Source organism: Misgurnus anguillicaudatus, chromosome 14, assembly GCF_027580225.2.
Source record: "Misgurnus anguillicaudatus chromosome 14, ASM2758022v2, whole genome shotgun sequence".
Taxonomy (NCBI): Eukaryota; Metazoa; Chordata; class Actinopteri; order Cypriniformes; family Cobitidae; genus Misgurnus; species Misgurnus anguillicaudatus.
In genome coordinates, this window is record NC_073350.2 from 34,905,899 (window position 1) to 34,970,179 (window position 64,281).

General features: G+C 38.4%; 1 protein-coding gene across 2 annotated transcripts; it reads right to left on the reverse strand.

The window, feature by feature from the left end:
* Positions 1–990: 990 nt before the first annotated feature.
* Positions 991–58,714, reverse strand: gli2b (GLI family zinc finger 2b). 2 transcript variants are annotated; one of them, XM_055184793.2, is made up of 14 exons: positions 58,430–58,714; positions 48,624–48,743; positions 29,507–29,612; positions 22,104–22,300; positions 17,859–18,032; positions 13,932–14,133; positions 13,659–13,848; positions 12,000–12,110; positions 10,909–11,043; positions 8,601–8,750; positions 7,563–7,727; positions 6,482–6,751; positions 3,858–4,176; positions 991–3,769 (listed from the first exon to the last, which is right to left on the reverse strand). In XM_055184793.2, exons 2-14 carry the CDS (start codon positions 48,730–48,732, stop codon positions 1,716–1,718), a joined length of 4,182 nt encoding a protein of 1,393 aa, XP_055040768.2. In that variant the 5' UTR covers positions 48,733–48,743; positions 58,430–58,714; the 3' UTR covers positions 991–1,715. The 2 variants fall into 2 exon arrangements, with proteins under 2 accessions (XP_055040768.2, XP_055040769.2); XM_055184794.2 differs by lacking the exon at positions 6,482–6,751.
* Positions 58,715–64,281: the final 5,567 nt, after the last annotated feature.

Below are 64,281 nucleotides of genomic sequence, written 5' to 3' on the forward strand. Positions count from 1 at the left end.
CAAATAGTTGTTCTCTTTCAATTTTTATGTCCTTTGCATTTTTTCTTTTTCAAAATTTTTTCTCTTTCAAGTTTTTCCCCTTTCAAGTTTTTTTTCCTCTTTCAAAATGTTTTTCTCTTTCATTTTTTTTCTTTCAAAATGTTTTTCTCTTTCAATTTTCTTCTTTTTCAAATTGTTTTTCGTCTTTTAAATTGTTTTTGTCTTTCAATTTTTTTGTCTTTCAAAATTTTTGTCTCTTTAAAAAAATCCTCTTTCAATCTTTTTCTATTTTAATTTTTTTTCTCTTTCAAATTTTTTTACTCTTAAACTTTTTTCTCTTTCAAAATTTTTTTACTCTTTCAAACTTTTTTCTCTTTCAAAATGTTTTTTTATTTCTCTTTTCAATTTTGTCCTTTTTCAAAAAAAAATTCTCTTTCAAACTTTGTTCTCTTTCAAAAACTTTTTTTCAAATTGTTTTTCTCTTTCAGTTTTTTGGTCCTTTCATTTTTTTCTCTTTCAAAGTTGTTTTTTCTTTTTCAAATTTTTTTTCTCTTTCAAATATTTTTTCCTCTTTCAAACCTTTTTCCTCTGTCAAACTTTTTTCGCTTTCAAACTTTTTTCTTTCAAACTTTTTTCCTCTTTTAAAATGTTTTTTTCTTTTTTTCCTCTTTTAAATTTTTTCCTCTTTCAATTTTTTTCTTTCATTTTTTTTCTTTAAAAACCTTTTCTTTTTCAAAAAAACGTTTTTCCCCTTTTCAAACATTTTTTCCCTCTTAATTTTTTTCCTCTTTCAAATTTTTTTTCCTCTTTCAATTTTTTTTTCCTCTTTCAACATTTCTTTTCTCTTTCAATCTTTGACCCTATCCCTAACTCTTTAAATAGAACAAAACATTTTTTAAAAGAGAAAAAAATGGACTTAGTCTTAGGAAGGTAGAAATTGAGAATTTTTTTACGTTGTGCTTCAGAGCTTCTGTACTGATGAGAGTCTGTGTGTGTAGAAAGATAAATCAAACAACACTGCAGTAGAAAAACAACAATACTGTATTTCAATCAGATTTACAAATATTTACACAATTCCCATCTTAGAAATTAAGTCTGTGTAGAACAAGACAGTCTTGACATATTTCTGTATATTAAGCCTATTGCAAAAGTCCAGGAGTCTCAGTTCGGATGTTTGTCTTCAGGTTCTGTTATTTTAGCTCTTCAATAAAACAAAATGAAGCTTTTATTACAAACTGCACCTTCCTTAAACTGAAAAACTTTGAGGTTTCATCTGTGTATTATTTTTTAACATCTGTTCTGTTTAGTACAAACATGGATAAGAAGTAGAATATTACATTTCATTTACAGAATATACAAAAATCTCTTTGTATCCACTGAAGAGGACAGAAAGATAAAAGTCCTTTTCTGTTATTATAATGGATTTCCTGCATATGCTTATGCACAGCGAGGCACTTGATCCCACACTCATTTTTACTTCAAAAGTCATATAAAAATACACAACTGTCTCATCAAATTCTCTGTCTGTATATATATTTATATATGTACCGTACATAAACTTGTCTAAGGCAAAGTATGGCTTCTTCAACAAAAACATACTACCAATCTAATATGATACAGAATAATACATCTTCATAACCTATTTAAGAAATCTTTATGCAAAATTCGGTTCAAATGTTACAGCTCAGTTGCACAAAGTTGCACAGGTCATCCAGCACTTGTTCTTTCTGTTTGTCCTATGACATCATGTTAAGGATCTTGCTCTCCTCTGCGAGTGTGGTAAGCATGGAGCTCATGTCTCCGATGGCCATGTTGCCAATGCCCGCGGGCACCGGGGGTAAAGTCACTGAGTTTCGGGGTGTGGTGAGGCGAGAGGAATTCTGGGATAGGCTGCGGAGGAGAGTGGGGCTTAAAGTTCCGGATATAAGACTGGAGTGATCGCCGTCATCCAGCATGACATCAAAGTCGATCTGTGGATGTTCTGCCACATTCAAATTCACCGTGCTGGAGACGTGATTCGTTTCAGGGGAGCCCACCGCAGCCACGGCTATCATCGCAAGACTGCTGGAATCAAACATATGAATCTGTCCGGTGTACAACATGGCGCCGGTATCGCTGCCGTTAACACCCACGCTGGATGCTTTTTTTGGGCTGGGCTCTGAACTGCCATACGCTGGATTGAAGTTGGATTGTGGGTAACCGAGTTGCTGTGTTGGCCGGCTGTAGGGTTTGGGTTCTGTGGGCGGACGTGGCTGCAGAAGTCCAGGATTTCCATTCAGCCTGGGATTCTGCATCTGAATGCCATAGCTTTCCTGGTTGATGTACATTTGGGGATAATTTTCCAGATTATTCCGAAGTGCATGAGTCTGAACTTGGACACTGGCAGACTGTCCCGTCAGAGGTTTACTCGACATGTTTCTATGTGAGTCCTGATGATAGCTGTGCAGAAAGTTCACTTGTTCTGTGTTAGCCTGATGCAGCGCTTGCCTTGAGGAATTAAACTCACTGTTTTGTATGTGGTTCTGCTGGGCGGTATGAGCGAGGTTCTGACTCATTAAGCCGATCTGTTGGTTGGAGTTGAGGTTGTGAAAAGGGCTGAGGTTTTGTTTTTGTTGGAGTGCACTGAAGTTTTCCCGCCCTGTTCCTTGCTTGGCTTGGCTGGGAGATGAATCCACCGTCCCTGAACTGACCTCATTCCACTGGACGGGCATCTGGCTCTTCGGGGAACCCGTAAACGTCTGCTGAGAGCCGGGACTTATTTGACAGGATGCTGCTGTCGGTCGCGTTGCGTCACTCACGTTGACCCCCATCAACATCAGTCGTCTTTGGTAAGGACACTGCTGTTGCTGCGGGGAACCAAAGCCGTGGACGGCCTGTGTGGGATGACGGTGGTATGTTGCATGCTGGGCGGATCCTCCGTTCTGAGATGTGAGGTATTGAACGATATCATCCGGTAACATCACAGCATCGTCCAGACCGTTCTGATTGACCATGTCACTCGCCACGGTTTCCATAGCGACATTCTCAGAGATGCTAGGAGGCCGGGGTGGATACAGGTGGCGGTTTACGTTACTCTCCGACTGGTTCCGGGTCTGGAGTGCAAAGTGCCGGCTGGCCGCTGAAGGAAACGTACTGAGGTTCATGTTAGTCATGCTGTTGAAACGCTGGCCTAGAGAACGCTGTTCACCCACTCGTCTCACCGGGTCACTTGCCCTCCGTGGGATGTTACCGGGCACCTCATGGGGCAAAACACTGCGGTTAGCGTAGCCCGTGTCACTACATCTTCTGGGAACAGAGGGGGGGTGGACCGGCAGCGAGGTCATTTCATGGGAATCACCCAACAGGGCCATTCGAGTCTTGGGGCTCACGAGATCCATGTTGGGTAGAGGGGTGGGTGGAGCTCCGCCTGTAGCAGCGGCGTATTTAGCTTTGAGTCTGTAGTGTTGGGCAGGGGTGAGACTGAGCAGACTGGGGAGTTCTCCACAATGACTGGCTTCACTGGAGCGTCTGGACAAGTCAGTGGAGATGGGATCGTAGGAGTCCGCAGAGCTGATGTTATTCAGACGCCCGCCAGGCTGTGAGGTCTGACTGGACCGCCGGCTGGAATAACAAGGAGAGATTCCTGAAGAACGCCGACTTAAGTTGTAGGCTGAACTAACGGTGCTGGCCAGACTGTCTCGACGCTCCACCAACTGACTCAGAACCGTCGTCTCACCGGGACAAAGATCACCCAGACGAGGACCGGAGATGTGAAGCCCTGGATCACACAGACCGTTTTCCAATAGGGAACCTGTGACAGAAAGAAGATGAATTTAGAGGAACATCATTCTCACAAAACCTACAAATTAAGCATTGAGTCAAGCGGTAGATTCACTCACTTGTATTAATGGGTGGTAGTTTGGTGCTGGGGGCAGAAGGAGTGGAGTTTGTCCATGAGCAGCAGTCTCTCACTGACTTCAGTTTCTCCTGTTTCAGATGTAAGAGTCTGTGAGAAGGACTCTTGCGCAGGTGAAGTCCCAGAACTCCTGTGGAGACGGTGGAATCCACGAGAGGCGCTTCATCCAAACCGCTCAGATCTCCCATACTGCCCCCGCCGTATCCCGTCGGCTCTACTCCACTGTCATAGTGGGCGGCACAGCCAAGTGGTGACGGTTCGCTGCTACATGATGACTGACCACCAGGGCTGGACTGATACATCTGAGAAATACACACACCACATTTTGATTACCCATGATGCACCACTAAAAACACCAATGGTTAGGATGAGCCAAAAAAACTGGCCGTAAAATCACTTTCAGTAGCATAATTGCAAATAATGAGCATACTGAGTCCCTCCCTTCCTCCTTCTCAAGACACATTTAATGTCTACCCCCCCTTAGATAGCTGGGTTAAGTGTTTGACAAATTGTTATTTCCTATGGCAACGTCTTTGTGCATTATGCATGTGGTCTGGTGTGAATGCACAAAGGGAAATCTCGCAACATAAATAAGGTACGGCACGTCTTTGTTTCTATGTCGACTGACAGTTGATCCCTGAATGAGGCAAATGTATTCTGTCCTCATATGAACCGCAAAACAGTTCTTGATCACAGCTTGAGCACTGACGCTATTTGTTCAGCACACAAAAACAGTCCCACTGATATAATATTAATCCACTAATGGCTTTTATCCTTGAGTGGCGCGCGGGTGTTAGATCTCAGTGATGGGAGATTGAGTTGGATTGTTAGGGGGGGAGCCCATGGGAAATTAAAGGCCCTTTGCACACCAACACATCTAAGACAATTACACAATATGGGGGTCCAAATCTTTGATGCAGTCATTTTTTACTTTAAGTTTCCGATACCAAAGCAGCTTGAGAAAGCAAAAATCTATGCAAAATATATGAGAAATTATCTGGCTGTAAGCTTTTATGATATGAACTCTGAACACAGAAAAAATGTGTGTGACTTTTACAGCATGCGGTTAAGAAACAAAACAAGATAAATTTTTTAGAATGCATTGAATGCACTTTATCATGCAGAAATGTGGAGCTGATATGACATGAACATTTACTGTCTTCAGAGGGGAAAACAAAATATTTTCATGGCTACATTTTTGTCCATTAACAAATAAGTATCTATTAAAATTATATTTATTTTTTTGCTAACGCATGCATTAAGGTTGTATTTGTGAACATAAGTTAACCACATTAGTTGAACTAACAATGAACATGTTCTTAATTTTTGTTAATTTCAATATTTACTGTACTAATACATTCTTAAAATTTTAAAATCAAAAGTATAGCATTAGTTAATACACAATGGACTCACATGAACAAAAAATTATTATTAAATTATTAATATTACCTCACAAATTCTGTAAAAACATTTTGTTATTTCATGTTAGCTAATACATTAACTTATGATAACAAATACTGTACAATCTTATTGTAAAGTGTTATTATTTCTTTTTAGAAATTTGTAGTAGTGATAGACAATATTGGCAGTGGCCATTTTTTGGCTTTTTTATTGATTCGCATCGGCCGATAAATATGTCTGGTAAATATTTTTCAGTGACTTAAAAAGGGTTTATTTATAAAGCACAATATTACGCGCATAAGAAAGATTTAATTTGTTTCACCAATTTTAGATTTGTCTCGGATTTACTGTAATTATATTTGTGTTATATTAGCTTCATATTGCCCACATTACTTTCTCAATATCAGTATATATATATGTGTTGACAACTAATTTTCAGATAAAAAGTAATATTGTAAAAAAAGTAACATGGCCAAATAAACAATATAAGAATATACAATTTATCAAATTTACCTCCTATCTTTAATTACAGATGTTTGTTTATGTGAAATTTAAATGTTAATGTGTCTATAATATTATATAACTTTGAACCAGAAATCTTTCATGTCCATGTCATTGTCAGTCACCCAAAAATAACATTGAGAAGAATGAAAAATAGAGATATTAAGCCAAGATTTCCACGCTCACCTTAGTAATGTCTGTCCTTAATGAAAGTGTAGAGAAGAGAAATAGGACAGAGATGTAGGAAGAAGTTAAAAGACTCAAACAGACACATGCATTGTTAGGATGTTTGGACAAGCATAACATCTGATTAAAAGAAACAATTTCATCTATATTTCATTAGCATTTAAATATATTGAAAAGCACACATAAATGAAACTTTTTTATGCATTTTTAAAGATCGTCTTAAATAGTTTTTAGGTGAGAAACACTGCACTATATTGTACGAGTACACAAAAACCAGCACTTAGACCATTGTGTGTTAATCTGGTGTTAGTAGACCTCCAAACTTTAGGGGGCGATAGAGTTTCCTTCAAATGTCTGTATTGGTTATAATTCAGGTAGAACTAAACATATAAACTCTGTAATTGAATCTTTTTATATGGCTCATATCTACTAATGTAACTCACTCAAGGTTACGTATAAAGTACGTATAAGTCATGTATTTTACGTTTCAGGCCTCGTGTACACTCGACTGAATCTTACCATCGAGTTCTCCGTCTTTATAGATTTGACCTGCAGGTAATCCTCCACGCCTCTGTTTGTGCCGTTGCCTTCAAGTTTCTCCTCCGCATGTTTAGTCCCCGCCTCATTCTCTCCGTTTTCCTTCGGCGGGTGCGGTCGTGACGGCAGGTCGCCGCGTTGTTTCTTGGTGACGTGAGCTTCCGGTCCGTGGACGGTTTTCACGTGTTTGCGGAGCGAGCTGGGATCCGTGTAACGCTTCGTGCAGCCTGGGATCTTACACACGTAGGGTTTCTGCGGAGATAAATATCAGTCGGTTTCACGCGGCCTTCAAATGTACGACTTTGAATTAGAGTTTTATCTTTTCCCGTTAAATCAGATTATCTTCAAATGCTTGGGACGAATACACAATTAGAGGAATAAATTACAAAGCAAGAGGCTGACACGCTGATGGCACGGATGCTAAGTATTCGTGATGCATTGCTGTTTACTAATAAAGTAGTGATAAACCGATCTTTCTCTCTCTCCTTTAGCTCATTACGGATCAGCCCGGAATGGAAACGGAGGCAGGTTTCATTTTCTATCCGTGATCTGCAGGTGGTCTCCCCCTCCGTTGGGTCGCACTAATGTATGGTGGGTTGCTGTACTCATTAGCTTCAATGCTCATTATTCACGTACAAACGCATTTGCTTGTAGGGCTTGTTAATGGGACAGCGTTGGGCGTCTAGGAAAGATCACTACACATGATGAGGGAGCGCGCAAACAAATCTAATTTTGGCTTAAATTTGTTACCGTATGCTGAAAATGGCACATTTACATAGAATTAGGCGGTTAGCAGTTGCTTAAGAGGACGCTGAAGTAAACGATCTAATCCTCAATCTGTGTGAAGGCCGCTGTAGGAGCGACACACGCATACTGAGAGCATCTCCTGCACGCTGTGCTGTTAACAAATCTAATGACAAAATCATAATCAAATACATGGACAAATGTTATTGTTTTTGAGCCGCTGGTCATTGTCTACTTTTGAACGGTTTGAACTTTCCACTTGAAAACTACGACACTGATGAAGTGTATTTATTGGGAGGTGTGAATGCAGGATTTTTACCTCATTGGAGTGAGTACGGTTCTGGTGTTTGGCTCGGTCCGATGCGTTGGAGAAAGCTTTATTACAGCCCTCGTGCTCACATACATACGGTTTCTCTCCAGTATGTGAACGCAGGTGAGTTTTTAGATTTTCCAGACGTGAATAAGCCTTCGAACAACCCTCGAACTGAAACACAGACACACACATGATCAGAAAAACACTCGTAACAAGAAACTATTAAAGGTGCCAAAGAATTCAATGAAATAATCTGTTAAATTGTTCTCTGATTTCTACACAGAGTCAGTTTTACATGTCCATTTACAACCATACGCTGAAAATAATGATTTTCAAGAAAAAAAGTTCTTATTATTTTTGTGTTGTTTTCAGTAAAAATATCTAAAAATTCTTAAATTAAGCCGCTTTTTCTTGATGAGCCAAACGACCCAAGAAAATAAGTCTAGTTCTTAGACCTAATATATATATATATTTAAAAGATTTTGTGCATAAAACAAGCAAAAAAATCTGCCAATGGGGTAAGCAAAAAATCTTGAACATTTTTCTTAAACACTTAAATTTAAGAAAAATTAAAGAAAAATTTGCTTACCCCATTGGCAGATTTTTTTGCTTGTTTTATGCCAAAATCACTTAAATTTGATATTTTTGGTCTAAAAACTAGACTTCTTTTCTTGAGTCATTTTGCTCATCAACAGCTTAATTTAAGAATTTTTAGATATTTTTACTGAAAACAACACAAAAATAATTAGAACTTTTTTTCTTGAAAATAATTTTTTGATCATTTGCCTGTCATGAAAACAATGCAACAACTTGACCAAAGGATCTTATTAATATTGTGTATGTGTGTTTGTTTGCGAGCAGTTGTGTATCCAGCAATCAATTTTGTGTTTAAAATACATCTAATAGTAATCTAAACAGACGGCATCTAGGCAAAATTTTCAGCCCCAAAATAAATGAAATCTAATAAAAGTGTTTATGATCTGTAGATGTCATGTGTGTGTTTGTGTTTTGTAGATGTTGTGTGTTATATTCAGAGTAACTCACTGTACACTTGTGTGGTTTCTCTCCCGTATGTCTGCGCATATGAACCACCAGCATGTACTGGGCTTTAAAGGGCTTCTGTTCACGCGAACATTCGTCCCAGCGGCACACAAACTCTTTCTTCTCACCGTGGATGTGTTCATTATTAATGTGCTGCAAACACACAAACACACAAACATTCAGTTTCATTACACACAGAGATCTCTCTCGGCTCTGAACCGATGCCACCGGCGTCTCTAAGATCTAATTGTGATGTGTCACGCAAAAAACATGACACATCTGACGTCATGTGAACGCACGGCTGCATCTAACAAGTGTTTTACAAAATAAACCGATTTAACCAAAAGCAAAGTGATCCATCACACAACTCTGTGTTTACTACATCTGTCAGAGGAGAAGAAGATGTGATGGTGTGTGAATCTGAGAGGATTTGTGTTTTTAAAACTGTCTGTGATGAGAGACAATAATCATCTGACACATATACTAAGATTCACATACTGTATATTCAATTTATATTTGATCTATAGTGGCCTCAGAAAAATACTTTCAAATGTCTGACTGTAATGGCATTAGACAATTTTTTTTATTACAGATCATCCCATGTGATAAAGAAGTACACTTCCCTAATGTACAGAAAGTGCTTTATTTTCGCACACTAATTTTGTACTTAAAGGGATACTTCACCGATTTAGCATTCAGCTTTGTATCTGTAGAAACCCGGCAGTATTACTGAATGACCATGTTTCCCTCCCTCATTTCCCCCTGAGAGGAGAGATGTCTGCGTTTTGGTTCTGCAGAAGAGTCCTCCGATGATGTAATATGACGATTTTTGCATCGTCGGAGGACTTTTTTGCAGAACCAAAATGCAGATATCTCTCCTCTCAGGGGGAAATGATGGAGGGAAACATGGTCATTCAGTAATACTGCCGGGTTTCTACAGATACAAAGCTGAATGCTAAATCGGTGAAGTATCCCTTTAATATACTAAAAATCTTCTTTAGTACTTTTTAAGATAATCTTATCAGTTTCATTCTGAGACACCATGAATATAAACTAAAATGTGCTAAAAATTAATAAAAAAATGTATTTAGGTACCACTTGGAGTACACTCTTTGTATAAAAAATGGGTTCAAGTATGGTGCATTACGTAATAATATTACTTTTCTGAAGTAACAAGTAAAGTAACACATTACTTTTTAAATGTACACATTAATATTTGAGTTACTTTTTCAAAAAAGTAATGCAAGTTACTTTTTAATTTTAATTAATTCGATTAAAAAATTGTCTACAGAATTAAACTAAACGTAATCACATTATGCACTATATGCATACATGCCTGTGTGGGAACAGTCAAAAACTAAGATGGCAGGCCAGAGCTCGACATTTTTGTGATGAAATATGCAATTTCTCAATTCAGAACTTCTTAGTCATAAAGTAAAAAGTAAAAGTAACTAAAAAGTAACATAAGCATTACTTTCCATAAAAAGTAACTAAGTAACACAATTAGATACTTTTTTGGGAGTAACTTAATATTGTAATGCATTACTTTTAAAAGTAACTTTCCCCAAATACTGAGTGAATCAGATCAACGCACACACGCACACACAGACAGACAAATGCACGCACACACACACACACACACACACACACACACACACACACACACACACACACACACACACACACACTAAATGTGTGACCCTCTCTCTCTCTCTCTCTCTCTCTCTCTCTCTCTCTGCTTCACTGACTGTCTGGAATGCCACAGAAAGTTGTGTCACTCTACACAGAAGTGGTGCATGCTGGGATAGATCAACCCAACATATTGAAGCATCTAACAGAAACCAGTCTGTTGAACACACAACCCATAAAATATACAATGCAATACAATAAAATACAATTGGTGATTTTTTTTATTCTCTTTATACTGAGAAAAAAATATCCTAAATTCACTACATTCAGATCATCTGGCCGAACAGATTTGTGCTGTGCTCTTTAGGTCAAAGGTCAAGTCTTTCAGGACAGGTCAGAGGTCAGTGAGTCTGACTGAAACTGAGCCGGTAGATTTAGGTGCAGTGTTTTTTTTTACCTGAGATGTTACGTCTACACAACAGCTTCCCTATAATGTGTTACAGTGTATGTGCTTCATCAATTTAAGATCCTTCTGGATTCATGAACACCAGTGGGTCTCTAACAAACACAAACTGCTGGTATTTACTGATGTCTCGACCCTCACATTCACCTGTGTTACGTTCACCCCCCCCCCCCCCCCCCGGCCGTCTGTCAGGATATCCCATAACACAAACACACTTACGTGTACCAGCTGTTCTTGTGTGTCGTACTCTTTACTGCATCCGTCCCAGTGGCAGTTGGTCTCGTACACAACATCCGTCTCTTTTTTGCAGTCCTCCAGGTCTTCCTTCAGGTCCACTGCACTGCTCAGATGGTCCTGAGGGAAAGCCGCAAAGTTACGGCATAATCGTTCTCTGACGGTCCGGTGTTAGTAAACAAGGAAAACGCTTCATTGGTTTTAACATCACCAGATCATTAAATCAGTATTATATAAATGCTTTGATTTAAAAGCGCCGGCGGTGGACGTAATATAATTTAGTAAATGTGTGTGTGGGTAGACGTGTGTGGTGTGTTAAGAGTTATCAGAGCGCTGTGGGTAAGTCGCCGCAAACACACACGAGCTCATCCACACGCGTGTGCAGGTTGCTGACTGCAGCATGTTTATCTGTGCCCTGTGAGCTATCTTCATCAATTCTGTTGGCCCCAAGACGACGGCAGTCTCCTTATTCCCCATGCATCAAGAGCCAACCTGCCTCACCGCCAGGAGCAGGCGCAGATTTGTCAAAAGATGAGCGGCGAGCGAGCGAGAAAATGTGGGGGGAAAAACTCTCAGGTGACAATAACGGCCGGCCAATATTTCATTAAAATGAAGTGCTCTGGCACAGTTTACACGGGCGAGAGAGAAACGCGGCGAGTGAACGCTCGTAAAGCTCTTATCAGCTGGAGTTTTTCTGTCGGTGTGCGTGTGAGAAGGGGGTCAGGGGACCGCGGATGCTCCCGAGGGCCGACCGGCCCGTCATTGATCAGGAGCCAGCGTTTCCCAGGGTTTTTTTCAGAATAACGGGACGCACGGGCGATTTAACTCTGCTGTTGTTGTAGAGCAGAATAGTTTTGTGTCGTACGGCTTCTTTGGTTTGTTTAATTGGGGAGAGTGCATAGGCAGCATTTGTTTTGTAATACTTCACATGTACTAAATATCCAATATAAGCTGAAAAGTATGAACAAATTATTTAGTAAAATAAAAAATCTACATATTTTCTGCTTCATATTTGTTTGAGAGGAACACTTTATGTTTTGGTTTTGGATGCGAGATACTGTGTTGTGATGTCTTACTGGAGAGCACGGTGACAGAGGTCTCGGCCCGTCCAACTCAGTCTTGACCTTTGACCTCTTGATGTTTAGAGGATTTACTGTGCTGCTGACTGCTGAGTCTCCACTGATGTTCTACAGAGAGAGAGAGAGAGTTGTGTCATTGTGTGTTTTGTATTCACTGTGTGCTTCTGATGGCTTAATTTGACAGCGGTGCACCACAGAGCAACATGTTTCTGATCTCATATGAGGTCAGATGGCTTTGGGTTTTGTGTGTTTGTTTGTGCTAGTATGTTGTTGTGTGTTAGTGTTTGTTTGTTTGGTTGTGTTGGTGTTAGTTGTTTAGACTGTTCTGGTGTGTGCTCTTGTGTTAGTGTGTATTAGTTCTATTGATGTGTGTTTGGTTATATTGGTGAGTTTTGGATGTGATGGTCTTTGCGTTTGTTAGTTGTGTTGATGTGTGTGTTAGTTGTGTTGTTTTTGTGTGTGTTAATTGTGTTAATGTCTGTATAAGTTGTGTTGTTTTTGTGTGTGTTAATTGAGTTGATGGCTGTGTTAGTTGTGTTGTTTTTGTGTATGCTGATTGTGTTGATGTCTGTGTTCGTTGTGTTGATGTGTGTGTTAGTTGTGTTTGTTTTTGTGTTGATGTGTGTTAGTTGTGTTGTTTTTGTGTGTGCTAATTGTGTTGATGTCTGTGTTAGTTGTGTTGATTTTGTGTGTGTTAATTGTGTTGATGTGTGTGTGTGTTAGTTGTGTTTGTTTGTTGTGTTGATGTGTGTGTTAATTGTGTTGATGTCTGTGTTAATTGTATTGATGCATGTGTAAGTTTTGTTGATTTTGTGTGTGTTAATTGTGTTGATGTCTGTGTTAGTTGTGTTGTTTTTTTGTGTGTGTTTGTTCTTTTTTTGTGTTAGTTGTGTTTGTTTTTGTGTATTTTTGTGTTGATGTGTGTTAGTTGTGTTGTTTTAGTGTGTGTCAATTGTACTGATGTCTGTGTTAGTTGTGTTTAGTGTGTTTTTAGTTGTGTTGTTGTTAGTTGTGTTAGTGTCTGTATTAATTGTTTTTATGTGTGTGTTAGTTGTGTTGATTTTGTGTGTGTTAATTGTGTTGATGTGTGTGTGTTAGTTGTGTTTGTTTGTTGTGTTGATGGGTGTGTTAATTGTGTTGATGTCTGTGTTAATTGTATTGATGTCTGTGTTAGTTTTGTTGATTTTGTGTGTGTTAATTGTGTTGATGTCGGTGTTAGTTGTGTTGTTTTTCTGTGTGTGTTTGTTGTTTTTTGTGTTAGTTTTTGTGTGTTTTTGTACTGATGTCTGTGTTAGTTGTGTTAAGTGTGTGTGTTAGTTGTGTTGTTGTTAGTTGTGTTAGTGTCTGTGTTAATTGTATTTATGTGTGTGTTAGTTGTGTTGATGTTAGTTGTGTTAGTGTGTTGTTGTTAGTTGTGTTAATGTGTGTGTTAGTTGTGTTGATGTTAGTTGAGTTAGTGTGTTGTTGTTAGTTGTGTTAATGTGTGTGTTAGTTGTGTTGATGTTAGTTGAGTTAGTGTGTTGTTGTTAGTTGTGTCAATGTGTGTGTAAGTTGTGTGGTTGTGTTGATGTGTGTTTTAATTGTATTTATGTGTGTGTTATTGGTGTTGATGTAAGTTGTATTAGTTGTTTTGACTTTGGTAAGGTGTTGTGTTACCTTGCCGTCAGTGTCACCGGCGGTGGGCGTGGTCAGGGCGGAGAGTGTCAGTGGGTGTGGTCTGCTGGTAAAGGTGGGTGATGGTTGTATCAGTGGAGGTGTGTGACCGAACGCACTGAGTCCTCTCTGCTGAGACAACAGCTGCTGATACGCCACAGGATTAATGGAGTGAGGGAATGGAAACGATGGACTGAAAGAGAGAGTGTGAGAGATGAAGAACACATCAAGTTTAATGATGATGATTAAAGCAGTGCTTGTATCTAAAGAGAGTACCTGATACCGCTGACAGACAGATGACCGTAAGAGCTGCTGGCGGCTGAACTGGAGCGAGAGTTGTTGATGTAAGCCACCAGAGAGTTGGGTGAAGTGCGGATCATAGTCTGCAGATCGATGCTGGCATCTGACAGTGGAGAAATCGACAACGCTCGCTTACGACTCAATCGGGGCGTCAGACGAGGGCTGGGGAATCGTGAGACTGTAAACACACAAACACAACCAGCTTTATAAGACAGATCAAAAAATAACTAAAGTTCTGCCCACCCCTTACGAAAAACAAAAATATATGTGCATATATTAGATAATATAATACATTTTCATTTATGGGAATCTAGTTCTTATATATTTTTTATATATTTTGCAATATATTCATGAACCATGTATGGTCATATACATACAGTACTGTATAAAAATATATTTAGCAAAGGAGATCATTTTAAGAACTTACTGTGTGTTCACACCAGATGCGAGTTCAACGATTTGCGCGAGTAGATTACATACAAAGTCAATGCAAAGACGCGATCAGACGCGGTCTCGCGTGGGGTGATGCAAATGACGCGATATGGGCGGTGCGTTTGCTGCAAAAAAATGCGCTATTCGCCTCAAACACGCCTTCACGCAAGTTAAAAATATTCAACTCAAGCGAAAAATTTGCATGGCACAAAGTTAAATCACGCGAGTAATCTAGAGCGAGCAACGTGATGCTACGCATTTGGTTTGTACGTTGCATTACAAATACAAAGCAATACGACATCTAAGCGCCACCCAATTTAATTCAGTGTGGTTATTGTGATGTTATAATGACACACACAAAGTTTGGTGTGAATATGTCAAAGCTTTGTAGAGATGCAGCCTCATAGGCGGTCTGGCAACACGTCATCAAATGAATTGATCCAGTACATGAATTCTTATATCAGACTTGCAGTTTTAAAGATATTTATAAAAGCAGTTTAAATGCTAAATCAAAACATTGCATAAACCATAAGACAAAACCTAGCATGTTACACTTGTGATGACATGTACCAAGTTTGGTGTGAAATACGTAAAACAACCTTACGACTGTTTCATGTGAGTATATGTGCACCATATATGTTGACATATATTCCCCACTGTATGGGAAGTGGCAATTCATTATGTATTATTAGTATATTGTAATATATTATCACTGCATTATCATATCTAAAACGAGATAACTCAATTTTTTAATTTTTCAGAAATCTCGTTTTTTGGTTGTGCATTCCAATTAATATAAATTCAACTGCAGTTGGTTTGTTTTGATTTAAACCTTAATAACACCATAAAACTAAATAATAACATGATAACATAATAATAAACATGTTTTGATAAAAAGGTTAAAAACTCTTAATTTATTTTCTTTCTGTAAAGGACTACCCAAACAAGTGCCAAACCAGCACCATTTTCTGTCTTCCATCATGTCAGAATGAGGTATTTACAAGACAAGCACACAACAACAGAAACTACGATGTCATTCTTCCTGTGAGGAAACACTGGATTTGATTCAGTCTATGACGTTCTAAAATAAATCATTTAAAGAATCATGCTGAAGAGTTTGGTAGTCTGGACATCATCTGAGCAATGTAATTATTTAAATCTCTGGGTCCTCCCAGCCACGCCCACATCTGTTCTAATATAGCCACGCCCACATCTGTTCTAATATAGCCACGCCCACATCTGTTTTAATATAGCCCCACCCAGCTCTGTTCTATTTCAGGTGTGTGTGTGTGTGTGTGTGTGTGTGTGTTTGTATGATGGATGCTCTCACACGCGGTCTATGACACACAGCTCCACAGGACAGAGCTGAGCTTCATCAATAAAAACTGAAGATTTATTCCTTTCTACAGAAAACCTCATCTACTGCATCTGGATCAGTGTAACTTCACACAGAGATATACTACACATATAAATATATAGTGATATTTAAATTAAGGTGCTTTAGTAAATGATACACTGGTTACGTGAATTGTGTTAATCACCTTGAACTCATAAATAAATAACTGCAATTACACAATTAACAATAACATTGCTTATTTAATGATGCTTTTTAACACGACACACTTGGAATCTGATGGGAATGTGTGTGTATAATGTTGTGCATGTGTGTGTGTATGTATGTACTGTATGTGTGAATGATGTGTCTGTCTTGTTCATGAGTGTGTAAGAATGTGTATGTGTGTGAATTGTGTGTGCGTGCGCATGTGTGTGTAGGTGTGAATTGTGTTGTGCATGAGTTTGTAAAGAGAAAGTTTAAGATCTCTGCCATCTTGTTAACATGAATGTGGATCACAATACCATTAAGGAAAGATTCACAAAGTAAATCTGCTGTGTTTCTACACAACTCTACAGATGGTAGATTTCAGTGTGGTGGTTACAAACCTCATAAAGCACATGTGTAGTGTGTGTAGTGTAGTTTAGTGTTGTGTGTGTGTTTGCTTTCACATGAGAATTACTGACACAACTGCAGTTAACTCAACAGGTGTTGAGCATTAGTGCGGCTGCTAATAGACCCTGTGTGTGTGTGTGTGTGTGTGTGTGTGTGTGTGTGTGTGTGTGTGTGTGTGTGTGTGTGTGTGTGTGTGTGTGTGTGTGTGTGTGTGTGTGTGTGTGTGTGTGTGTGTGTGTGTATTTGTGTGTGTGATCAGGAGTCGAATCCAGAGGCTCTGGCAACCGGACGTTCATAATGATTTCATCACGTGCAATGCCAACACAAGCAGGATTACACAAATTGTGTGTGTGTTGTGATCCCAACAGACCACAGTACTAACAAATAACATCTCAGTTTTTCTGGCGTGAGGATCTTTCCTTCTAGTATGAGCTAATGGTTTGCTATGATCTTCAGGCATTCATTGAGTCCTCTAACACATCTTTAGCATTAAGAGCCACACCAGAGAGAGAGAAAGAGAGAGAGAGGACGCTAAAGAAATGAAAACAAACACAAAAACTCTCTGAAAGATCAAGCACTATGTAGACGTGTTATAGTTATCTTCACAAACTACAGCGGCCTCTGTGACATTAACACTCAATTGAGAAATAGTCTTTACAATGTGATGAATTTTCTCTCTGCTTGATCAATTCTCACGATCTGTCCCAGTAAGTGAGTCACGCTGTTTCCAGTCAGAGCCGGACACGCTCCACCGTCGGCTTCCAAAAACATCTGAGGAAAATCTGTCGGGTGTCGGATGGGCGCCGGACGGCACGCAGATCAAAGCCAGATGGAGTGACTTCAGTTAAATGAGCTATTCAACCCTGTTACTTCAGCAATGACTGAGATCTGTGCACATACACGTCTGGACGTCACACTTTACACTCATAATAAAGAGTGAGAACGGATGAATGAAGTCCTAGCATGTGAGTCAAACTCGCTTCGTTTGTCAAGTCGGATTATTTGAAGAGACACGAGGGCAAATATTTGCTTTTGGAGTCAAATCGAGCGTGTCTGTCCATTAAAATAACACATTTCTGTGTTTCCAGGGAATATTAGTGACAGTGTTTATACTGTGAATGATAAGTTTACTCATAGATCAGCATTATTCAAACAGAAAGGTGCCAAATATGTTACAGACATCAAACAAATGCTGTAGGATAATCCAGTCATTATTTTCGTCATGATTCAGTGCTTCTGTTCATACCAAAAAACATTTCCAAATCTAATACATCTAATTGTGTTTGCTTGACAAAAAAATCTTGTCTGACTGTAAGACAAATCGACTTTCACACTGACTGTGTTTTTGTCTGTCTATAACAACATCTCTATTTCTCAGATGAATCAATGTCTGTCATTCAACCACTTGAGCACTGTGTTAGCAACACAAAGGTCATGGGTTTGATCCCCAGGAAACACATACTGTTTAACCTATTACTTTGGTGTAAAATGCATGTGTGTAAATGTAAATGCATCTGGCTCACCATCCACAGGTGTGAAATATTCGGGCAGGTGGGCCGCGGCCGCCCCCTGCATCAGCAGCTCTCCGTATGGATTCCTGTGACTGGTCATCAGATGATAATACTCTGCCGGGGTGGCACCAGGAGGTGGAGGGGGCAAACCGAACAGACCTCTGTCCTTCAGCTGCTCGTGGGTTACTGTGTCAAACACAATCAGACACAGATCTCAGATCAGGGGATCTCCAGAAACACCATTAACATCTGCACCTAATAAAACACTCTTAAAAGTGTCAGAAGCAATCAGAGATTCAAAAGACTTTTACACAGCTGCCGTAGAGTAAATGAACAGACAAAAACCTCAATGTACATTATTGTGTTACTCCGACAACCTCTGTACACAATTAAAAATAAAAGTGCTTCGTTATGCTAAAGAAGAACCATTTTTGGGCTGAATGGTTCCTTTAACATCTGAAGAAGCTTCTGTTTGACAAAAGGTTATTTGTAGTGTAGATTTAAAAAATATATGAAAGAAAAGGTTCTTGTATGGCATCACTGTAAAGAACCTTTAAAGCACCTTCATTTTGAAGTGTACCGCTGATATCTGTATCAGTAAACCTGACATCAGGTCAGTTTATTAACCTGTCACTCAGGTGAAAGTCAAATCTGAACACTACAGTGGCTCTGAAACACAACATTGTACTTGTGTTGTTGAACTCAATGAGAAAAATCAAAAAGCACAAGCTTTGTACTTTTTTGTGCGTTTATGTGCAAAGTCACAACAAAACTATTGTCAGCGACTGATGCACATCAATTCATCTGATATCAGACCAATTCCATGCAAATGTCCACCATAGTTAAGTAAATATTTGAGAATTGTCACATCCATAACACTGTTTTTCCTCATTTACATTGAAATAAAATAAATATTAAATACATTTTGAAGTCATCCTTTCTTCATTTGTTGGGCATTATTGCTTCTGGTTTGTGCATTTTATGTATACTGTCTCCCACAAACTTTTTGTCACATCCATGGCATATCCCTCATCTTAAATAGAAAACTAGTAAATAGCCTGATATTTTTCTAATGTCTGGACTCTATCATCAGGGACCAGTGGTTCAAAAAGTTTAATCGGGATCAAAATGATCCAGATTTGGAAATCCCATGTGTTGCTATACAGGATCAGGTAAACCATCTCACTCTTGTCCTGTTTTTTCAAAGCATACTTGTCAATGTTAGCTATGTAAAAAACAGCAGGTGGGTGATTCTCACGAAACCATTGAAACACCACGGCACTAATGATTTTAGCTTTAAAATGTGTAATAAAGTAACATTAAAAAGCATCAGAATTAACACAATACTGTGTTCTACCTTGCACAATGTGTGATTTCAACATAAGAAGTTATAATTGTAAATTTTATCTCATTTTCTGCTGAAATTCTCATTACCGCAATGTGTCCGGCTGTGTTTGAACATGCGTTATGTTATAATTTAATCAAATTAACACAAAAATATTAAGAAAAAAAATTAATGGATGTTTTGCTAGACTACTTTAGATGACAGAAAAAATATTTACGGAATATTCATGTATAATAATAATGAAGAAAAATTAGGAAAATTATGTTTCCATGCCTGATGTTCTCATCCTCCGCAACACTTTTTGAGAACAGTTTAAGCACACATACAGAATTTTAATAAAGTTTGATTTTGAGTGACCAAGCACATGGACCAGTTACTTCAAGATGGCTACCCGGTCAGATCATTTTTTTTTACAGTTAATTTGAAATATTGTCTTGTCAGAATGCTTACACGACATTTTGATTATCATTACCGCAACAGTTGCTTATTAAATGTTAATTTAATTAATAGAAGCATAATACTTTGATTTTAAATGCATGTGCAGAATCTCCAAATTATGTTCTTTCAGGTTTGTCATGTCATTTTGAAAATATGTCAGTGTTGATGTTTTCTGACTGTTGCGGTAATGAGATTTTTTAGGACTAATGTTTTAAATTATGTTACAAAAAGTGTTAAATGATAAGTAAAAGTTTTTAAATTAATGTTCCTATTTACTCCAGACTTTGTTTTTCAATGTCTGGTGGGAAAAAAAGGAAATTTAAGCAATTTTTACATTTTCATGCTTGACATTTTTAAAACCAAGTTTTCGTGAGAATCACCCAGGTAGTTTGGTCAGTATGGGGAATTTAGTGTTTTTACTTGAAGAGACAATAAAACAACACAACTTTTCCTTTCAAGTTTTCCTGTATAGTGCCAAATCACAGATAAAGTTGAAGATTACCTTTGTTAAAATTAAAAGTTAAATATTTTGTGTTTGCTATTGACTGCTGTATGAAGAGATTTATATGGACTTTTTTCTTTCTTAATTGACTGGAAGGTTTAAATAGTAGACCAATGTTATACTTTAAATATTTTATCATTATAAGGATTGAACTAACCAGGAGCAAAATTTTAACCAAAAATAAATGTATAAATTTTACATGATAGAAATGTTTTATTGTAGACTAACTGCAGGTTTATAAGTTTTTAGTAAACTTTTTAAAGTGTTATTACATTTTTGTTCCTGAAATCCACTGTTCTGGGATCAGAATAATCCCAATCTTACTAAAAACTTTTGAACAACACAAAGTGGCGATTTCATCCAGATCAAAACCTAGATTGGATTTTGTTATCCAATCCAAATTCAGAATAAATGTTTTTGTTTTGAACAACCCATTTTAAAATTTTGATCTAATTTGACCTCCAAATGGATGATTTTTGAACAACAGCCCCAAGGGTTTAGGAAAATATAAACAGCTGGGTAAATATATTGGTACTCAATGCATTCTCTGTGAATTTATATTTAAGATTTTGACTGGAAATGCTCATCACAAGCTCAACATCTCTGTTAAACAAAGAAAACAATCCTTAAAAGACAAAACTCAGTATCACTCTCCGCCAACTAACCCAAACACAAAAATGTTCTGCTGAGACTTTAATTTCTATATGTTTCCACTTAAAAAATAAACAAATGTTAAAATAAGAGCCAAGAGTACTGCTGAGCCTGTGTTTAAGTGCTGAGGTTTGACTACAGGATCCTGAAAGCATTCAAGGCCACTTCTACCCATCCACACTCGCTTCAGCTGAAATATCTCATTCCTTTTTTTCCCTGCGATCTTTTATGTCTTTATAGCTGTTGGGATCTCATGCACGCTGCTTGTTTAAGTTTAAAGGTGCGAACACATTACAGCTGACAGATTGTGAATGGTGATTTATATGTCACTCCTTCAGCTCGCCCCGACCTGTAATTGTAATTTAGCTCTGAAGAGAGACCTGTCATCCGACCGGGAACCAAATTCAGGAATTCCGCCTTGTCGGGTCTCTTTTATTAATTTCTAAAACGCCCTCCGGAGTCCAAATCACAGGCCGGGAAAGTTGCACTGTTTAACAATTCACACATCAACATCTGCACGCATCTCATGTGTATTAGTAGCCACCGAGGGAAGATTGTGACATTGGTTGTGTTGCAATAAAAATACAGCGATTAAAAGTTATAAAAACAACAACTAGTTAAACATTGCATTTTAAAAGCTGTGGGGAAATTTCAGAATAACCACAGCAAGGAGTGTTACTACACCAGTATATTTGATGGGATATGGCGTGTGACTGTGTATTAGTGTTGTCTGATGTGTTGGGTACCATGTGCCCACAAAGAAACTATGAGTACTTTTGAAAAAGTTAAAGTCATGTTAACTCACAGTCCTCCAGTCTATCTTAAACTATTAAAAGTTGATTCTTTTAATATTGACAGCATCACTTTAAGGAGGAAATTAAATTATTTTAAACTCACATGTAGGTATTCCAATAATAATGCTGTCTTCACGTGCTATCGGAAATTTGATTCCCATTTCCAAAGTCGAGATTACGAGCTTGTTCTGTTCAGGTGGTTTGTTTTCGAAAGAAATGGAGGATGAGTAAATGTTATTTAAACACAACACGTATTTACAGTATAGACCAGGCAAGGCAATAAAACTAATAAAGCACGCCTGCCACAGCAGAAATACTTCTTCTATCCGCCAAGTTCGAGGCCCGCCCATCTTGGGAATTTGGGTATCAAAATAATTTCCCAGAGGTAAATTCATGTGCAATTTTTTATTTAGGAAAATTATATTTAAGTTAATTCCGATAGCACATAAAGGCAGCATTAGTTATGTTTTATATGGTTTATTTTAATATTGTTTAGCTATTTGGTTGGTTTTGAGTTTAATTCTCACCGTCGGCCGGACTCAGACCACGGGCCGCAGAGATCATGGACAGTGTCGGACTGCCGTGAGCCGATCGGAGATAATGCTCCACATGAGGAGAGACGTAAGAATGAGGAGGAAGAAAGGTGGACTCGCCGGTGGCCCCCGGAGACAAACGGATCAGAGAGATGTCAGAAATCACCGGACTGCCCGCTAACCCTGGAGGCCTGGAGGAGAGAGATGAAGAAAGCATTGATTGGACTGTCAATAATCACTGTTAAAAAGCTCATAAAACATGAAGGTGAGGTTTAACATTCAGTTTGGGTGCTAATGATGGGTACAAAGTTGATTGATCTCATCATACTGTAAGTCTTGGAAAAGATGTGACTGATCTGTACTGAAGGTTTGTTTGTCCTTGTCAGTAACCCCTAAAATTATTGAGCCGTGTTTAAAAACATCTGATAGACACGCCGATGACATGATCTAATGTTAGACTCAGCGTCTCTCGGTTTCTTAGCTATGAGAGGTTTGCCATAAGTAATATTTTTGAGGTCTGGCATTGGGCTCAGACAGGCATCAGAGCGTGGATTCATCTGAGGTGTGATGGGGTAAAGCCAAAATTTTAAACGCAAACCAGACCGGCAACTCGATCTGCTCGTCTGCGCTTTCATTTTCCATCTGTCCAAAAAGAAAACGTCTGAGCTGCGAGCGATCGTCTTTCCTCAGACACATTGAGCTTTAACCTGCGGAGACTTTCTAATGATTTCCAGACATTTATTCTGTCAAAAAAATATTAGCTTGATTTGGACCTAAAAATCTCTGTGATATTTCTGATGTTTTTAAAACAGACAAAAATGAGTCAAATGCAGATATTTTCTGCTTCTCCTCAGTATTATAACACGGCACTCCTTCTTGAATTTTAACTGTGCCAAGATATCACAATAAAGTCACATATTTCAAACTCCTAAAACAACAATTAACTCATCTGTTTTTATTTCTGCTGTGTAATTTCAATTTGAGGAGAAAGATCTGAGACAAAGCTGATAGTGTTCAAGTTCATGTGAGCTTTATTGTCATACTGATAAATGTGGAGACATACAAAATAAATAAATGTCATGCTTCACAGGACCACAGTGCTAATCAACATATGAAAAGTTCATAGAAGTGCATCTGACAGGTTTTTTATCAGACTCTTTCATTTCATTTTAATGGCGATGAAAAGCTTGTTAGTCAGTAACTGAAAAGCCTTATTTTCACAATGTCACTTTCAGTGCTATTTAACAAATTTGACTTTGTTAAAAACTCATTCACAGACTGCAATTCTTTTCCGTGCACTTTCTTGTAAAACTGATGTGGCATTTAATGGATTCTGCCAACAAACTGGAATAACTGGTGTAAAAAAGACCTTACACAATGAACTGTTATGTGTTTATTACCTTAAAATGAGCAGCTTTTATCTACATACACCACAGGTCCCCTTACATGAAAGTCGCCATTTTGTGCCACCATGTTTCTACAGTAGCCTTAAAGAGACAAACTGCTCTACAGAGTGCGTTTGGTCAATACATGTTGTTTTCTCTATGCATTTTGGTGAACAATGGACTGAGCCATTCACAATCTCACTGCTTGATGCGGCTAAAATTTATACACTGCGCCTTTAAATTATATTAAATGTTTGATTGTAATATTGAGGGAAAAAAAGAGGCTAAAATGTTCCTCTGTAATGTAACATCACAAACAATCTTACTCAAAATGTGTCAAAAAATAAATAAATAATCTTTGTCTTCAAAAAATAAAAAACACGGCTGATAAACAACAAGCATACACATACTGTATATCAGACACATGCATACTTAATAAACATCTCTATCCTTAGAGATCACATGGACTATGTGTAAAACATTCACTATTTCAGACAAACCTCCACTACAAAAGAGAAAACACAGCCCGGGCGGCACTTAAATAAGTAATGTAATATTCAGATTTTAACATCTTTAGCCCGTGGATTCCTTCTCATTTTCATACCAATGGGAGAATCCAGTAAAAGAAAGAAAGAAAGACGGGCACTGAGACATCGCCCATTCCACACCAGGGGACTGTGGGACCTTTCACACCTTATACCCTCCCTAAAGAGACAGACGCTCTCAGGGTCCAGATTATAGCTCCCAGAATGCAATGGGGCAGCGCCGGCAATGAAGGATACGAGCCAAAATCTAGTAAATCTCAGTGGCCTGGGGCTTCAGACGCAGCGTGATTCAATGAGTCAGTCCATGTCCTTGGCTGCACTCGAAATCGCTCACTTTCCCTATATAGTGCACTATACAGAGAAAGAATAAGAACTGATGGACAAGCAAGAAGTGCTACTTGTACGTGGGAAAGTAATAATCTATGCACATTTTAACAATCAATTTATTTCATTTTAAAAGTTTTATTTAAATCTCAATTAAAACTAAATTGATATTTGTTTACCAAAAACAGCACAAAATGGATGGCATCCAAGATGTGCAATTTACAGGGAACAGAAAGCAATTTTGGGGACGGCATATTATTTATAAACATGATTTCGTGATTTCACCTTTATATACAAATGTTACCAAATGTCTTTTATCTTTCTGCCACAGCAGTGACAAATTGTCCATAAATACACATAATTCCTGCTATTAATCCATCATAATATCGTCCAGAGTCATCACAACAATGCTGAAAGCCAGCGTATTTCCCGATTCATGGATGGCTGAGCGCAGACGGGTTATTGTTAAGAGCGAGAGAGCAGGTTTAGACTCCTGTGATGCGAGTATTGTTTCTGGTGCTCGTGTTGGTGGGGCGTCCGTGGCCAGCAGATGGGCAGAGCACCTGTTTGTGCTGCGTGCCAGGTGGTCAGGTGCCCACGTGTTGGCATCATCTGAGCAGTTTTGGTGATAGAGATATGTGTGTCTGATTTAAACCTCATTCACAAGCAGCACATGAAACATGAGCCATCATGAGTGAGATCTCTTTAACAGCTTCATTTTTTCTCATAATCATCAAAGAAATGAACTAAATGCTAAAGTCTTCAGCTTCTTAGATGTTTCTCCTCAACTCCCACAAGCTCACATTTCCAATTGGCCAAATATAAGGATGTGAATGTAAAGCACACACAGGTGTACATAAGGTTTAAATGCTTACAATACATACTGTAAACCTTCATGCACATAATATACGCACAAATATTCAATTAGATATTTCCTGTGTGTGTATATAACTCAATGACAGGATCGTGTCTCTATCTGGAGGCTGATATTCTACCAAATCAAGCATAAGTCATCATTTCACCATCTAGGTTTACTATAGACCCGATACAGTCTGTCTATGAGTAACCCACTTCTAGCCAAAATAAACTTGAATTTGGTTACGTGTGTTTATTATATTATTTCACTATGTAAGCAAAGTCAATATATTGTGATTACAAGCTGTTTGCTTTTTATTTATTTTTGGTTTATAGACGTCTATTAAATTTCACTGAATTTTGCCTTGTTTTAGCCTAGATGTCTGATGTGTTGGGACGACTATTAGACATTTTTTAAACATGAACATACAGAGCTGACAGGATTTATCTCCAGTGAACACAAACTACTACACTGACTTTTGAAATAATCTGACATTTCATTATTGTAAACAAACCTTCAGTTCATTTTGAAACAACGCAATCATTTGTTTTCCTATAGTCATCGGTTTACAGTTGTATTGTAAGTTTTATTGATCCTGGAACGGTTGAACTGTGTTTTCCTGCTCCGAAGCTTTCTGACAGTGAGCCGGATGAAGAACGATGCTGACAAGTGGGTGGTGCTTTCTTTCTTCAGCGGTCTTCTCCTCCTCACCTCGTCCCCGAGCCCGAGAGAATTCCCACTGCGCTCGCGTCCTCGGCACAGATGAATCGCACCGGCCGCTGTCACTTCAGCTCCCGGGAAAAAAAAAACGCTAGCTTTTCCGTCTCTCGCTTTGTCAAACGGACCAAAAAAATGAAGAGGAAAGAAAGAGATCCATAGGGGAAGCGTTCTGCGAGCGCTCCGCTGACAGCTCTGACAAAATAACCAGCACCCTCATTATTTTATATGCAAACAATGATAAAACGAACTGTACGGACATGTCATGTTAGACAATCAGCACGGAGACCCCTGACATGCCGCCCGGCGACTGTAACAAAGTGCCTCGGCTTGCCACGGGCGACACCGCACTTAATTTGCTGCACAATGTCCCTGTAATTAGATGAATTTGGCTCAGGCAGAGGAAAAGACAGCTAGATCAAGGTCTTGATGAATTAGGGGTCTACTGTCAAGATCAAATCACATTAATCAAAGCCAGCGAGTGTTCAGACAGCTAGTCTCCCCCCAACGCCGCTCTATGTGTGATGAATAGGCTAGCTGCTAGCGGGCAGACCAAATGTATCACCATCAAAATCTGTGAATTTAAATGTAAGAACAGTACTTCCAGAATTCCATCGATTTATTCTGCTCTTTTAAGATAAACCGAGCGACGAGACCCCGTTTCGAAAAAAGACGAGGGGTTGTATTTAGGGGAAGAACAACAAAGTGTAACTTCGAAAACTAGCACGGCCCACTTTGCGTTTCAACAATGCCGCTGCCGATCCGTCTGAAAATTCACGTGGGAAACTCTGAAGGTCTGGAGGTTAACCTACATTACACCGATCGTCCACCTGAACCGGAGAAAGCCGCTCTGCCTCAAAGAATGGTGTGAATTTAGAAACAGAAAGAAGATCTGCTGAACCCGTAAGAAAAACACAATATCGATCCCTATAGATGGCGATGAAGTTAAATAGAGGTCACATTATGAAGTCTCTCGTACATTTCTTTGAGGGGTTTCAGAAGAGATCTCAACATATTCAGAAGATCTCAGGATTAAAGCACAAGAACTTGATTAGCAGCTCTGAGATATCTCAATAAATAAACCCTAATCTCAGGTGCTGCCACACCTCTTTCAACAACTTAAGGGGGCGTGCACACCAAAGCTTTAACGCCCGCGGCCGGTGCATGTTTTCAATTGATTCCAATGGAAAGTCTGTGTTTTTTAAATAAGCCGGCGCTCTGCTGCTTTTCCGCACTCTACGCGGAGCGTCGTGAGTTGAAAGAGATTCAACTTTGGGTGAAAAGCTCAGCTCGTCAATGTCAGTTCTCACACCGCTGTCCAATCACAGTGGAGGAGGGGCGGTACAAGTATCACAACAACCAACCGGTTCACAGCAAGTATCACAGCTAAAAAGCACTCGGCTGAAAAAAGAGCTGGCATTCGGTGTTTAAATGTTTTGGTGTGCACAACCCCTAACTTATTGCTGCTTTCTATTTAGTGACATTTTCTCTGTAAACTCTTCAGAGATCACTTTTGACCAAGTTGCTCTGGAGAAGAGCGCCTGCTCAGTACCTGAAAAATCTCTCTTCTATGTTTTTATTGTGTATTTAATCTGTTTTAAAACTTTGGTTGGCCTCTGGCCATGTTTAAATGTGCGGTAGAAATAAACTAAAATGTTAAACATGAATGATTCAGATTGTTTCAGGTCTCTTTGTGGGTTTGAGATTTACCCACGCTTGACTTTGAGTTTTAGCTCTGGCGTAGACACAAAAGCTCTTTTCACAAATAGATTACGGAAAATACACGGAAAATGCGCCCGGGATCATTTGATTTTTGGTTCATTCACACTGCCAATGATTTTCCAGAATCTGTGCATGCATTTACACACATCCCATGAAGACGTAATGTGTTTTTTTCCACAGTGTCTAAAGTTTGCTAATTATCCGTGATTTCTCTATCAAGAAACAACGCATGTGCATTTTTGTTTATGATAAGATGATAAGGAGCGTGTGATGCTCTGTTGGTGAATGATCTCTGATAGTGACGAGCTCCCTGATCTCTGCTTTAGTTCAGTTTAAATATTTCTTGACTTGAATGTTGATCTGTGTTTAAATGCCTGTGTCAAAGATCTGAACTATAACTTGTTGTTGCGATGACACGCGCGTCCTTACTACGGCATGCCCCTTTAAGGGACACTCCACTTTTTTTGAAAATATGCTCATTTTCCAGAGTTAAACATTTGATTTTTCTCGTTTTGGAATCCATTCAGCTGATCTCCGGGTCTAGCGGTTCCACATTTAGCATAGCTTAGCATAATCCACTGAATCTGATTAGACCATTAGGATCGTGCTCAAAAATAACCAAAGAGTTTCAATATTTTTCTCTTCTGAAGTTACATCGTGTACTAACGGCGCATTCACACGGGGCGTCAGCGTTAACGCTTCCCATTCACTTTTAATGGGTGATGTCATGCGTTGCCGAACTGAATTGTGGAAGTTAAACATTTCTCAACTTTTCAAGCGGCAACGCGTGCGTCAGCCAATCAGATCGCCTTATGCAAATTACCTGGACAGAACCAGCCAATTACGTTTATGGAAGAACGGAGCATGTGTAGCAGCCACTGTGATTGGCTGTTGGCCACGCTTCAGACAAGCCTTCCGTAAGCGTTAACGCTTACGCCCCGTGTGAATGCGCCGTAAGACTGAGGAAAATTAAAAGTTTTTCTAGGCGGATATGGCTAGGAACTATACTCTCATTCTGGTGTAATAATCAAAGAATTTGTTGTCGTAACATAGCTGCAGCAAACGCAATGATATTACGCAGGGCCTGAAAATAGTCCCCTTGATAACTTTCAATAACAAGGGGATTATTTTCAGGCACTGCGTATTGCGCCTGATGTAACTTCAGAAGAGTCAAATCTTAAATAGCAAAAATATCGAAACTCTTTGGTCAATTTTGACCGCAATGCTAAAGGTCTAATCAGATTCAATGGATTATTACTAAGCTATGCTAAAAGTGCTAGCGCCAGACTCGAAGATCAGCTGAATGGATTCTAAAATGGTAAAAATCAAATGTTTAACTCTAGAGGAGCTGGAAAATGAGCATGTTTTTAAAAAAAAGTGGAGTAAAGCATTGTTTTTGCCTCTTTTTAACACAGAAGGCTTTCCGTAAATGTTACGGCAACGTTACTAGATCCTCTTTGCGAGAGCGATCCTAGAACATTTACTGGGACCAAGGAAGTGCTGTGTGAATGAGGTTAAAGTGAGATGTTTGAATGTTTTCTAAACGATTAAATCAAGAACTACATGAACTCTTAAGATGATAAAGCTCACATTCTCAATATAAAGCATTGTTCTGAATCCACCCCAGACCGTTCAGTCAAATCCAAACACGTTCTTATTAAAGTTTCCAAAATCAAATCTGTGTTCTTTTTGTTTTTTTAGGTGTCTGTGATCAAACTGCATTTAAATGTAGCGTGTCTGTGTGCATTCTGACCGCAGGGATAAACAAAACAAAAGCTTACAGAGTTTATATATGTTGACAAACTAAACCCAGAGTCCGACCGATGGGAAACGTGACTGCAGGCTTACCCGTGTAAGGCGTGAAGCGCGTGGGGTTCGAAGTGGTATCTCCCCTCGTGGTGACGAACATCGACAGGGATCGGAGAATGGAAAGTCGGGAAAATGTGATGGGGGCCTGTAGACCAGAAAGAGAAAAAAGAAACTGAGAAAAAGCCAGACTTCCAAAAAGGAGATTTCAAAGGCAACAGTGCTACAATAAAGTAACATGAATTTCAGAGGGCGCTGAGCAGTTTCGTGTAAAATATTGGCACTATCACACAAGAGTGAATGAATAAATAAATAATCAAAGTATCATAAGAAATCCTACATCTCCAACATAAAAGATATCCAACTGGGCTTTTGACAAAGACCTGCAGCTAGATGCTCTTTGAACTCGTGCAGATGATGGACGTTACGAAGGAAAAACCATCCGGGACGCAAACCGGGTCTGACAGCGGAGGGAGATGCTCGACATCGCCACGTTAACCAGAACATCTCCTTACTGCGGAGAGTCGACGCCGAAATCCCCAAACCGCTCCAAAACAAAGACGCCAGGATTATGTAAAATCTAATGAGGGTTGTGTGCAGAAGTGGGGTCTTTGAAATCAAATACAGTGACTTTAATAAGAAATGCCTGCTTGGATTCATTTTTTACAAGACGACCTTGCTTACAACTCAGCAGTTTACGGTTTGCTGTATATATTAACCGGCTTTTCTTTTCATCATAACTCCTTCGGCTGGATCGGATTAAAAAAATCCAGAGAGAATCAAAATCAGCACTTTCCTCTAATAAAGTCTCTGTTGGCTCGGGACGTCCCGTTAAAACCCAGGGCTTCATTAACTGTCGTGATAGCGGGAGACCGCAGTTGATCTTGGTGCGGGCGAGCGCTTTATAGTGCCACATGTGAAGAGATGTTTGATATCTTAATGTCTTAACTAGATTTATTGTCTAATTAGCTTTTCAATCCATCTTTTCCTGCCAGATGAACTCTGCCTTTTGTCTTGTTTGTTATCAAAGCAGAAATTTGAAGGCTCTCCTTGTTTTGTAAAAAACTGATTTCTAAAGACATCATGTGAGCTTGTGTTTACTGTGTACAAGAAATGCTACAGTGATGTGTCTGCATGCCGAAGCATCACTACAGGGTTGCTAGGGTGTTCTGAGTGGTTGCTAAGGTGACCTGTGCAGTTACTAGGATGTAGCTGGCTGGTTGTTAAGGTGCACCCAACCCTAACTATGCTGACTTTAATGCTGCGTTCACACCAGTAGAGGCGTCAAGTGCGAGTGATTTCAATGTTAAGTCAATGTAAAGATGCGTCTGGAGGTCTCGTGACGCAAATGAGGCATTTAGCGCACCGCGGTAAATGTGAATTGAAACGCGGGAAACGCGAAAGTTGAAAAATGTGAAATATGGCGGAAAAACATGTTGCGTTAACCAATCAGGAGTTTGCTCTAGTAGTGACGTTAATACAGGAAGCAAACGGAGTCACAGAAGCCCCTCCCATTACATGAATTTCTGCGTGAATGTCTCGATGACTAAAATTTTACACACGGCTTTTACGCGTGAATAAAGCGAGTAAACTCAAACTGTTCAAGCGGCAAACTAGACGCAGTAGATGTGAATTTGACGCCTCAAACGCGGCTGGTGTGAACCCACGGTAACAAACACTAATGAGGAGTAAAAGAGGAGATGAGGTTTGAGCTGATCTCTGGACTGTATTAACACAGCAGCAGTGGGTGGGTGAGGGTTGACCCACAGATGTCAGAGGTCACAGGTCATCATCTACACCTGGTTCCTTCAGAGTATTGAGACTCAGAAACAGCGTGAGTCAGCAGATTCTCTCTCCTTCTCAATCACATTCAACCAGAATGACAGACAAGAAGAGAAAACAACTCTCTCTCTCTCTCTCTCTCTCTCTCTCTTTCTCTCTCTCTCTCTCTCTCTCACTCTTTCTCTTTCTCTCTCTCTCTCTCTGTCTTGTTCATGGTCACTGAGATGTTTTTGGGCTAGTTTTGAATGGTTATTGGGGTGATTTTGTGACATGGATCTGGCAACCCTGGCTGTGCATTTGTGCAGATGTTTTGTTCAGATGTGCATTTGAACACTACACTGCCTGTCTTCCACCTGTTGTTACTTTAAATTAAAGCATTTGTTAAACTTATAAAATGTAAATATAGTCTGACACAAATGCACATATTTAAAAACGAACAGTTCAGACACGATCCAATAAACAACAACATGGCAACAAACACTGACATTATCATTTATATTGAATGAGTTTGTGTTTGTGTCTTGATGATGTTTGTTGGATCAGTGTGAATTAGCCTTTATGATCAATATATATATATATATATATATTAATTTGTCATTTAAGTTTAGTCTTAACTTTCCTGCCTGTAAAAGTCATACAGGGATGACATGAGATAAAAAATAACAGTATTTTTTAGGAGATTCAGTGAACTTTCAGAGCCTGTTTGCTGTTGATCTCTGCAGAATTACAAATTTAGCAAAACAACCCTTAAACATGTTTGTTAAGATCAAAGTGCCTGCACATAAAAGCTTCTTCATATAAAGTCATATAGTTTCTTCATAAATAAGCTACACATGGCCTGTTGTGTATCTAAATAAAACAGCTCCACGTAAAGCATCAAACCTCAAAGCATAAAACGGCCTGTGTGACCGTGGGATTCATGTACCTCTTTATTGTGTTTGTCATGGAAACTGCCTTAGGTCGATTTAATTGATGAAAACCCAATAAAACACACCTGACATTTAAAGAGAGCATTAATGCCACACAGCTGCTAAAAACATAACAGACCTGCTAAAGCATCTTCTATGTTTTTAACCCCACTATTGCAGCTCATGACATGCAAAGACGTTTCTCTTTGACCTTTAGTAGTCGCTGTATTACATAAGTTCACAAAAATCACGACAAGCAACTGTGGTCCTCTCCTGGTGCTTCTGTAAAGAGAGTATAATCGCAGTCTCCGATCCACGAGACGCGTCTTCATTCAGCGCCCAGCCGCAGTTAATGCGCCATTACTAATGCAGCGAGTGAATAATTGCAGGGGCCGATGGGAAGAAAGGTCGAGGACAAAGAGAAACAGAGAAGTGGGTCAGTGAAACGTGACGGAGCGCGGCGAACCTCGAGCGCTGCTGGAATCCACCCGCGCCGAAGTCAAGGGCCGAGTCCGGTTATAACAAACTTTACGCTTTAATCAACAGAAGATCTCAAATAAAACGGGAGAAAAGATGCAAACTAGGCTAATTGGAGGGATGAAAAATACACAAACCCAAATATCGCTGATTGTTTGCGACTGCCTAACCAAAATGAGAGCGTAATGAGCGGTAAGCCACCCCCAGCCCCTGTCATTAAAACTACACGTTACACCGCGCTCTCATTCATCTGTGCTCGCCCTCAATTATCCACATTACCGCTGTTTTTTCCAGCGTCACATTTTTCATGTCAGTACAAACACCCTCCCGTTCGCGGGCCGCCCCCTCCTTCTCTCCGAAGAGGCTGGAGGAGGCCCCGGGCCCGTCGCCGGAGCAGCGGGCAGGTTTATTCGATCATGCCGACAGGCCCATTGTTCCCTCTCAACAGGAAGAACAAAAGAGAATCGCTCTGGAGAGTTCAAGAGTCACGTTTAACAGCTTCGGTGAGCTCTATCCCCTCAGGGCTGCACCGCGGCTGCAGAGTTAAGCCCCTCGCATCTATTAGTCTTTAGGTGATAACATTTGTTTCCACATTTGAGGGAACCGCGCGCCGCACTTTTTCAGTGTCACGAGCGAACGGCTTTCGCGCGCACCGGCTCCCGACTTCCAGCCTGGCCGCTAACATCTGCACGCTCTCTGAGGAAACGACCTTTCCCGAGCATTTCCATAGAAGGGCCTGAATCACATAAACGTGGTCCCACTTAACTTTAAACGCATCTGTCCGATGTACTTCAGCTTTGAATATTTAGGGCAAACACACACAAGACTCCTGTCTTTGTTATCCTCTGATCCCGGGATGTAAATGGTTTCATTTGACAGGAAGTACTCGACAACAATAATGGGCCTTTGAGTGCCCGGGGTCTTTGCGGCGCAATTAAAAAGCTTTCGGTGTTACTCACAAAATCAAGGGGGGAATTAGACAGGAAATTCCTGGAGAATAAGCTGGCCTGAGGCCTAACCAAACATCACAATGCCAACTATTACACATCACACCAATGCATTCTGGGATTAAAGCCTCATGTAGTTTTAGAAACGCCATTTAATTTATTAACTAGAGAAGTGAACAAGCCAACTAGACAGATAAACCAGTATAAATCAACTCATCAACATTGGTAGGGTAAAATTGTATTTTTTATAAATCTCTTAGTAAGCCTGAAGGTAAACCAGGAGGAGAGAGAGAGAGAGAGATGAGATGCATGTTGTTAGCATGCTGTTTGTGTAATCTAAGCACTTAATAAGAGTGCAGAAGTGTGCAAGAGTGATTACAGCAGACACTTCACTATCTGATTTATCACCACTGCCTGTAATAGTGCTGCTTAACACACAGGTTTGTCCAGATTAAGTAATTACCTTAAAGCTGAAGTTTATTATCTTTAGGTCTGGCGCGATGATAAAAGGAGGCCTGTCGCGGAGACAGAGCGCGCAGAAGCCGGGACGCTGAATGAATAAGGGAGATAATTAAAATGCGATGCATTAAAGTGGGCGCAGTCAATGCACACCGTTTCTTACATTCATATTAGCCCGTAAAACCCCTCCGATGGGGGCGAGGGATAACAGCTGGGCCGAAGCTGCAGGTGAACAAGTGCACATCTGTAAATGAAAAAAGGACGGCGCTTATTTACAAAGCGTGCAGAATTACACCTGAAAACATCCATTGCGTTGGCGGGGTCACGGCTAACTTGACTTTTTTAATAAGTGTGCAATGTAAGCAAAGGGGTTTGGGTGTGTTGGTTAAAGTAAGCATCTGAAACATGCACCTTGATGAGAGGCAGAAAACATTTGTACATTTTAATGAGAGATTATTGCATTCCTGGTCTTGTGTGCACCATGCACGTTAAAAATAGTCCATTCTGAAGTCGTGCTGATTTGGTTTGCGGTAACAGTAGGAGGTCAAGACAACATCAGTCAGCATGTGTCGTAGCGTCTCTGACAGATGGACTTGCTGGCAAAAAATAGCCAGAGTTACTTCCCATTTTACACCTCTGACAGTCACCAGACTCTTGAGGATCAGCGATGACGAGAGAAACTAAAATAGAGATCTGATCGATTGGCTCTGAACCACCAGAGCGGAGAGGACACAACGCTACAGGACGATGACCAGACGCTGTCACCGGTTAGCACACAATACTGCAAACAAACCTCTCTCACCCTGAGTATTAAACTTATTTATATTATTAAAGGTGTAATTTATGTCAAATTTATTAGAGAAAAAAATTCAAACTACAGTTATTTTTAATTATACTTTCATTTACATTACATTACATTTATGCATTTGGCAGACGCTTTAATCCAAAGCAATGTATAGAGCATTTAATCTATACAATTTTTTTTGTACATGTGTGCATAACTTTTTATGTTGCTTATGCAATGCTCTATTCAATGAACAACAGAAACACCCAGGAACACTTCAACAATCTAATAAAGAATTACAGGACTTTATAAATATATAAAAGCCTGAATGATAATATTGAGATCATAGCTGTTTTCTCGGGTTTCTGATAGCAGATTGTCATTGGTTGACTTCTCTAAAACACAGCAAGACTCTTCTGCTACAGAATACACAACCATGTATCACGAAATTATGTACCTGTAGTCACGTAATTTTGTTAGTGTTTTCCGTGACACTGACACGTTTTTCCACCTTTTTGCACATATTTCTGTGAACGTGTCACTGTCACGTATTTGTTCCTCAACTGTTTTGTCCTATTTTCAAACCATTGATGCTTCAGTTTAGGGTTAGATTTGGTGTTTGCGTTAGGATGTCACTTTAAGTATTGGTTTATAACTTTTTTTCATGATTTATTTTTTATAATTTATGATTTTTATACTATTGTCGCCTGGCATAGGGTTAGAGTTGGGTTTGGGTAAGGATGTCATTTTATGTAAACCGAAGCGACAATGGTAAGAGAATAGGACAAAACAGTTGAGTAACAAATAACAGTGACACGTTCACAGAAATACGTGACATGTTCATGCAAAAAGGTGGAAAAACGTGTCAGTGTCACGGAAAACACTCACAAAATTAGGTGACTATAGGTACATAATTTAATGATAATGGGTTGGAATACAACATGCACCGTTTCTTTAATCTTCTAATTTAATAGTTTTGAAAGCTTTGCACAGGAGCAGAAAAACATTTAGATCATTGAAAGATGCATTCAAAATATAAAACATCTGCATCTGGACAAATTTGAAAAGATTTTATATTTTGGGTTTATTTGATAAAGTTATGATGCATCTAATAAATATTTCAATCACAAGCTTTGAGAAAAAACAAAATGAGAAACATCGGTTAGTCTCACACATGCAACATGTTTCTTCACAGAATATACTAAAGCAATGTTTTATTTCTGTTTTAGTTTACTATTCATTATTATTATAAATGCTTTACATATGTGTGCATTGCTCTTATTTCTCTCAGGAGTGTGTCATGTTGATCTAGGTCTTTATAAACCGCTCATAAAGTCTAGCGACACATCTCAAACATCTGCTAATGTGGTTTAGACATCTCTGCAGTAAACGTCCCTTTGACCCTCATAATCATCAGCTGAATTCTAATGACCCTTTACCAAAACCAAACCAACATCTCCATACGCTCATTCAGAATACAGTCATCATCAATACTGTACATGCATCTGTGCTTCATCCTTCATAGAGAAAACCTGTGCATATATACACAGCTGAAGAGAGATGTCTGACTAAACTAAACTGCCAATAAAAGTGTTTATAAAAAAGTCCTCTGATCTGCAGTGGTTTAAATCTGGATGATCCTCCGGTGTCTTTTTAATCTATTAAAATAACTCCCATTAGAACAGAGAAATAAAAAGATTTGATTCTGTGTTAAATGAACAGACCAGAGGAGATTTTAATTGAAAGTCTTTAATTGAATCATTAACTCTTTTCAGTACTGATCAGTTATCATTGCTTAAGGCTGCAAAGCTGTGTGTCTATGGACAGGTTGACCTTGTTTTACTCTGGCCTGCTTTAAGACACGCTGTAATAATCTCTGAAGCTCAAGGGGTATTCATGCATTTTTTAAAACCACAAAATGCTTTTGTTGGGGAAAGTAGTGGAAGTTTGTATAGTACATGTGAAAGAAACGGCCCATATCAAGCTAAGATGCGCTGGTTTAAACCAGTGTCACTGAAACAGACAAAGCTCACTAGTTTGGCCAGTCTGAACACATTAAGCTTAATGTTTCTGAGGACTGAACCTGAAGCTAAAAACAGACAGACAGTAAAACAACGTTATGTTTTTTAATTACAAATAATCCGAGTGGGTTTTCCCTATAGAGTTCATGTCATGTAACTGTAACCGCTTTGGCTCAGTCGGGGTGAAATTGTTCATGATCACGGCTGTAACTGTGGAGGTTCAGGGGGCAGAATGAAGGTTTTGATTATAAAATATCAGCATTAGATTTTACCCCCCACATCACATGAGCAGATCAACACTGGGACCGCATACGGCGAGAGCCGGACCTCATCGGATTTTCTCCGGTTACTGACTTTTTGTATCCACACTAATAAGAGAGCATGAGGGCTGTTAGAGGTGATATGACCCTCAACCTTTCAAAGATTGTAATTAGACTCACATTTCTGTAAGATAGAGGCTTGTGTTCCCGATCAACGTCTTATGTCTACATACAGAGATTGTGAGGCCTTTGAAATGCTATCGACATAACAGCACTAGTTTGACTGAAAAAGCTACAACACCGATTGGTTTGTAAACTGCTGCTTTTAAACAAAAACACCCGTTTAGTTAGTATTAGTTTGACAAAGAAATATTCCTCTTTACAGTGTTCCTGTACTGAGTGACATCATTCTCTGAGGCTCGTGCCGCTGGACATCTCAAGAGCTGCTGGATATTCTGATGAGCCACTCGAAGCGGTCATGGTCACAGCAAAGAGAGTTCAGGTTTTGGGGGGTTAGGAAGCCTCATGTTGGAGCACAAAGACCCTCATTCACAAGCAAATGCGAGGAAAAGATTGACTGAAAACAATTTCACGACCCCCTCCAGCTCCACTCCAGAGAGTCTTTATGAGACACAGTGACTCTGTACAATGCAACAACAGCAAAACTTCTCTCATCTCGTTTGTTCATTTCACTGTCACAATGATATTTTTTATCACGTAATTAAGCTTCATTCACTCACATGAAGAGTGATTCTTTAGATTTCATCACGTCTGCTTGATACGCCCAAAGCACTGGTTTAACTTAAACCCATCCATTAGTGTTTCAGTGTGTTTATGAAAGGAAAAGCCACAAGACGTTTTATGTTGAATCTAAAACTAGAGTGAATCAAGTGCCTTTATGTTTAATAGTTTTTAGTAAAGATGACTGGATGGGTTACTGTATCAAAGGCGGAGTGCGGAGTTTGAAAAACGCTTTGGAAAAGGAGATGGGCCGACTACCAAAACACACTTATAGCCAATCAGCAGTGAGGAGCATGTCTACTAACCGACATCCTTGCCGAGTTGCGTATGTGTCTTTTAAAAGAAGGTCCAGATTCTATTGGGGTAGGGGCGTGTTTGTTTAGGTGATTTCAAATATCAACATTGGCTTTCAAACATTGTGCACTCCGCCTTTAAAACATCTCATCATTTAGCACACCTTCTCTAGGGCCAGATTTACTAACAGCTTGTGCCAGCGCAAACCATCATTTTGGCGTTAAGTAACGACTGTCGGGATTTACTAAAGACGCTCAGTGGATCATTAGCGCTGTAAAGGTGTGGTCTAGTTATCTTTGTGACTGACCTTATTGCATATGCATTTCTAGGAGTTTCCCTTTCAGATGCTAAATTTATGGAAGAAGATTATTTCAATGATTCACGCAACCTGATTTACTAATGTTTGTGTGTGTGATATAACTGTTATTTGCACAATTTTTTTTAACACCGAACAAAAGCATCTTAAATCATTTTGCGCTTGAAATGGCTGCAGTTGGTTGATGATGAGAGAGACACCAGAGAGCTGGTGATACAAGGCAGAGGATTGTTTAACACGTAACAGTTTATTTGTAATGCCAGATGAACATATTATTCAAAAAAATGTTTATTTTTTATATGCTGGAAGAAATTAAAGAGGAGTCACACAATACTAGGTGCTTAAAAACGATTGTAAACCTTCATCCTCGGGTTCTTTTCAGTGTATTGGCTGGGATTTCATCCCGAATTTTCAGCTGCGATGTTCGGTGGTACTGAACTCAAGCGCATCAGGCGTCAGTAGATCACCCGCACCTCATTAGCTCTGCTTATTTCTGACCCTGAACTCATTTGCGCTGCTCTTAGTAGATTGCGTTGGTCATCATGAAAATGAGATGTTGCGCCTGTGTTATTTAATTTGTGCCTTTTTAGTAAATAACCTGCATGATATAACCACTCCCATCTGTGCTTTTTTCGGAATTTGGTACAAATTTGCCCTGTTTAGTAAATCTGACCTCTAATGTGTTATAATTTGTTAATGGTGTTAAAGATCACGAAGAAACATTCAAGCTTTTGATATTGAATAACTGCAAATCCTTACTGGCCCAAATGCACCTGCTGGATAATCTTCTGCACTCGTCTTGAGTTTCTTTGAAGATTATAAATGTCTTCAGATTGGTAAATTATTTATGCGTTTTTGATCTTATAATATCAGAGATTGAAGAAAGTTTCTATTTGTCTTCATCAACAAACATTCATTTTGTCAAAAGAATGAAATGAGAGCTTAGGGTTGGGAAACAAACTTTAACTTTTCTAAAGATCCTTATCAGCATTCCCTCCTGTTATGATGAAAGGTGGCATCTAATTTAATGTAATAGCAAATATTCAAGTAATAACTTATTTCTCCTGTCTCTTCATGAATTTATGGAGATGAATTGCAACATTTTGATCAGATATTTCTTTCAGTGGTACATAAGGTGGTTTGGTTTCTGCTAAAATCACATGTCAGAAAGATGGAAACTGAGAAGGATGAAGCAGATTTTGAGGTTATGGGATCTCTCTTTCAGGTCGTATAATGAAGGGGAATTTTCACCACACCGCTCAACTGCTTAAAATGACCTTCAGTGTTATTATTGCTTATATTTAAAGGTTAGGGATTTAAACAAAGGTCTGCTATTACTTTTAAACGACTGTTTCAGCTGTTGTACACAAACTGTCTTGCGCTAAAAGAGAGACCTGAGCCAAATCTACAGGTCAGATCACAGACAGCTTGACTTTCACATAAATTCTGCTATCTGGATCTAAGTGACGGGAATCACAGATATACACATGTGATAAATGAATGTAAAAACATATCTGCTGTGTTTCTAACAGATGGTTGTCTTTTATTTTCTTCAGTCATGATGAGATGATGAGATGTTCCTGCTCATACACACAGCTTGAACTCTTTTTCTTCACTGTGATTCTTCTAAACACTTCTGACTTCAGCCCAGATCAAACTGAATAACAGACTTAAAGCTGTTAAATGCACGTCTGAGCTAAAACTAAAGATATTGTACACAAATCCAAATTGGATTTTGAGTGTTCAACACATCTACACTTACAGACTCACGAGATGTCACGAAATGTATTGCAGGACTCCTAGACTTTTTCAAATATATGAGACACAGCTCAGAGATCAGAATATCTCAATATAGGATCAGAATATAGGATTGGGAATCTCCTTCACGTTTGTGCATTAAGAGACAAAAGTTTGTGCTCCTTAAAATCCCAAACAAATCCCAATGGTGGATGTGTCTCTGAAGACTGGAGCTCATTTACACAAACAGAGAGCGTTAAACAGATCCATGAGAGAGTTGTTTTAATCCCTTGAAGTGCTCACAGATCTCTCTAACACATGTAAATGGAAAAAAATAGTGTGTGTTGTTTTTGGGCAAACTCTGTTTTGGGTGAGATTTATGTTTCCAGACGTCTCCTGAAGCTCATGATAACTCTTAACAAGCCTTTGATGGCTGAATCAAATGTTCCAGTATAACGACGACTAATATCAGATTGACTTAATTGCAGTGTTTCAGTGCACACAGCTGGTCTTTACTCACGGCCGTATTGCATAAAACAACTGCAATGTGCAGCCAAACACTGTGAGGTCATAATGACATCACTGCATGTTTACTGTAATATCCAACAACATGTGTTAGTCTGTGAAATTAAAAGTGTGTCAAAATTCTCACATTTGGCTACCAAACTCTCTCTCTCTCTGTCTCTCTCTCTCTCTCTCTCTCTCTCTCTCTCTCTCTCCTGGTTTTGAATGATTTCAGTGGATAACACTTCTTCAGAAATGGGAGCTGTATAATGTATAAAACTCTTGTGGGTTAAGTGCAATGTTTCATATCAGGCCTAACTTTTTCTCTGGGTTGTTCTTTCTCGACCGAGTCTTTTTTAATGACTGAACCGCGGTGCAAAAACAACTTCTTTCTTTTGACTAAAGGAAAAGGGGATTAAAAGCCCTTGTGTATCTAAAGTTGCAATCAGCACAGCCGTCTATAAATAGACTCAGAAATGAGCGGGCGAGAGACTTTGAGTGAGTATATCTAATCTTTCTCTCTTTCTTGGGCCCCAAATGAATCTCAGATTAAAGGAGGCGAATCACAAAAAGTCATCAAGCTAAATGTTTACAAAATGTATGTAACCTGTAGAGTCATTAACTCTGCTGGAGAAAAGTGTTTCCATGTGGGCAAAACTGGAAATAATTAACATCTCTGTTACATCGGCAAAAGCTTTCTCATTATGAACATATGACCCGGTACATGAGACCCAGAAGAGGATAAAGAGTTTTTGTTCTAATGTGTGCGTGTATGTGTGCATGTGCGTGTATGTGTGTGCGTGTGTGTGTGCATGCACGTGTGTACATACACACAGTCAAAAGTTAGTGTTTATGTAAAGGTCACATACTAGAATAAGAGTAAACATATAAAAAATAACAAAAATGAAACAAAAAATTTTTTCACAACACAATTTTAAAGTAAGTCATGTATGTAGCCATCGTTCCTAATATACACATTTTGTTACCGTAGTTCTCACCATGAGATACTTTCCCCATCTCTATTCTTAGCACTTGTTGGCTGCTTTTTTGGCCATGCAATATTGAAGAAATATGCAATAGCATGCTAAATAATGCAATATTCAATATGAAGTACGATATTTCGTTCTCTATAATCAAGTATTAAAAAATGATATAACCAACACCTTTTAGACATTTAACATACAATCAAAAATAAATCAAATAAATATTACCACAATCATGCACAGTTGCACATGTACGCATATCCTAACTAACATCCATGATGTGCCAGATACTAAAACTAAATCGACCTAAAACTTGGACCATACATTATTTTTTAAAGTATGAAAACTAAATCTAATTTACTGCAAACCACTGCAATGCATATCACAGTATATATGTTTGCGCTATTTTGTTCATTTCAATATATTGCACAGCCCTACTGCTTTTCCTTTACTATTCTGTTCAAGACAATTCATATTTACCATTATTATATATATTTTTGCACAAAACTTAAGCATACACCTTAAGGTCTTTTTTATTTAAATAACCCCAAACCTTTGACCTGAATGTGCGTATACAGTATAAATAACCAAGACACTGTTGCAGAATAAAGATAAAATAAAGATACATGAAGCACTAAAACATGAAAAAACATGTTTGTAAGTGAATGGCCAGCTAAACTTCACTACTCTATCTGTTTTAATAGCTGCAGGTTTTTGTTTGACTGGAGCTGTACTGCATTACTGTAAATAAACACAATAAAACTGCATCTGCCCTGAAGAGAAGCTCCTCACTGCATCCCAGCGAGAGACTCATTTACAATGAACAGAGAGAGAGAGAAAATTCCCTTCTCGGGAAGATTAGTGGACGCCCCGTTCCAGTCGGAGGTGGACGCAGTGCAGTTTCGGACACATTTTTCTCTGCCATGCCGTTGACCCCTGGGGTCTCCCCTGAGCTGCTGAGGAGTTACCAGGAGTCCTGCCGCCCGCCTTCGTCAATTATTCACTGTCGCCGCCGCGACTTCATCCAGTTGATAAAGGAAACTGTCCTTATCGGTAACCAGCCTCTCTTAAAAAACTATTTACACGAACCGGCCCGCTACCAGCCCCTCTTCTGCTCTTCGGTTTTGAATAATGCGGCCGCTTCTTCGACATAAAATGCAACATGAGAGACTGATTTCAGATAAGGCATGTTTTTAAATGGTTATATTAATCAAAGTAGTTTTTCTAGAATGTCATTTTACTGGAGGTACAGGACAAAAGCTTTAAGGGAAACATCTGCGGGTTCAACACGGAGACGATGTGAGGTCATACTGCGTTTAGTTAAGACGTACTCAATTACACCTTCAGCTTACCATACATCACCCGAATAAACCTTTAATTCACCCTCGTGCATGCAAGAATACAAGTTTAAGTGGTGACTGTATTTACATTTGACCTCATATTGTTTGTGTGAGCGTGTGTACGGTGAACGACTGTAAAGATGTTAAGTATCCCGCCTGCAGGATCCCTCAGGGCCGACCCGACTCAGCAGAAAACAGACTTCCAGCACGGCGACAGAGCTCAGCGTGACCATCAATCACCTCACAACACGACAAACTCACTTTCACCATGATGTATGTCGTGAGTCACCAATTCCAGTTAATCAAGTCATTACCCACAAGGCCCTGAGCAACCTCAGCTTTACAGCTTCATATAGCTTTCAGTGATTCCTGTATAAAAATGCATGGATTTTTATATTTATACAGTGGGGTCAAAAAGTCTGAGATCACATTGAACATTTTTATTTTTGTGTTTAAATCAGAATCTTAAGGATTCTGAACGTTTTAAAACAAACACTGTGGCATAAAATGAAAAAGAAACATTTCAATTCGGCCTAATAAAATTGACCACATTTTCTACAAAAGATTTGATTTGTTTGATTTCCATTAAAATTTACAATCATCTCCGATCCTGCAGAAAAAACATGATCATCTAGTTATTATGTTTATATCAGTCTGAACTCATTCATTCAAAATGCTAAGACATCCATTATGTTCGTTTTCATCGACGGTAAAAATTATGAATGATTATCAAATTAAAAATTATTTGACACATGCAAAATAAAGCATTTAACCGTCTCAGACTGTGTAATATATTTTCATGAAACCTTCCTCGAAATACTGCAGGCAAATCTTACTTCTTCAACAAAAAAACAATTGCACTATTGAATAAATGAATAATAATCTATGTAGATATCTGCAATTCAGATTAATACAAAATACTACAAATGCTGCTAGTTATAAAAGCTGATGTTGCCATTGTTTAAGATGTATGTGTGAATGCATTTCTAAAGGCAGTACACGTTGCGGTATGCAAACGAGTGCAGAGAACATTCGGACGGCACCGTTTGCCAAGGACGGCGTTCACAAAACAGCGCTCGTATCCTGAACATATTTATAACCTCCACACACGGCGAGAGCTTATACGAAGCGTCCAGTTAAATGCACCGTAGAGAAACCTGGTCGCATTTTAATTGAATACATGCATTGTTTTCCCTTTTAAATCAGGTGACTTCTGCTCGCCTTCATTATACGCAGTCACATTTCCATAGAGGTCTGTGAGAGCGGCCCCGGGCCCCTAACATAAAACAAATGACCGGCTCTCGTGATAAATGGTTCTATTAGCAATCCAGATTGTTAAAGTCAGATATAACGGAGCGGAGGGGCGAGGCGGCCCATTTATTTTCCCACTCCTCACACAAATAGCTTGTTTTTTATGTGTAAATAACATATTAAAAGTCTGCATTAGCCATGTTCTCTGATAGAGAAGAAACTGCTGGAGATAAATAATGCCAGACAGGGAATAAAACAGAGAGCGGTTTAATGGCGGAGGGCCACGGCGTCTTCGCGGTGGGCATGACTTAGGTGACAACATCACCGCAGCCCATTGTAAACTCCGCATTGACCATAAAGCCGTGAACGGGACCGTATATTAAAATCCTCCGCCGTCCCATACTCGAGGGAATGTGATCTCGGGTTCAAGGACCTCGTCTGCCAGATCCCGTACTGCATATTCACTTATCAGAGTCTGCGGGCCGGAATAATAAAGCGGATTAAAGCGATAAGTAATTGCTCTGTCGCAGAGCGCTGGCAAACAGCTGAGGCTCGACTGTGAAAGTGAATAAAGAGACGCTATTGGTTCACGTGACAGCTAAACACTGAACATGCTGAAAGTTCACCATTGAGACACACACTACTACAGAGTTGCAATAATATAATATTTTGGATATTTTTAAGGCTTATATTAAAGTTTGTGCAGCTTTTAAATATAAAAAAAAAAACCTATAAAAAACATACTGAGTCTACAGGGATGTGCTGAGGAAATTTAGCCACAGATTAATAAACTCATTTTAATCTTTAACTTTAGACCTTGATGAGAATTAACATTATTCATTATTAATAATGAATGAATTAATAAATAAGTCATTATGATATGAAAGTGATACACATGCGTTGTTACAGAAATAAAAACCTGGATTTTCTCCTCACTTTAAAACAGATGCCTAGTTTGTGGTTCAATACTATTTTTATAAAAACCCAACAACTATTAAACAAATACAAACTCACTTATATTAAAGGACAAAACCAGCGTTCATTGTCCTGTCAGGGTTGCCAGATCCGCATAACAAAACCAGTCATTCAAAAATAGTCCAAAAGTCCTGAATCTGATCTCTAACAAAATTCCTTTACAAAAATGCAATTATTTTAACTTTTTGCTGAAAATTTTTTAGAAACTTACCCATATTTAAGAGGTTTTAAAAAGAGAACAAATAAAGATTGAATGAAAAGTTTTTTTCCCCCGTTGTTTGTTTGTTTTGTTTTTGATATATTTGTATGTTTATATATTTAGAAGATAATATTCCTGGAATGCATTTTGTGAAAATTACAAGAAAGCTGGCATGCAACTTAAAAAAAGTCTGGTGAGGAATGAGTTAAACAAGCTGATTGTGCTTTGAAAAAAAGCGCCTGATAAATGTGCAGCTCACGTTGTATGAAGAAACAGCGCCTGACTTTAATTATAAAGCTCACAGCTCGCACTGTATGAAACAGATTCGGTCCGACCTGACGGTAGTGAAGGAGCGTGCGACATCACAGACCAACTAATCAATAATGAAATTTGTTAACAAAGAATTTAATAATCGATTATTATCGATTTGATTGATTAGTTGTTGCAACCCTAATGAAGTCAATTCATTTTTTTCTTAAGGCAGTGTTTCTAAAACTGGGGGGCATGAGATTGTGCCAAGGGACCCAGTTTTATGACATTTTATCAAAAACATGAATTTATCATCAATTCTGTGTAATTAAACATGAAATATAAGGCTACTAACCAACAGCACTACATATACATCGAATCATTTCATTTAAATTCTAAGTTTGAGATGTTTCATGTCATGAAATTTTTTTTTTTTTTGGGGGGGGGGGGGGGGGGTTGGATGCAGCCTACACACATGGTACATGCCGAAAAGTTTGAGAACCACTGCCTTAAGAGCTTCCATATGTGACTGTTTCTCTGAAATACCTCTGATAATCCTTAAATACAACACAACCATCTAACAGCATCTCTCTCTCTCTCTCTCTTAAACAGAAATGGAGTCCAGGTGCTACTGAAACTGTTTCACTAAACACTTTGTGCTAAATACAGAAACACACACACACACACACACACACACACACACACACACGCACGCACGCGTGCTCACACACACACACACACACACACACACACACACACACACACACACACACACACACACACACACACACACACACACACACACACAGCTGTGTGGGATGGTGGGAAACCCTGAGGGGTGATGGGGGTCTCTGATCCTCTAAACTTAAACAAACTCCCTGCTGAGCGACACCGCAGGGGCCGAATCCACCAGAGAACCTCTTAAAAAACATATGAGCTCAATGATCATTCAGAAAACTGAATCTCCTCATCTAATGTTGTTTTAATGAACATTAACTACAAGCAAATGCTTATATGCTCGAAATTTAGGACTAAAAACACAAAGTTTTAAAACAAACAAAGTTTTAAGCTAAATAAGTTTCTTTGTTGGTTACTGTTTAATATTTATTTTCATCCCTTATGACAGCAAAAATAAATATTGTTCTTATTGTAATCACAAATGTCCTGATTTCATGAAACTCTTTGATAAACAATTAATGGCCGCTTTAAATAATGGCAGGCCACCAAAGTCTTTCATTAATATGAAAAAATGCCAGAAAGTTTATTACCATTTCAAAGGTGAAGCTTCAGCAGCATCTCAGCGGCTCTCAGATGTCATCAAATAATTCATTACATGAAGACTCCAGAGGTCAGAAGACGCTCCTTCAGTCTCATTATAGACAACTTTTATCACTTGTCCACAGATATGTTTAAAACATTATCTCTCGCTCTCTCTCATACTCATATCATTTACAAACCAACAAGACCAAAGAGCAGATATTACACCAGAAAAAATTTGTCAAAAATGGACAACCTGTCAACTGTTTCTCCTGCAACCGAGAGCAAATCGAGATCTTTGCTTAATTCTCTTTATCATCAGATTCTTATAAGATTAAATCATTTGAGCTGTGCTAAACCTCTACAGTCTAACTGTGTTTGTGTCTTTTTACCTCCTGAAATGATGTGAGAAACATCTGAGACTGAGCTGACACTTTATGAAATATACCTGAGCCCTCACCGTCTTATCTCACTGCCACAAGAGCTACAGTACTTTATTGTAAAAAAAAGATTGATTTTAGCTCCAAATAAGCTGGAAAGGCTCTCTGCACAATGTTGATGGAGAAAACTTGTTCAGGATTTATGATCTTAAATTCAAGTTTCATCTAAACCTCTGCTATAATTTCTCCCCGCAGTTAAAATGTCATGTATTAATCATGTAAAAGTTAAAATCACACTTTATAAATAATGCCATTCATCTGTCTGCTCTTTACTGTGTGGCCTATTTTTCTGCTCCTTTCTTGAACAAATCATGGATTTCTATTTTCTTTATAATGGCAGGCCACCAAAATCTCTCATGAATCTATAAAACCTCAAGATCACGAGTGATGATATTACCATTTCAAAGCTCAACGGAAGGACCACATCGTCCACGGCTGCCATTTTAACTAATTTATAACGTTTATACTCTGGAGGTCTTTCAGCATCATTATTCTTCACTTATATCTGCCTTCTAAAGATATGTTTTAAACATGCTTCTCTCTTTCTTTTTGTCCATCTCTGTGTGTGTAACTTCGGATTCAAACAATCCGCAGAACTGACGGTCTGTTCGTCCAATCAGCAGTGATCTTGCGTCACGACGCCTGCAGCGCTACTGATGATGATGATGATGTGAGGAAGACTCATGTATCTAAGCAGTCACTCTGTATTAATGAAGGCCGCTCACAAAAAATCATATTAGGATTCATCTCAGGCCTGATGGAGGTTCACCTCTGGCTCTGATGGGGATTCTGGACGGTCTTATCAGGGACAACCGGCGCCGTGAGCATTTTCTCCCCGCATGCCATTTAGTCTTTCAAATGTATATTTCATGGACATTTTAAAGCTAGGTTGTTTAAACGATTGGCTGGTGTGATAAGTAAAACGAGAAAAATCACCTAAAAATCTATGCAAGACAAAATGAAAAAAAAAGTACACGTCTGAAGCTGTTTAAATGAAAAAACAATAGTGATAATGACATAAACTTGTTGTCCAGTATAATCTCTATAATAAGAGTCTCCTGGTTTATATATCAGTTGCCACAGATTAGCAATAAAACCTCACAGTTTACAGATGTGACTTAAACTAACAGCTAGTAAAAATATGACAACAACCTTCACGGATCCACTCAGACGCTTTCATTGATCTTGATTAAGCATCATTAGAAATAAAAACATGATATCGCACAGACTCGTACCTCTGGCCAAAGATGATGGTGATGGTTTTTTGGGCAGCTCGCTGAAGCCGTGTCCCTCCAGTGCAGACGTCTTACAGTCCTTCTTCTCAATGGGCACACTGGTTTCCATTCTGACCAATACTGGGAAAGAGAGAGAAAACATCAATGATCATAATACATCATATCATATCAACAACAAAAGCACAAATCATTGTAACTATAGTCAGGTTAGATTGCAGTACTCGGACGAGCTGATAGATGGCGCAGTAGAGACCTCACATCAGTCTGAACACAAACACAGAGGCCTGTTTGTTACATTAGGGGTTAAACATTCAGTAAGTTCACTAATGCAATTCACACAAAGACTTAAAAAGTAATACAAAACATTTACAATTTATTATAAATAATTTGTTAATTTTTTAAGAACTTTTGTTGGTGATTTTGTAAAACCCCCACACAAGGGGGATGCTGAAATGTGGTTGCCAAGTGTTTGTACACATAACACAGATATGATATAAAACAGTCATCAAGATAATAAAAGTCTCTTTATTGTGATGGCTTAAGTAAGAAGCGACTGATTTGTTTAATTTTTTTTTGCATTGTAAGCCGATTAAAGGAGGGACACACTTATGTGCATCTGTTTACGCTTTCTTTTGCCAAGCCCAACATGTTCTCTATAGAGACGCTGGCATAACTTACCACAAACTGTTTAACACACTCACCTCTGAAGACAATGAATGAAAACACTGCAGACAAAACAATATTTTAGATTTTGATATTTATCAGTCATGCAATCATCAATTCATAAAGTTATATTGTTGCACGCAAGCTCCAGCGTAAACAAACCAACATGTATCTGACACGCTGTGTCCTTTAATAAGGTTTCTAAAACACACAACATTTGTCCTTCACAGTTTGTCTAAAATGAAAGAAAAACACATCTGAACATAAAGATGATGTGAGATGATCAGACGCCCCTGCGGAGCTCTGAGCCGTGTGCTCAAACTGAGAGCGCTGTGATGGGATAATACAGGTGTCAAAGACCAAACAGACAGATGGTCACAAAAGCAAACATTAACAACAGGCTCTCCCTTTTCACCTGACGCCGTTTAATCTGATTCAGTTATGAGAGCCTCTTACATTATATCAGTATGTGTGCTCTCTCAGACTCAAAGTCATGATCATTTGTGATGCTAGTGCAATGACTACTGTATGATAAATACATGAAAAACCATCCAATGAGAAATGAAACAATTAAAAATAAACAATGCAAAGTCCTCAACTTATGACAGTCGTCACTTTTCCCTTTAAACAAATCATAAAAAACTTTATTTGAAAGATTAATATCAATAAACTACTGCACTGAATAGTTAAAGCAATGACCAAACACAAGAGTCTTCAGCTTTAAAATCACTGACTGTTTTTTCAGCTCTTGAGAGTCCCGTGAAGGGTCCGGATCCGTCAACTGTGTGTGTTTATGAGCCGACGGGCCCTTTGAAGGGTCTAACAGGTGTCAGGGGTTTCTGTCTGTCAATCCAGAGTCTCTGGTAAAGATGCAGTGTGTGAATGTGGCGTCCCCTGCGGCGTGTGAGAGCTCATTACCAGAGATCAGACAGACCTCCGGCTCATTAATTACAGCCGCACTCATTCACACGCTGCTACTGAATGCAAGCGATCTGACCTGAGATCAGTCCGTTAGGGCCTTCTGAATGCCCTCATATTCATCTGGCAGGAGATTTTAAAGTAAATCAGAGGATCTGAGGATTATCACTTTTCAATTCACACTCTCTGCTATTATTCATGCAACAAACTCTTGGCAGACATTCATCATTAAGACGATAAATCTGAGCGCTAGAAAGAAAAACACCAATAAACTTGGCAGATTTAATTCATTTCTGTAAAGTGTCCATTTTTGTTAATCGATTCAAAGCTATTTATTTAAAACTAAATGCATGCATCTTAAGATATTTATTAGTATTACTGCACTACCTTTCACATGCACAATATTAAACGTTTAAGAAATGTTAATGAGATATTGTGATGAATAACAGATGTCATTTACATTTCTAATCTTCTGATGCACAGCAGGTTCCTCACAGGATCTTTATTCCTGAGTGATCGATGTCTTTAGATACACAAACAGCCATTCACAGGTCACAATAGAGACTTTAGGAGAAGATCATTGAGAAGAGAGTGCTCAAGATCTCACTGTGTTTAAATAAAGCACATGTTTGCTTAAACATCTCATCTGACGCTCCTCTCGACACAGACAACCAGAGTTTAGAAATCAAAACCTGACCATGTTTGAAGATCTAACTAATACACCTCAGCACCGTAGAGAATAGATGCATCCTTTGAAGGACCATTTCTGCATCTTGTGTGCACATTTACTGATGGGATTTCAAAAATAAAGGTGCCATAGAAGAAACATTTTTTTGGTTGAAATGTTCCATAAAGAATCTTTAAGATCTGAAGAAGCTTTTAAGCACCTTTATTTTTAGGAGTGCAGTAAAGAACGTGCAGAAAGAAACACTGCTATAATAAAAAGTCAAAATTAAAATGATCATTGCATCAATGTGCGTGTGTGTGGGGTGTGGCATATAGGTCTTATATATAACGCATACATATATTTTGATATCTAAAAATGTAAACGAGGATCGGATAGAAGTTTCTTAACAAACGTGCGTGTTCATATGCGAGCGCAGATTTCTTTTTCCGCTGGTTGGGGCTTGTCATAACGTCAAGCAATGCTTATTTTACGCTCTGGAGCGCCCAAATGCTTTGAAAAGGAGGAAAGAGACATGGTCATGTTTTCCGTGTGGTTTTAGACATAAAATGTGAAGCACTTGAGTACTCGAGCCCTGTAGCACCGAGGGGCAACCTTCCGATCTCTCTGATGAAGCCAATACGGAAGTGATTTAAACTCCAATTCATCCACTGGCCGCTAAAGGCTCCAAAAGGGAGTCCATCCCTCCCTTTTGGACCTACATGATAAAATGGCCAACTTTACATTAGAAAATAATCAACATGATCTCACAAAGTTCCGTGGGATAGTCACGGAATTTTGTGCTAATTTTTCCGTGGCATTCTCACGGATCTCTGCATTTTTCCGTGGCCCTGCTACGGACTGTCTTTTTCCGTGGCATTCTCACGGATTGGTTACTCAACTGCTTTTCCCTATTTTCAAACCATTTGCGCTTCGGTTTAGGGTTAGATTTGGTGTTTGCGTTAGTATGTCACTTTAAATATTGGTTTATACTATTTTTTCTGATTTATTCTTTTATATTTTCTAAACTTTAAACAATTGTTGCCTGGCGTTGGGGTTAGAGTTGGGTTTGGGTAGGGATGTCATTTCATGTAAATCTAACCCTAAACCGAAGCAAAAATGGTAAGAAAATAGGACAAAACAGAGTAACAAATTAGCACAAAATTCCGTGACTATGCCACGGAAATTCGTGAGATCAGGTTGGAAATAATATGTTTACAGCCTGGTACAAAAAGTGTTTTTGGTCTATATAGCTAATTTTGTGAGGGGGGTGAATTTAAAGCCTTAAAGTTCTGCATAATTAAGGGCGTGGCTACTTGAGTGATGGTTGAACCACAAGAGTCGTGCTGTCACTAGAGTCGAGCTAGGTGGGAGGGGTTTCAGCAACCAGCCACCTCAGCTTCACCCATGTCCCGCCTCTTTACCCATTTTCGGATATCCGCGAGTGATGCGCGGTGATGCACGGCCAAGATAGCGACGGCAGGCAACGCCTACTTTAAGCTTCACCCCAAGCCAGCGGGTCATCATGCGAGATATTAGTTGCCTCTCCTTGTAAACTCTGAGTCTGCTAGTTTTGCATTTACACAAACTTGAACCCATCTAGATTGTACTTGATATTTTTCATAATTTGTGACATGCACACCAGCACGGGTCCCACTTCACCACCGTGCAGTGATGCAGTGGTTATGACAACCGTCACAGCCCTTAACTTAACACACAAAAATTAAAGTGTGTTTCTGGGTCAAAGTGACTCACATATAGACAATGTGCAGTGTTTAGGTAACTCTTGAGAGAAAAAGAAGGATCTTATTCCTAAAAACAAATCCCTACAAGATCTACTGTCGTCTACAGAAATGAATGTTTTTGTATCGCAGGTGTTTTCAGACGAGCGTTTGGCTCATCTCACTGGATTACTCAACGTAACCTCCTACCTCACCGGCTGAATAATTACAACACGAGCCGTCGGCCAAACAAATGATTCTGACAGAACACTGAAAGGTCACATAGCAAAATCCCTAAGAGAGTACTGAGATCTCGCTCTCTTTGTAGTATTCAACCGCTGCCATCCTTCAAACTCCACAACTCTGCTGTGAAGTCTATTTGTTCCTATTTAAGCTTCATATATCTTGCAAGTGCACAAAAACAAAAGCAGATCTTCAACAGGAGAGTTGAAATTCATCACAGGAGAAAGTTTCCTTATGGAAGAGTTCAGTTTTTTATAGCTCACTTGTTCCTCCTTTAATTCAATTGTTATTAAATTATGAGCGTACAGAGATTCATTTGGATAGCACAGCATCATTTGGTTTTGGGAGAGGATTTATCCGAGTTAGTTATACAGGTAAAGTTATGTCTGATTATCAAATGTGCAGACTTTGTTATCTTTGTAAACTAAGCACAGTTTGAGACTTTGTTCAACTCTTTTTAAAACTCTTGAGAAGGAAACATAAAATTGCATTTTCTTACCATTTAATCTCATCGATCTCACTTTTGTTCATTGATTAACATTCAATTTTTTTTCAAATATTTACTATACACAAAAATGAACATTCTGTCATCATTCACAGGTTTGAAATCAACAAACGTCGTATTTTAAGTTGAGTCTTTAACGTTTGACCACGAGTAAGTCACACAGACTAGAAATGTAAGAATGTTGAGTAATGTATGGTGTGTGTGTTGTCATGTGTGATTTTAGGTGATAGTAGATCACACCCCTCCCTCCCTCCCCCGTGTTATAAGTGTAATATCCTGTGGGTGATCTCCATTGGTGTGGCCAATGCCAAACAGATGTTGAGTTTCAGCCCTCACTGAAGCTGAAGGATGGGAATCTTACAGGAGGATTCCTGCTGTCACCTGGAATCAGTCGACAAAATTATCACATCACGTACGTGTCGAGTGAAACTCCACCAGAGAGACACAGCAGACGGTGGGCGACCTTCTCGCCTCTCAATGCAACTTTAAAACTGGAAGACATGACGGGTGTTTTTAACAGGACACTTTCATCCAGTGGCCAAATGGTGTTTTTAAGAGACACTTTTGCTTTAACACCAGGCCTGTAATGTAAACTTCCTCTCTGTGATGTTATGAAGAAAGCAGGCGGTTCTGTCCTGCATTTCCACAGTTAGTGTCTCTATATAAAGACAACTACAGATCAAAGATGAGATCTCTTTCAGTTCTACTAGAGAACAATGACATTTTGTTTCCTATGCAATTTTAGGATGAAACACAACTGGAAACTCTACAGAAAGTGAGATCTCTCTAATATCTCATTTCTTTCTCCTAAACTGCAATGAGACAAAATAAATGGCAAACCACATTTGCTTCATGTGGTTAAAACTCAAGTGATTTCACTTTAAATGAAAGCTCATTAATAACTCAAACTTCCAAATCCAAAAATATCAAAAATTAAGCTGTTTAATAATAAAACGTACTACAAACATTTCTCATCATATTCTCCAATGCCAAATAAGTCAAGTTAAACTAATAGGAATTTCTCAAGGGAAGTTTTAAAGGGGACATTTCACAAGATGTCAAATAAATCTTTGGTATCTCCGTTATGTGAAGTTTTAGCTCAAAATACCCCACAGATAATTTATTATAACATCTTAAAATTTAACATTGTTAAAACTGAATGTGCCTTTTATGGGGTGTGTCCTTTAAAATGCAAATGAGCTGATCTATGCACCAAATTTCAGTGCCGTGGTTGGAGATTAAGGGGCGGTATTATTATAATAAGATCCCCTTCTTACATCACAAGGGGAGCCAAATTTCAATAAGCTATTTTTTCACATGCTTGCAGAGAATGGTTTACCAAAACTTAGTAACTGGGTTGATCTTTATCACATTTTCTAGGTTGACAGAAGCGCTGGAGACCCAATTATAGCACTTAAACATGGAAAAAGTCAGATTTTCATGATATGTCACAACTTAGAACATATGAGCAACTTTCTTAACAATAACATTCTCCTCCTAGTTGAATTCATTTAAAAACCACAAAATAAACCAGATGTATTCAATCCAGTTACAACTTTAAACCCATCTGATGGCCATTAAGCACCGTGAGAGGAAGAACCGGTCGACTCTCAGGTGTTGACCTTTAACACTGCGTGATTGTTGAGGCCTAACACATGTGGAGTCCTTCCTTCAATCTGTCAATAAATATTCTGCAGTTTGATTTCATCCGTCATCGTACAGGCCTAACAGAGAACATACGCCAAGACGAGAGTCCCAAGCCGGTGCTTAAGAGCCCTCATGCAAACACAAAGATCTCACAGAGACCTGAGCTGCCTCCATAACACGTCTGTCTTCTAGAATAACTGAATGTCAATAATGTAAACATCTGCGCTGCATGTCCTGAGCTGTTAAACACGTTTGAACTGGAGCCGAGGCCACGAGCCAACCCTTGTGAAGCCGACCGGCGGGGATTTACTGCTATCAGCCATTTGTCTGAAACATGTACAAGTCTATCAGTGCTGAAAGAGAAGATCCGCACATCAACCCGACGCTCGCCGGGTATTAAAGGAATATCATCCGGTTACCGCATCCCTCCAGGAATTCATTAAGTCGCAAATCAAAGCCAGCCAAGAGGCGCTACGGATACCCATCACATTTCATAGCGAGGCGAACATCTCGTGCCCCTAGCGGCCCACGGATCTTTGATTTCAAAGCATCTTGTGGCGTGTGATGTCCTTTCAGGAGACCGAGACGATCTGATTTCATTCTCTGTAATTAGACGGTGCTTGATGCTTGATTGTCTCTGAGATTCTTGAAGGATCTTCATCAGGGAAACTTGATTTAACCCATTCAAATTCACCTCCTCGGTGCAGCGGGAGGTTACAGACGTATCTGTGTGAACGCTGTCAGATGCTCGCCTCACTCCATGTTACTTTATAATGCGAATTTTGCAGTGCAAGTAGATTTCAAATTTAGAGGGAGAAATTTAGAGACTTTATACCAAACATCAAATGGTGCCCCAAAATTGTTTATCGTGCAACATGTTAATAATTTGCACTTACTATCAAAAAGGAAAATGAACAGAATTGTAAATGAACTGTTAGCAATTTTCTTTTTCTAAGATTCACCAAAGAAAAATCTACAAGCACTATAAAAATCACAAAACTGATGGACTCTCTGATGTGACAGTCATGCAGGCACAACACATACTCCAGATCAATCTCAGAGTCTGACTGCGCAGACGCATGCGCAGCTACAACAGCAGCCAAACAAATGTGTCTTTAAACAGGCATTTTAACTTTAAACATAAACCTTTAGCTCCTGACGTCTAACAACAACCGAAGGCTGTGCATCACCAACATTTAAGTGAAAAATCATCTAAGAAACTACAGACATGGCAACATGGGAAAATCATAAACTACGCAGAAACAACCCAGGCTATAGTAAATATACTTTGATACTTGAGAGCAATGTAAATTCAGAATAATAGGTCCTGAAGCAAAACCAGTAAAAGAGTCATAAAACCTGCATTGGTACTGAGCCGCTACTCATAAGATTAAAAGCTGATATCTAGATATGATCTTCTCTTAAAAATAATAAAATATGAGCTAATGCTGTATGATAAAAATCTTTGAGTAAATTCATTCAGTGCTGTTAAAGAAACATCAGGAGTAAATAATGTTTTGTTGATAATCAGGCAGATATAACAATGAGAAGATAATAAAACTCCAGCAGTATCTTTTGTTTAAACTCTCTTCAGTATAAAACAACAGACGTTTTCAGGGGTCACCGACTCTATTCATACATCACAATAGACTGACTTCTAAAGGAGCTCGACTTCCCTCGGATTTCTCGACCTATTGACAGCGACTGACCTTATTTACTCCTGTGAGAAAATCTATTGTGTCGTGAAGTCTCAGCAAGACAAACGCAAATAAAAAGAGAGTTTCGGCGCTCTTATAGAGTCTTCGGACAAAACCCAAATCATTTTTTAACTTCGTCTCATTTGTGAGGTGAAGTTTTGAGCACTTTTCCAAATAAAGTCACAGATGATGAAATACAGTATGAGGAACATTCCACCGATTAAAGATTTTCTCTTTAAATTATGATGTGGAAAATGTCCTGAAATTCCTCCACAAATATGTGCATAATTCCAGACACATCTGTCTATTAATGACAGATCAAATTTATTTATTTCAAACTCGTTCACCTGGAAGCCACGGGACTTGGTAGAGATGTGTTGTGTGCTGAATAAAGCTCTTTCTCCATCGGTCTTGTCTTAACTTTTGAATCGTCTCTGCGGGAGTTTTATTCGCTCTGGGCTTTTCCAGCTCCTGTGCTCTCGAAGCCTCGGCTTCATTAAATTCTTCTCCGACGTGATGGATAAGAGAGAGGGGCTGACGGACACTAAAGAGGGGGACGCGTGAAAAAGGCTCTGGGGGAGATGAAAGGGGCCCCTGCGGCCCTGGGCCCCGGTGACCGTCAGCTCTGCCGGACCTGAATAATCCTGAATGGGCCTGACGTTCTTTCACATCTTTTCAAGCTCTTTAGCCTGACTGCTGGAACTCTTCATCCAGCACAATGACAAATGCACTAAAACTGTTTTCTCATGCTAATGGAGGTGAATTCACTCCCACAAAACGCTTTTTGCTTTTTCCTCCAGGATTTAAATGGGCCAATTACAGCTTTTTTCATGTTATGGCTCCTCTATATCTCTGGGTTTTTCTACGGTTTTTTTTCTTCTGTATTCTCATGAAGTAAACGGCACGCATCATGTTGTAATGGTGACACAGATCACTGAAAAGTATTGTTTCTCAGGACCGTAAACAGAAGAGAAGAAGCCCTGAGAGGGTTTGAGTTTGAAGAGCAAACATCAGGTCTTTTAACTCTGAACAGCTTGCGCGTCTTCAATCCTCTTTTCATTCATTGGCCCCTGTCTGCATATTGACATTCATAATATGTACTGTTTAACTGTTTATTTAAGACCATTTGAATACAATCATTTCTAAACAGAAAACAAATATGTGAATTCTGCAGTGCATTTCATGCATATTGTTATAAAGCATTGTTAGCCTGTATGAGTTGTAAATGCACATTTGTGTTTTTTTTTTTTTGTGGCTAATAAAAATCTCATATCAGTTAAAGGTCAAAATATAAGAAATAACTTCCTATTTATAAACTTTACAATGAAATGTAACTAAGTGGCTTGGAAAATAACAAAGGCATGCACTAAGTCAGTTGGTTTAATAGAGTAGTTTGTGTTAAACTAACATGTTTAAGAGGATCTGGAGAAGTTGATGTGTGTAATGGGATGCCTCATCACTTCTTCCCCCATATGGATCAAATTGCACAGCAGAATGTTTGAAATTCCAGAGTCAGGAGTCAAACAAAAGTTCAAAAGTTTTTTTTTTAACAGAAATACACTTTTCACACCTACATTTTGTGCAACTAGCATAAAAAAGGAACATGACTTTTTTTTATTAAGAATAAGATTTATAAGATTCAAATAGGAAGCATGTGAACGTTTTAAAATCAATAACATAATGGGAAATTAAGCATTAGGCAAATAAACGCGTGTGCTTGAATAATGTGTGAATATAAAATCACTCACCAGTTCAATCTGCGCAAAACAAACTCTCGCAAAGACTTTCTTCACTGCAAACTCTGTCCGTGCATCCCGCGATCATCCATTAAAGTTTCAACTGAACTTTCTGAAGCTCGAAGTGCGAGTCATTCACACAGTTCATCTGAATCATTCACGATCCATCAATGAATCAACGAACAAACTTTCTGTGAAAACATCCCGCAAAATCACGCGCAAGAAAACCAACAGAGCAAAAGAGTTTGAACGCAGAGATCCCGAGCTGATCTGTTTTCAATGCTCTCTCTCTCTCTCTCTCTCTCTCTCTCTCTCTCTCTCTCTCTCTCTCTCTCTCTCTCTCTCTCTCTCTCTGGATGGGTCGGGCTTCTGAACTGAACAGACGAAAGTTTTAACACAAGGTCATCCTAAGAAATCACTTCTGAGTGAACGTCTAGATTAAACTCTAGCCTAATTCTTACTCGTTTTAATTCTCTTTCTGAGGTAACCTTATCTATAAGAATCAGCACACACGATATATCGATGCATTTCGCCCCAGATCTGCTGCTGTAAATCATCCTTATTCGTCTCTGTGAAACAACTATACAATAGAAACGGGTCAAAATAAATTCTCATATTTTTAAACACTCTTAACAAACTCAGTAAAACTCTGACATAAGATATTATATTAAACTAAATTAAGTAATCAAATACCAAAAATTTGTACAAATCTAATTAAACACTGACGTCACATGAGCGTTTATTTCCGTCGTGCTCGTGCTGTCTACTTGCAAAGTTAAAACGGAATGTAAGACATTTTTATTTGTAATATTTTTAATTTTTAATCAAATTTATATGACCTACCTACCTACGATATTACTAAAATTTGAAATAATATTAAATATATTTTTATATTATATTTTATTAAATATATAACTGATATCAAACAAAACGATGTTTACTTGCATAAAACGTGCTTTTCCATGGATGCCAATATAATCTTTATTTTTTTAAATAGAAAATTATTAATAAAAGAATTAAAGCCTTATAAAGCTGTTACTGTTTGTTTACAGCTGATATTTCTGTCCTGTTCTGTTGGCAAGTGACTTTGTAGATTTTTTTTAATGAAAGGCTGGTTAACATGAGCTGTCTATGTGACATCCAGTTCAAATTCTTCAGCATTTTGTGTGTGTGTGTGTGTGTGTGTGTGTGTGTGTGTGTGTGTGTGTGTGTGTGTGTGTGTGTGTGTGTGTGTGTGTGTGTGTGTGTGTGTGTGTGTGTGTACGTGCGTGCGTGTGTGTTAAATAAGGATAATTTCTGCCAAACTAAAAAGTCAGTATCATCATAATTTTGTATTAGCTTTTTGGTAAACAAAACAAATAACCAATACAATTTAAGTAACACAATTTATGGCAACAGTATAATGAATTTAGACCTAGAAAGTAGGGGAAATTGTTTTTTATTAATGGTGGAGAAAGATGTTTTTCACATTGGGTTAACTACAATTTGTGATTGGAATTTTTGGGTTATTTTTTGATATTTTGCCACTCTATTAAACAATTTGTTCATCATAATTAATTATTATAAATTTGACTGAAAGCCTATAATACTGTAGATGTTGTCTGTGACAACTTACCCCATACAGAAAATGCTTTGCTTTAGGGTGTGTTAAACACATTGTTTATGTATCTGTTTTTGTGTAAATAGTTAATTTTTCATAGCCATAACTTTGAGGTTTGTGCAGAAACTGACTTTAAAAATGAAACGGTGAAAAAAATTTGCTGGACTAAAAGTGTGACTGCACAACAGCTCAGGTGTCCTCTGTGAGAATTTAAACAGTAATGGTCTATTTTTATTCTTTCTAAAGCTGATCATTTACTTACAATAAAGGCAATTTATCAGTGATAAAACATTGGCAAAGATTTTAAATGCAGTTGACATCTCTGACCTACTCAACAGCCGTCATCATGTCATATGTTCATTATTAAACAACCACAAGTCCTTCTAATGACCTTCATCTCAGATTCACTTACTGTATCACATCAACATCAGATGACTGCTTCATCTCTTCACTATTCTCAAGACTGACACTTTACAGGCATCTTATTCAATAGCGCCATCTACTGTTTTAAAGAAACATGACATTATGAAACAAAAAGCTTTATTAAATCTAACAGAGATGTTTTCAAAATAGTCTTAATAAGTTAAGGTAATTCATGGTGTAAACCAGTAGAAGATGGCCGAATGGTCTTAGCTTGTAACTAGAATAACCTGACAAAATACTGGTTAACTTGGACCACTTGGACAAGCAAACCACTTAGGCTAATTTAAATGGTTTACCAATAGATTTAATGTGTGCCCAAATTTTGCATAAGTACTTCTGCTTGCATAATGCTTGATTATTTATTATTACATGATTGATACATGTTTGCTGGATGTTAGTTTACGCATCATGAAATGTAGAAATTAAAAGAAAATATGATCCTGTAAAATCCTAAAGTCTCATAATCTAATGATGAGATTTGGAGCATTTTACTCAGTCAATATGAAAGATATCAAGATTAAAACATTTCTGTAGAAATTACAGTATTACTGGGTATTACTGGCAACTAGCTGCCAGTAACTTACTGTAGATTTTACATCTATGTTATTTATGGCAACAGGAACATTTTCAGTCTTTATCTTCTACAGTAAGTTACTGGCAACCAGCTGCATAATTACAGCAAATTTTTTACAGTAAATGTTCTTTGCATGATTTAGGATAATTTTAATAATTACAAAAAATGGACTTTAGTTGTGTTTTCAAAGGCAGGGTCACAAATATCTAAACTATTTGAACCTCTTTAGGCATCTGGCCACTATTTTTCACAAGTAACTATCTTTGCCACACATGATGGATGACTTTTAACCTTTAATATCTGCACATTTCCCTGAGCGTCCCTCTTTTCTAGCTGTGTATTGATTCAAATGTGCTGAGCTTGAGCTCATAATAAAGACCTCATCCCACCTCTGCATGACCCTCGTGACTTCGTTTTTATATCTAATTGACCGGTTTCGCGTGATGTTTTATACCACACGTGTCCGTCTGAAAGCTCCGGGTGGGATTTATTATGACTTCACGCTGAAAACACAAGATTAAGATGAAACACAAGTACATGAGTCTCAAAATCAGTGTTTCTCACATGCAGTCTGTTTAGATTGTTCTGAAGATTATGTAGATTTCCAGTGGGAGATCTGGAATTCCCAGGAACATCACAGTTCAGAGATGAGGTGGACCCTACATTTGGAGATTAAATTTAAAGGGGACATCTTATAACACGCTTAACACAGAGGATGTATAAGCACCTATACTGTAATCTCATTTTCAGTTTTATTATTATACATCAATGTCAATAACTCATATAAGCTCTTTAAACTGAGTCTTAAATTTGCCTCCAGCCTCACTCTTTTATTAGAATTTTGAGACCCTGCAAGGCAAAAATACAAATTTCTTTTTTAGTAAATACCTCTTATACCAAACTAACTATTCACATCAACAAAACTGATAGCAAAGTATTATAAACACGTGAAGCTGATCTATGCAATGGTTTAGCCGTACTATAGAGCCCTCTGGTGGTCAAAAGATGTGAATAAAGGTCACATCTACACAAAATTTAAATCAGAATGTAAGGTGTAACATGATATTAACTAAATAAAGTTTGTTTTAGACACTGAACATTTCGCCCCAGTTTCACTTCCATAAATACAGTCAGTAGAGACACAGATATGTTTATAATACCTGAGATTTGTCAGTGTAAGACAGCTGTGCTCTAAGTGTCTACGTAGGATCCCAGCACTGCGATGAATCAAGAGACATTAAGGACAAGATAAGTACCTGCTGGAAGTCCTTCATCAGTTCAGTCATACACTACATATCCCATAATGCCTTCTGTTTCCAACCTCAGCAGTAACTGAATGGTGAAAGATCTGTTGACCCCAAACACAGGAGATGCAAAAGCTCAAAAAGAACATAAAAGGGTTCAATTATTTAATGCATTGTGCTTAAAATACTTTTTTGCAGCCACTGTTTCAAACTAATGTAGGATTAATGCTTTTCACAAATCTTTTGTATTAGGAATTGTACTACATTCCTAATACAAGGTTGTACTGTATGTACACACTGTACTGTATTATAAGTCACAGCTTAGATCTTTGACGGCAGAATCCACAGAGAACCACAGCTGGCCGATTGTGGGCATCTTCAGTTCAATATCAACTTAAACATTTTAAGGAAGGTCAAATTTGTTGTTGTTGTGGATGCAGTCATTTATTTAAAACACCACCTTTTTAGTATAACACAGGATTAATTTTGCTTTCTCCAAAGAGTAAAATAAAAAAGACAACACTACATTTCAAAAAGCTCCAGAGAAGAGAGATTAACCCCTGTGACTTTACTCAGCAGTTTTGTTCTTCACTTTGCTTTACCCAAAAACCAAATCCCCAGATATTACCTCACACACGGGCCAATACACTGTAAAAAAGAATACGCTGAATTTACTAAAAAATATAGTGCATCATTTTTGCGTCCCTCTTTGTAAGCAAGTTTCACATGGATATTTAAGCAATTTTAGCTACAATTTTTTAGTTTGCAATGCTTAAATTTATTGGTTGGTATCACATGGAATTTAAAGCAATTTTAGCTAAAAAATGTAGTCTGTAGAGCTTAAATTTATTGGTTGGTGAGACAAAATATTTTAAGGCATTTTACCACTGTATTTTAAGTTATGTCTACCATTAAAGTCTTGTTTATACCATTACAACTTATCATTTACATCTAATTTATAATACATTAACTATAAGAAGACACAGGACAATAAAAATAAAAGTTTTTTTTATTTGTAGAACTTTTTCAAATACAACATCTATTGTTTTGAACATTTTTGATTAAGTTAAAAAAATCATAGAAACAAGGCTGTAAAAAATAAAACACTGGATTTACTTAAAAATCTGGTGAATTATTTTTGCATCCCTTTTTTAAAGGAAGTTTTACATTAAATTTTGAGCAATTGCATAAATTGCTTAACATTCCATGTGAAACTTCATTTAAAAAGTGGATGCAAACAACATCCACTAAAAAAGGCTGGATTAACTTAAAAATATAGTGCATAATATGTTGCTACAAGGCATAAAAATTCATAAAAAAATGAAACAAGACATTTCATAACAATAACATGAATCAGCATGTAATGTCTATTGTTGTATGCCGTATGTTGCTAACAGGGCAAGACATTCATTTGAAAATAAGTAAACAACAAGTAAATGTTGTAACAATAACATTAATTAACATGCTACTAAATTTGTGTTGTACACGTGTGTCTTAGTGTGGTGTATGAATGTGTTTAGAAAATAACTCAACACTCAGTTTATTTTTTAATGTTAAAATCTTCTGAGACAGTTTTGCACTGTGTAAGTGCAGCAGTATTTTTTAAAGAATTTAAAAGTGTACCCAAGTCTTAAGATCAAGACAATATATTCGGCCAAACAAGGAAATGCACGCTTTGGTGAGACTGGACAATCCTCACAGAACCTGAACACCATTCCAGAACTATTTCAGCCTCAAATGGAGTGTCATCTGGTGCGCCCCCTCTGGTGAAAAATTAAAGAGATTAAAGTTACACATATAACATTGGGGTTGCACTAAAAGCCTGAAATGAATGCTGCTTATTTATTTTATTGCTTTTCTAAACATGCAGTAAATATGGTTTTTGATTAGCTGCATAGTTATTTTGAAGGAAAGCACTGCAACCTCAATGTTGCCACTGTCTCACCATAACAACCATAGTTTAACCATGATACGGTAATCAATCCTGTAAAAAAACTATACTTTCTCTTTCCTATTTCATTTA

Excerpts from the sequence above, each read along its gene's own strand:
- gli2b (XM_055184793.2), bottom strand. The coding sequence starts at position 48,732 with ATGGAAACCAGTGTGCCCATTGAGAAGAAGGACTGTAAGACGTCTGCA. Across the intron at positions 14,134-17,858 it reads ATATTTCACACCTGTGGATG|TCTCACGATTCCCCAGCCCT; the intron begins GTGAGCCAGATG and ends GTGTGTTTACAG. Across the intron at positions 4,177-6,481 it reads TAAAGACGGAGAACTCGATG|ATGTATCAGTCCAGCCCTGG; the intron begins GTAAGATTCAGT and ends TGTATTTCTCAG.